Genomic DNA, 71,311 nt, shown 5'->3' on the forward strand with positions numbered 1-71,311 from the left:
TGATGATGATGATGATGATGACCAATGACAATAATGGGCTAGGGAGATGGCTCAATGGTAAGGGTCTTTCTATGAACCTTAAGGACATAAGTTCAGATCTAAACACCATTATAAAAAGCCAAGTACAGCTCTCAGCAATGTGTTCCTGAAATCCCAGCACAGGGGAGTGGAAACAGAGGTTCCTGAGGGCGTGCTAGCCATCCGGGCCAGCAGAATCAGCAGCCTCAGGTTCAATAAAAGGCCTTTTTGACTGCCCGGAAGTCAAGGAAGTGGGTGTTCTGGTTTGCTTTCTGTTTCTGTGATAAATGAAAATGGTGACACAAGCCCTGTTTGTCTCCGTGTAAGGGCCAGGCCTGATCCTCAGGTACCAGCTCTAAGAACAGAAACTCAGAAACAGCTCCCAGAAACTAGGCCATAAGACCTCAGCTCCAGGGCCAGACCATAAATCCAGAACAAGATCATAAAAGCCCCTCCCAAAAAACAGCCTGGGGACAACCACAGGAATGGGGAAATATCTTATCTTGAAATGGGCCATCTGTGCTGGGCAGCCCTATTTCATCACAAGCTTAAACATTTGTTCTAGATAGAGGAATGCAGACCACACCTGTGACCCCCTAGCACCCACTAATAAAATTTTAGATTGCCTAATCCTTCTAGAGAGTTCCCCAGGTTTCCTATAAGAAGGCCTGTGTGCCTTTGGGCTTACCATTTCAAAGAATGGTTGACCTCTGCATGTTTGCTGTTTCTGTAGAATAAACACTCTTTGGTTTTGCATACTATCTGAGTCTGGGGTCTTCCTTCAGCAATTTTCAAGCCCTTACAATAAAAACCATGACCAAACCCAACGTGGGGGGTGGTTATTTGACTTACAAGTTAAGAGTTCATCAGGAAAAGAAGCCAGGGCAAGAACTCAAGTAGGAACCTGGAGGCAGGAACTCAAGCAAAGACCATGAAGAAATGCTACTCACTGGCTGGCTCCTCAAGGCTCGCAATCTAGGACCACCTGCTCAGGAATGGCACCACCCACAGTGGGCTGGGCCCCCCCACATCAATCATTGATCTAGAAAATGTAGGTAGCTTATCATAGAGGAACATGCCTTTAATCCCAGCACTTGGGAGATAGAGGCAGATGGATCTCTAAGTTTGAAGCCCTGTCTCAGAAAAAGAAAGGATGCAAAGGAAGGAAGCGAAGACAGGCAGACAGACAGACAGAAAGTTGCTATTGCAGATGACCAGGGTTTATTTCTTGCACCCACATGGCAGCTTACAACTTTCTGCAACACCAGTTCCAGGGGATCTGACACCCTCTCCTGACCTTCATGGTGCACATGCATACATGCAGGCAAAACACTCATACACATAAATAATACATCTTTTAAAAAATAAGGAAAATAAAAAGGAGAAAAAAATGCTGTAGAGAACTGCCTCCTGGCCTATCTGATGGAAGTGAGACCCAGTCAATGTTCCCTCTTTCCAGTTGACTCTAGCTTATGTTAAGTTAGAAAACAAACAAACAAAAAACTAACCAGTACACAGATATGTTGGCACTTATCTGTAATTCTAGCACTTGGGAAGAAGTAGCAGGCAGTCTCTGTGAATTAAGGCTAGCCTGATCTATATAGGCAGTTTCAGGTAAATCGGAGTTACAAAATGAGACCATGTCTCAAAAAAAAAGATAGTGGCCTTGTGATAGTGGTGCTTACCCTTAATCCCAGCCCTGGGATGCAGAGGCAGGTGGATCTCTGTGTTCAAGGCCACCAAACTCTACACCAGGACTACATAGAGAAACTGAGTCTCAAAACACACACACACACACACACACACACACATAATGAATGATGACAATTAGCTAGAGAACAGTTGAAGAAACCCAACATCAATCAACCTCTTGTCCACATCCCCAGCAGACACAAGTACATACACACAGACACGTACATACACAAAAAAAGAAAGAAAAGCTCTTTAGAGGGTTTTCAAAGATGGCATCTGTGAGAAGCTGACGTGGATCGGGCGGTGCCTGAGGAGGTAGGGGTTGGCTTGCCAGGCAAAAGGCAAGTGTAGAGGCCCCGAGCGAAGCAGGTTTGATTTGGAGGGAGGGAATCTTAACCACAGTGTCCTGTGATAGTAGGTGTTTCAGTCTTGAACTTCAAGCAAGCCTGTGAGTCAGCACTGTCTTCCAGGAGCGCTGTGGTCATCAGGAGAGCACTGGAGTCTTTTCTGCCCTGCCCGGCCCTCACAGCCATGGAGCCTGGCTTACTAAGAGGGCAGCGGGACAGGAATGGCAGGGCTGGATCTCGGCACTCATTTGTGACTCACCTGTTTCCTGTCAGATTCCCACCCCATCCTGCAGCCTTCTGGGGGGCTGAGAACCTGATGATGTTGAAGGAATGAGCAGGGCTCCTGGCTCACCTGAGACTGGAGAGGGCCTAAGAAGAGAAAACAGGGATAGCAGCAGGTGCTTCTTAAGGAGTGTAGCCTTGTGTCACACCAGGCCTGATGCTGGGTGTTCCTTAAATACCATCCATAGGGCTCCCCTGGGCCATTTGTGAGAAGTCAGGCTGTAACACACACACACACACACACACACACACACACACACACACACACACACACACACTCTGCCACCACAAGGTCTGCATTTCTAGCCATGGCTTTGCTTTCTGACAGGCTCCCAGCCTGCCCTGGGGCCTTGAGAGAAGAATCTTGCTGTTCCTGTCTGCCAGGTTTGCAGCTGACACAGGCCCAGGCAGGCCCTGGCCTCCGTGTTGGTGACTGGGGATGGCTTAGTGAAAGAATCAGGTTTTGCTGGCTCCACGGCAGAGCTGAGTCAGGACTTCTGCCAGGGATTCCAGGGTTGGGCCTGGCCCTCCACTCAGCACCTAGCCCAGACCCAGAGAAAGCTGTGCAGCACTGGGCGCCCGCCATCCCAATCCTCACTTCACTTGCTACCACTCTGGCCCTTGCGAGGCAGGCAGACATACTGGCCTGTCTGGCCTGTCTGCAGAACCCCGCCAGCCCCTTCTGCATATAGCTTTCACTTTCTGTTCCTCTTACCGAGACACACGCTTGTGAGCTCACTCCCTAAGTCTGTCCCTCAGACACTTCTCAGCAAGGCCGTCTCTGACTGCGAGAACTGAGTCCTCACTCCAGCCCCTCTCCTCTTTGCCCTACCCCAGCCCTTCGTCTCCTTCCTTAGAAAGCCCTACACATTTAGCTTTTATGAGACAGGTTCTCATACAGCCCAGGCTGGCCACATACTCTCTCTATAGTATATAGACAAGGCTGGCCTTGAACACCCGATGCTCCTCCTTCCACCACCCAAACACAAGGATTAGAGGTCTATGCCACTGCACCAAGACTCTCTATACATTTTTTTAACCAGAGGCCCTCACATGTCAGAGTTTGGATTTTTAGCTGCTTGCTGAATTTCTCCATGACCAACAATTGGTACCTGGCATAGAACAATTTCAATCAATAAGTAGTTGTTACGTAGTGTATGACTACAAAGGCCCCGGGATAACGCCCACTACCCTCAAAGGGGTCTCAGAAGAGCCTGGAAGGATGGATATAAGAAATAGACTCACGGTCATGTGGGCATCCCTGCCTTAGTGCAGGGCCACAGTAACATCTGAAGGCTATTTTTGTCCCTCATGCCTGTAGCACTTGGGCTCCAGCTGTCACCTCTGGCAGGGTGGGGTGTGACCTTGTGCATATTAAGCCAGAGTTCTACTTTGAGTGTAGGCCAGGAGGCATCTCAGTTGGATGTTGTTCTTTAGTAGCCATCAACCTTGTTTTTGTTTTTGTGTTTTGTTTGGTTGGGTTTTTTGTTGTTTTTTGTTTGTTTGTTTTTGTTTTTCTTTGAGACTGAGTCTCTCTTTGTAGTTCTGACTGTCCTGGAGCTGGCTATGTAGCCCAGGCTAGTCTAGAACTCAGAGAGATCTGCCTGTCTTTGCCTCCTGGATGCCAGGACGAAGTGCATTTACCCATCGTGCCTGGCAGAGGTTTGAATCTTAACATAAAAAGAGGCTGTGGACAGAGATACCTCAGTTAGTAGAATGCTCGCTGGCCCCTCAATCACAGCATTTCATAAACGAAGCAGGCGTGGTGGCATATTCCTGTTAGGTTAGCATTTGGGAGGCAGAGGCAGGAGAACAGAGGTTGAAGGCTACACAGTAAGTTCAGATTTGAACAGCCTGGGGTACATGAGACAACTGGCCTCATAGAAAACATGAAGGCCCATCCTTGGGGGGCCAGGAGAACTAGATCTGAACCTGTCTGCTTTGTCACTCTCTCTCTGGGTGTCTTCCCGTGTAGATCAGACTGGTCTGGAACTCTCAATTCCTGTCCCAGTCTTCCTCTTAAATTCTGAGATTACTGGTATGCACCCTGGTGTGCCACCACGCCCAGCCCAGCACTTATCCTAACTCTTGAGTTCCTTTCTTTGGCATTTATTATTTATTATTATTACCTATTATTAAAATAAACAAATAGTTATTATATTATAAAATTATTATAAATAAAAATAATTGTTATTTATTATTATTAAATTTATTCATATTATTACTGTATGCGTACAGACGTTTTACCAGCATGTATGTTCACTGTGTGCATGTCGGTGCCCATGTAAGTTCTTCTGGAACTGGAGTTATACATGTTTGTGAGTCACCACGCTGGGAACTGAACTTGAGTCCTCTGCAAGTGCAATACTTGCTCTTGACCACTGAGTCATCTTTCTGGCTCCCAATTTCCTTTTAAAAAAGGAAACCATAAAAATCTCTCTAAGAGACCGTAAGCAGCTCTTTGGTAAGGGTGGAGGTTCACACGGGCCAGTAATATGGACCGCCGCGGTACACTCAGCCACCATCCCTATCTGGGCTATATCATCAGAGAGCTTTTTCATGCACTGACTCAACAACAAGTATTTACCGAGCACATATTCTGTGCAGGTGGAGCTGTCTTCACAAGCAGACTTCCATGTAAGGTGTGCCGCAGCCAGTGGCCCTGTGGCATGCGCTCTCCCTTCCTGTGGCCCCACCCTGTCAAGCCAGGCTGCAAATGCCAGCCCCAGCTGTGGTTAGGGAGAACAGTGCCCTCTGCTGGGAGGGAAGGGGATAACCACAGTAACTGATCATAGGGGGTGTCCCTGAGCCGTCTGGGAATTTCCAGGAATGCTTCTCATGGGAGTTCTCCTTCCGCGAGGATCCGTGTATATGGATGTGTATGGGACGCTGTCACTCCCTCAACGTCCTACATCAGTAGGGCTAACAGCCACGGCCTTCCCATGCTAGGCACCCTTCTGAGCACTTTCCCGTTTACTCACCTCATTTGCAAAAGGAAAAAAAAAAAAAGGAGGCACAAGAGAGCTGAAGCGATTTGCCCAGGGCCTCATCCAGAACTGCAGGATCTGAATTTGGCCTCTGAACCATGCCTCCTTAGAAAAACTGGATAGGAAGACCAGCAGTGGCAGCTTATGCCTTTAATGCCAGCAATTGGGAGGCAGAGGCAAGCAGATCTCTATGAGTTCAAGGCCAGCCTGGTCTACACAGTGAATTCCAGGACAGCCAGGGCTAAACAGAGAGAGAATCCCTGTTTCAAACAAAACAAAACAAAACAAAACGAAAGCTGGAGGTGGGAAGGTTAGTTCTGCCTTCTTTCTGGACAAGTGACCAGGTAGTTCCCCACTGAGCCAAACTAGGCATATATGGGGTGGGGCTGCTAGTGGGACTTCCCAGGGGTCTGCCCCAACTGTCAGTGGTAGCCTGTCACCTAGCTGACCTCACAGTCCCTGCTTGACTGGATATCTGGCCAGAGTCTTAAACCCCTTCTCAGGCCATGCAATAACCGGGCATGCAGAATTACCTACACCCTTATGGAGGGGGGAACCCCCCACAAAACACTGCTTAGGTCAGCAACAATGTAAAAAGGCCTGCTAACAAGATGACCTCACTTGGAGTGAGGGGTGTTTATAAGGAGAGTGGGAGGATGAGGGGACTGAGGAGACAGGGCTCAGGGAATCTAAGATCTTTCTCACAGGAAAGCTCTGGGGGCCTGGGAGTGGGGGTGTGTTTGTTTTGTTGTTGTCTTGAAACAGTTTCACCAGGAAGCTCCGGGCTGGCTTTGAACTCTCACTTTCACTAGTATTGGGACCTTTGCTTCCCGCATCCTTAAAGATTCGCTTGTTGGGCTTTTTAGAAGCCTTGGGACAAATTTGAGAAGTAGACCTGACAGGTCTTCTCAGCACCAACTAGCCTGCCCCGGGTTGGGCCTTTCACTGCAGAGAGCCCTAATCTCAGCCAGAACCGTCTCTGAAGAAAAAGCAGATGCCCTGGACTGTTGGCGTTGAAACAAAACAAGCTCCTAGAACTTAGGTTCGCAGGTGGTGGTGAGGGCAGATCAATACCAAATTGGGTTTAATGGAGACAACAGAAGGGCCCTCAAGCTTTTATGCAAACACATGACACAAAATGTGAGCACGAATCATGGGGTAAACACTGGAGGATACACACTGACAAAACTACAGAATGTAAAAGATCAGCCAGATACCCAGGCAGTCCTTGTTAGCACGGCAGACTATTAGTTGTGTGTGTGCACACGTGTGTGCAATTTATCACTCACTAGGAATACTTAGATGGTGACTTACACTCTGAAAATGTTTTTTTCCCTATAAACTACATTTGTGTGTGTGTGTGGGTGTGAGAAAAACTTTAAGAAATCAGTTCTTTGGGTCCCAGACCAGCAAGCACCTTCACCTGCTGAGCCATCTCACCAGCCCCTGGCGTCTTGCTCTAGAACCTAACGGCCACAGGTCCAAAGTCTCCTTTTGCAGATGGGAAGCACAGTCACAGCAAGAGAACACCCTAGCCGCCCGGTCAAGGCCTGTTCTTCCCAGACACTCAGGTGACCGTCCCCCCATTGTCAAAGGAACCTAGATTCATTAACAGAGGCCAGGCTTGGCTGTGAAAAGCCACTTCTTCCGACACCCTCCACGAATCCCAGGAGGGAAGCCGGGTGAACAGCGGCTGTTTGGTTTTGTGCAGCTGCAGGTAGGATTTCCTGGCTTTATTCAGCCTCTGAGAGAGGAGTCAAAGATAAGGGGCAGCAGGTGTGACTGGCTAGGACATCCTATCCTTCCATACCTGCTTATCGACAAGAACAGCAGGGGGCCCAGGTGCTCAAGAGAAGCAGCAGAAACAGCCTTGGTCTGAGGTACAAATAGGTCAAGAATAGGTGAGAAACCCACATAGTTCCCTTAAGTATTTGTTATTATATTTTTATTAGTGTGTGAATGCAAGGGTATGTAGGCCTTCGGCACTCAAGTGCTCCCAGGACAACCTGGGAGTTATCTACAGCGTGGGGGCCGTGAGCGCACTCAGGCTGACATCTGGTGGCAGGCACCTTCAACTGCTGAGCCATCTCAGCCCCAGAATTCCCTTTAGATTTCATCAGGTGGCATTAGTTGCCGGTCTTGATATCAAACCTAAGCATTCACCCCAATCACCTGGGGTCTCTATAGTTTAACTTCAGGCTCCACCTCCAGCTGCTCCTCAGATGACAGCTGGGGCTTCCAGGATGGATTAGAAGTATAGCTGCTCTAAAGATTTAACCATTCCTGGTGCTAGACAGATAGTCCCAGCAGTTTAAGAGCACTTGATATTCCTACAGAAGACCTGGGGTTTAGTTCCCAGTGACATGACAATATAGAGGTTCTTCCGTGTGGACGCAGTCTTATGTTTGACTAGAATTTGTGCTCCTTGTTGGAGACTCCCACAGAAAATCAACCAACTCTAAGAACCCAAGGGTCAAGATTACCCCAGCTAACTTATCTTGGTTTCTGTTAAACTACCTGCGCACAAAACCTCCCGTTTCAGCTGTTTCTCAGCTTCTGTTAAACTACCAGCTTGCTCAAAAGCACCCCCCCACCTTGCTTGCCCAGAAGTGTCCTCGGCAGCTGCCAAGCAAGAGACCAGATGTAGTTTTGCCTTTAAAGCTCCTTGTTCTAAAACCTCAGGGCTATACATGCATCCTGAACCCAAGTGTAGGTCTGGTCAGCTGGAAAAAATAATTTCAGTTGGCCGCAGACTGTGTCTGAGTGGTCTTCTTTGGGGGGCTCCCCATAACATTAGCACTCTCGTAGCAGCTCACCAGTCTGTTCTTCAACTCCAGTTCCAGTGGAACTGTTACCCTTTTGTGGTTACCCTTTCTGGGTAACACATGCACAGTGTACATGCATACGTGCAAGCAAGACATTCATAGTCATACAAATAAATTTTATAAGAGAATTATCCACTCAGTCAAGTGTGAGGTCTAACACCTGTAATTCCAGCATTAAGAAGCTAGGGGTGGGGTGGGGGAGATGGAGAGATGGCTCAGCAGTTAAGTGCATTGATTGCTCTTCCAGAGGTCATGAGTTCAAATCCCAGCAACCACATGGTGGCTCACAACCATCTCTAATGAGATCAGATGCCGTCTTCTGGTGTGTCTGAAGACAGCTACAGCGTACTTACACATAATAAATCAATCTTTAAAAAAAAAGCTAGGGAAAGACAATCTTTGAAGGCAGGGGGTTAAGAGAGAGGCTCTCTCCAAAAAGAAACAAAACAAAACAAACAAATGTCACCATCAGGGGAAGAAACGTCCATTGTAACCTCAGTGACTTCTTCAGCCCTTTCATTCTTCTCATCCACTGAAAAGGACTTTTTTGTCTATGGCCATACGTAAAATACTCTGAAAAGAACAACTTTGTGGGGCTGGGGAGAGATGGCTAAATGGTAAAGAAACGATGACTTCTCTTCGGAGGACCTGGTTTCAATTCCCAGCACCTGCAGGGCAGCCTGCAAACACTATATAACCCCCAAGTCTGCAAAGCCAACACGTCACCCCTTTCTTCTGTTGTATCCTAGGGTAAAAGGGGCACCAGGTACACATGTGGCCAAGAGACACTCATGCAGGGAAAATACCTATAATCATAAAACAACAGGAAAGACTAATTTTGGACTTCTCTTCAAAGACAACATTTTGACTTAGACTCTCTTGCCCAGGCACTGTCAGGAACATTCTAATTTATTTTAATATAACCAACTCTCTTAAGTCAACTAACTCTCTAATCTCCCGCTTTGCTTGATTCTTTTTTTTTTTTATGTACCATTTAAAACAAAACAAACAAGCAAACAAACAAAAAACCCAACCTTCACAAAGAAATCACTCTCATTTCGTAATGCAGGAAAACCTCCTCAGAGGATGGACATGAGGTCAAGTTAAAGATGCCACCAAAGTTAAGTGAGGCTAGCTTGTGGAGTTCTGGATGGCAGCTCACCTGATGGCAGGCAATCAGTGACCAACCCGTTTGTTTGCTGTTTGAGACACCTTCTCACCACAAAGCTCTGGCTGGCCTGGAAAGTATTTTTGTTTTCTAAGACAAAAGAGTATTGACAGGTAACCCCGGCTGACCTCCAATTTGAGCTCTCTTGCCTCTGCCCAGTGCTAGGATCACAGACATCACCACCCTCAAGCCTTCCCCCTCTCCCCAGACCCCTACCCCCACCTCCAGACCCGACCTCACTTGTATGTAGTTCACAAAGACTCCAAGCTCCTAATTTCACCTCCCAAGTCCTGTAATTATGGGCTTGGAGCACTCAATTCCAGGGAAGGAAGTTAACTGTGGTTCTCTCCTTCGAGCTGAAGCTACGGGGTGGGGGTGGGGTGTGTGTGTCTGTATCCCACCTGTCATGACATCATTTCCGCCTTTCTGGCCTGAGATCCGCTGAGCCTGCAAGGGCATGCAGGTGAATCCGGAGCATATCTACCACAACGGGGTGGTGTGTGTGTGTGTGTGTGGAGGGGGGAGCGAGGGCATTTGCAAGAGCTTGTAGAAAGTCTAAAACCCACCAACCCCAACGCTTCACATACCGCATGGCATGAGAACCAGGTTAAATCATTTTTGAAATTTACTCCCCTAGCACCTCTGGGAAAAGTTAGTTTTAATAAAAAAAATTCTAGTACATTTACACGATTGTCATCACTCTCCATCTAGAGCACACAACAGGGAAAATAAAAAAAATTACGAGACAACTTAGATATACTCAGTTTAAAAAAAAAAAAAAAAAGCAGTGCTCCCTCCCAATGCGAGGCCTCCAGGCCTGGAGAGGGGAAGGTCCCAGGGCCAGCGCCCTGTAGGCGTCTCTTCTGGAAGGCCCGAGGGGACAGTGATGTTTGCACCCTGCCCCACTCGCAGCCTCTTCTTGAAAACTGCATTAAAGAAAAAAAGTGGCCTTGGTTAGAGGCTTCTTCCTAAAGAGAGGGAGCCATTCAAGTGGGGAAAAGGACATCGGAGCAAGTTCGGTCGAGACAGCACAGCTGAGCGCTGTGTGGTGGGCGGGAGGCCTCTAGACATTGGCTCTGAGAGGGGCTCAGCCTTGGCTGAGCGGGGATCGGTGAAGTCAGAGTCACATCTGAAAGACTGCCCTGAAAGGCTCGCAGTCCAGCCTTCAGGGCAGATGCAGCTGCTATGCAGGCCACTTCCCGGCGAGCCTCGGGGTCCCGGCTGGAGCGGGAGCGGGGCTCCCCTGAGATGCTGCCGTGACCCGTCTGCAGTTCTTGCCTGGACAGCTTGGCAGGGCCAGCCTAGTCGTCCTCACCGCCACCATACATGTCCGCCAGTTTCTTGAACCGACTTCCCCACTCGGTAAGGTAGTTGTAGTCCTGGTCCAGGTCGGAGGCGGAGGAGGTGAGGGAGCTCAGGGAGGCTGCGTCAGAGCCGCTGCCCTCGTAGTCAAACACCAGCAGGGAGTCGTAGGGCGGGGCAGTAGGGTCTGTGTTGGCCGCCTTCAGGTTCTGGGAAGAGGAGAGCAGCAGTCAGCACTGATTGGATGGAGACCTTGCCAGCAGCCTGGGTTCTGGCAAATCAGTACACCTGCTGAGCCTCTACCTACCTTCACGTGGACCCACCCCCTATCTCCACTCAAGACAGTTTCCTCCCGACACATACACGTAATTATTTTTAAAAATTATTACTTATTGAACCCACAGAGATCTGCCTGCTTCTGCCTACTAAATTCTGGGGCTAAAGGCATGTACTACTACACTGAACTTTAATAACAATAATAATAAGTGTTTTTATTATTATTATTATTATTATTATTATTTGGAGTGGTTCAAGACAGAGTTTCTCTGTGTAGCCTTGGCTGTCCGGGAACTCACTCTGAAGACCAGACTGGCCTCCTACTCACAGGGATCCACCTGCCTCTGCCTTTCGAGTGCTGGAATTAAAGGCATGTGCCACTAAGCCTGGCCTAAAAATCATTTCTATTTTTAAAAGGTTTATTTATTTTATGTGCATTGGTGTTTTGTCTGTGTGTATGTCTATGCACCATGTGTATGCAGTGCCTGCAGAGGCCAGAAGAGGGCACTAGATACCCCAAGAACTGGAGTTAACAGAGAGCTGTCAGTCTCCATGTGCGGTTTTTAGATTTAAATCCCAGGCCTCTAGAAAAGCAGCAAATACTCTTTATTGTTCAGTCATCTCTCCAGCTCCATGTACACCAACAGAAAACAAAAGAAACATTTAAAACTTGTCCTCTGACCCTCACATGTGTACCCCAGCAGATATGGATAGACACTGAATACATAAATAAAACATAAAAACTAATAATAATAATGATAATAATAGTAATAATAATACCCAAGAGGCCAGGAATAGTATCATAAGCCAGTATCATTGCAGAACTGGAAGGCAGAGGCACGAGAGTCTCTGTGAGTTTGAGGTCTACACGGAGAGCCCTGGTACAGAACATTCAGGGCTCCCCAGAGAAACTCTGTCACAGACAAACAAAGCAGAGGCTGGAGCAATGGCTCAGCGCTAAGAGCACTGGCTACTTTCCCGGACAGGGTTTCAAGCACCAGCGCCCACTTGGGGGCTCACGATGGTCTGCATCGCCAGTCCCTGGAAATCCAACATTGTCATATGACTTTTCCTAGTAACTCTGTTTAAGTGGAATTTATGAAGGAGGAAAGAGAAACCCATAGCGACTCAAGTATGCAGAGATCACGTAGTTGTAGTTGGAGGTGTCACAGAGCCAGGATTTACACACTCACAGACGGTACAGAGAGCCCGTGTTTGCTCTCCCACGTTTGTGCCTGACTCAGGGCTGTTCTTGGTAAACCATGCCTCACCTCGATGATGAAGTTGCCGATTTCATCTGGGTTGGCGGGCCGGGGTCGGTACATGGGGGTGGGGCTGAAGGTTGGTGCCACGTCGTTGCGGAGAACCACCTCAGGCCTGGCCTCGAGTCCCCGGTGGAGTTGGGTGATGTCATAGTCCTTCACGAGAACAAATGGGAGCACTAGGTGGGGGATGTGCCCTGCTCTCCACCAGTCACATTTCAGCCTCTGATGCTCTGTAGGAGGTCAGGGATCCCACACATCCCTCATTTCTGCTCTCCCCTCTTCTTCCAAATTAAGGACAGGCTTGAGAGCCACTTAGCTGGGCAGAGACACAGGGCATTAGACACCTTCCCAGGAGAGGGAGCTGGTGGCCAGACCTGCATGAGGACTGATGGGCCTGCCGGGGTTGGTCAACATGACTAACAGAGGTTGCTGGGTGACCCAACCATTCCATCGTGGGCCTTGGGGGCACCTTCTCTATCTTCTAACCTCTCCAGGGACCCACCTGGTCTTCTTCGCCACCACCTTCTTCTCCATAATAGAAGACATTGTCACGAGTGTCATCCTCTGGGAGCAGAAGGGGCTCTTTGACCTTCCTCTTCTTTCTCACCAATAGGAGAAGCGCCAGCAGAAGGGCTGAAAAAAAAGAAAAAAAAGGAGAAATGTAAGCACTCCCCCCCAACCATGAGACCAGCCAGTCCTTCAGCCCCCCACAGCATAGGGCATTCATTCATTCATTCATTCATTCATTCATTCATTCATAAATTTTTTCAGCGGTCTCAAATAGTCCAGATCAGTCTCACTGCCAAGCTCAGGCTAGTCTTGAACTCCTGAGCCCTCTGTTTGACAGCTATTCCTGGTTGACTGTATCTGGAACTAACTAAATCCCAAGCAGCTGGGTACACTTGTGAGGGATTTTGTCTTAGTTAAATCACTTAAAACGGGAAGACCCACTTTTAGTCCAGATCTTCTGAGGTGGGGAGATCCACCTTTAATCTGGGCCACACCTTCTGCTGGTAAACCTATATAAGGACATGGAAGAAGGAAGCTTTCTCTCTGCCTGCTTGCTCTCTCTCTCTGGCTGGCAAGTCCATTCCTTCACTGGCATTAGTGACTACTTCTTCAGGATTCTGCTGTATACTGAAGATCAGCTGAGATATCCAGGATCATGGACTGGAAAACAACTAAATTCTTGAACCTTCTATTGGTAGACAGTCTATGGTTGGACTGGCTGGACCACAGTCTGTAAGCCATTCTAATAAATCCTGTAAGTAGACATCTATGTATGTATATGTGTATGTACATTTATGTATATATTCATTCATTTTATAAATTCTGTTCCTCTAGAGAATCCTGAGTAATACACCTTGCTTCTAAGACCTCCCGAATGCTAGGATTGCAGGAACACACCACCATATCCAGCTCCGTTCAGATGTGGAGCCCTCCAGTCTCTGCTTTATGCACATCCATAGCTTTACCTTTACGTCTCTGCTTAATGTCTCCTCCTCTCGGAAGCAGCATGGCTCCAATCCCACCTAAAGTCCTATAGCATTTACCACATCAGACTCTCCACGCTGATGGTATTAAGGGGACAGATGTTCCCACTAGTCATTGTTACCGTCCATGGACTCTCAGTGATTTGATGTCCTCTAGGATAGCTAGGGACTTAAAGGTAAAATAATTTAATGTTGATGCACTGTAGTAACTGATCTAGCTGCAAATGCTAAATTGGAATTTTAAGGGAAGGATTGTCTTCCAGTTACACAGTTGGAAAGACTGGCAAAGCATTTGCCTGGGAAGAACTGGCCAGCCAAGGCCAGGCTGTCATGGGAAAGCCTCTCATATTCTCTGATGAGACAGTTACAGTTTGGGGTGGTTGTTGTTGTTACTGTTCCTGGTGGTTGTGATCGGCAGAACAAGATAAGACAAGCTTTCTTTGGGAGGTCATGGCTTCTCAGGATGCACACACAGGTATGGACCAGAGGTGACTGTGATGGTTTGTATATGTTTGGCCCAGGGAGTGGCACTATTTAGAGCTGTAGCCTTGTTGGAGTAGGCATGTCACTGTGGGTGTGGGCTTCAATATCCTAGTTCTAGCAGTCTTCAGCTGAAGATGTAGAACTCTCAGCTCCTCCGGCACCACGCCTGCCTGGATGCTGCCACGTTCCCGCCTTGATGATAATGGACTGAAGCTCTGAACCTGTAAGCCAGCCCCAATGAAATGTTGTCCTTGGTCATGGTGTCTGCTCACAGCAGTAAAACCCTAACTAAGACAGGGATTTTCTTCTCTTCTCCTCCGCAGTCTGGGGGAAGATGAAAGGGAAGCTGACTTTGTCACTACCCAAGGCTTACGTGTGTCTGCCTGCTCACTTCATTTGGCTGGGCTGGGCTTATCTCTTCCTGCAACAAACTGGCAAGAGGAGACTGTATTTCCTTATCCTCTTCTCGTAAGTCCCCATCATAGTTCAAACTTATTTTCCTATTATTATTATTATTATTATTATATAGGGTGTTATAGCATCCACTAGCCTTGAACTCATGATGTAACCAAAGCTGACCTGAACTTAATCTCCTGCCTCTGCTTCCCAAGGTCTGGAACTCTAAGTATTTGCCATCATGCCCAGTTTTTTGTTTTTCAAGGCAGGGTTTCTCTGTGTAGCCCTGCCTGTCCCGGAACTCTCTCTGTAGACCAGGTTGACTCTGAAATTAGATATCCACCTGCCTCTGCCTTCTGAGTGTTGGGTTTAAGGGTGTATGCCATCACTGCCCTGGCCATACCCAGTTTTTATGTGGTTATGGGGATAGGGCCCAGGGGTTCATGTCTATTAAGCAAGTTTCTGTTACACGGCTTGAGACTCAATAAAGGAAGCTTTGTTCAACCAAGGCAACTTGCTATCTTCTGAATTTCCAGGTGATTGTGTAATCAAGTAGCAGTACTCATAAATTCTTGTGAAGTCTGGGGGGGGGTGTTTATACTGTAAAGTCCCAGTTCTCTCTTTTCCTGAAACATGGTTTCTTTGTGCTGTCTTGGAACTAGCTCCGTAGACCAGGCTAGCCTCAAACTCAAGAGATCTGCTTGTTTCTGCCTTCTGAGTGCTGGGATTAAAGGTGTATGCCACCACTACCTGGCTAAGGTCCAGTTCTCTTAAAGCAGCGATTCATGGTTCATTTCAACCTAGTCTGAGTATCAGGGTGATGTAGGGAGTGGGCTCTCTTAGGATGTCATGCTTGTCCTTAATAATTTCTAAGAAGTGACCACCGGTAGAATGATGGTTAGTTTTAATTGTCAATTTAACAATCTAAAATGACCTGGGAAGAGAATCTCAAGGAAGGATTATCTAGATTAGGTTTGCCTGTGGGGGGATTATCATGGATTGGAAAGACCTGCCCACTGTGGGCGACGCCATCCCTTAGGCAAAGGGATCCTAAACTGTAGGCGAGTGAAGAAAGAAAACATTAGCATCTATCTAGTCTCTGTTCCTGTATTTTTATTTTTATTTATTTTTTGGATTTGGTTTTTTTTTTGAGACAGGTTTTCTCTGTGTAGTCCTGGCTGTCCTGGAACTCACTCTGTAGACCAGGCTGGCCTCAAACTCAGAAATCCGCCTGCCTCTGCCTCCCAGAGTGCTGGGATTAAAGGCGTGCGATGTCACCACCGCCCAGCTGTTCCTTTATTTTTATTCTATGTATACAGATGCTTATACGTCTGTGTATCATGTGCATGTCTGATGTCCACAGAGGACAGAAGAGGGTGTCAGATCCTTAGGAACTGGAGTTGCAGATAGTTATGAGCCACCATATGGGTGCGAGGAACTGACCTTAGGGGAGCAGCTAGCGCTCATAACTGCCCAGCCATCTTTCCAGCCCCCTTCATCTCCCTTTGGAGACACAGTCTCACTATGCAGCTCTGGCTGGCCAAAGGCCTGTTATGTAGACCAGGCTGGCCTCAAACTTACAGAGATCTGCCTGCCTCTGCCTCCCAAGTGCTGGGATCAAAGGCGTGCGCCACCACCGTCTGGCATGTTGCATCTTGATTACAGATAGGACTAACCACTTCAAGTCCTGGACTGAAACCTGGAGTGAAAACAAACTTTGCTTCCTTAAGTCGCTTTTGGCAGGTTTGTTGTTGCTGAGACGGAGTTTATTCTCCCTAGTGGCGGGAATACAGGTATATACCACCATATCCAGCTCAAATTATTATTATTATTATTTATAATATTTTGGAGGCAGGATCTCACTACATAGCTCAAAATTGTGGCAGCACTCCTGTTTCTGCTGAGTGTTAGGATTACAGATGTGTACTACCATGTGCAGCTGTAAGACATGTTTACTTATTTGTTATTATTTTATTATCTTTAGTTTTTTTTGAGTTAGGGTTTCTCTGTGTCATAGCCCTGTCTATCTTGGAACTTTCACTTTGGGGACCAGGCTGGCCTCTAACTCAAAGCTTGCCCTGGCTCTGCCTCCAGAGAGCAGATTTTAAAGTCTCGGGCCACCAGGATCGGCTATTACATATTTTTTTAATTTACTATTTTTATTGTTACGTTAGCACACAGAGGAAGGGGTTTTATCACCTCGTCTTTATACACATGCTATTGTACTTTGTTCTTCTTTGTTCTGGGCCCCCGCCGCCCACTTACGTTGGCCTCTCTTCCCCCACACAGTGCCCCTTATGTTATTACATGAAATTCCTTACCTCTTTTCTACTTCCTCCCCTTGTAAGTCTACTCTAGTTTCATGACCTGCAAACATTCACATATAAACACACACATACATGCACATACATAGATATATTTACATACAGAATTCTAAGTCTGGGAACCACATGTGAGAGAAAGCGTGTGGTGATGCCTTTCTGGCTTACTTCACTTAGCATAATGATTTCCAGTCGCATCCACTTTCCTGCGAATGTCATGAAAAGAAATCTGTTTTTAACTAAACACTTTTGCCTACTGGCCTAGTGATTCTTACATTGGGTCGTGTTTTAAAAGCTATTGAGGGTTTGTTAAAACACAGGTAACTAGGTCTTATGCCTAAGTTTCTGGATCTGCAGGTATGCAGGATTTCAGGCCTGGGAAACTGCCTGTTCTTTAAAAATCAGGTGTATACTGCCAGGGACAGCCAGCTGGAGTGACAAGAGGGGGCCTGAAACTGGGAGTCTCCCTTTCTAACAAATTCCTGGACTGCCCAGAACCACTGCCTGGCATATACTGGAAGTTCTAGAAACATCTACTGACTAAATGATCCTCTTAGAATTTAGAGCTTAAGAAATGAATGAGTTGGGGGAGGAGTCGGATAGCTCAGTGGTTAAGAGCACTGGCTGCTCATGCAGAGGATCAGGTTGGAGTCCCAGCACCCACAGGGTAGCTCAGAGACATCTGCAACTCCAGTTCCAGGTGACCTGACCCCATTATGGCTTGCACAGGTACACACCCAGTGCGCATGCACACATGCAGGCAAAAACACTCAGAGCCAAAACAAAGAGAAAGAAATGAAGAATATCGGATGTCCTCTGAGAAGTTCTGAGAACACTCAGGTCTCTTATCTACCCATGTGGTACTTACTCAGCAATGCCAGGACAGCACCCAGGACGGGGAGGATGAAGCCACCCTTCCAGGGTCTGGGGCAGTCATTCAGCACTGGGCCGTGGCAGTCACACACAGTGGCCCTGATCATGGTTAGCTGCTCCCTGTTGCCATGGTCAGACAAAGAAAGGTGCAAGTCGTATGTGTCCTGCTTCAGGAACTTCTTCAGGGACAAGGCCACAGTGTCACCTGGAGAGACAGATGCGTTTGTTAGCTTAGGGGGGCCATATGGGTCGAGCACTGAATACAAGATTGTAAAACTTTGAGAACAGCCTCAGCAGCCAAAGAACAAAAGGCAGGTTTAGTCTTTAGCGTTGTGATGGACTACCTGCTCAGCGTCCACAAGGACCTGGGTTCAAGCCCCCAAACAGACAAGCCACACAAACAGAAGATCTCTGAAAGCCCGGCAAAGCAAAACGTTGCTGCTATGAAGATTATTGGGTTACCAACATTAACTCATTCTTTACTATCTTTTCTTTTTCAAAAATATCATCATATTGGTTTTATTGCTAGTGTGTGTGTGTGAATGTGGGCATGTGTGAGCTATGATGCACATGTGAAGATCAGGAGACAAGTCTTTTGGGAATCAGTTTTTTCTTTCCACCTCTGGGTTCTGGGAGTCAAACTTAAGTTCCATCAAGCTGTGCTGTGCTTGAATCTACTGAGAAATTTTGCTACCCCATAAAAATTAATTCACCCTTTCTTTCTAAATGTGTATGGGTATTCTGCCTGCATGTAAGTTTGCATGTCTGGGCACCACCATGTGTGTGCCTGGTGCTCCTGGATGCCAGAAGAATGTGGTGTGAGATCACCTGTGGGTACGGGCGGTTGTGAGCTGCCACGTGGCTGCTGGAAATTGAACCCAGTGCTCTTAACCACTGGGCTATACTCCAGCCCCAGTTCATTATTTTTCAATTAATTCATCTTTTTTTTTTTTTTTTTTTTTTTTTTGAGACAGGGTTTCTCTGGCTGGAACTCACTCTGTAGACCAGGCTGGCCTTGAACTCAGAAATCTGCCTGCCTCTGCCTCCCAAGTGCTGGGGTTACAGGCGTGTACCACCACCACCCAGCTGGCTGTCATTTTATTAAAACCAAACAAACAAGAAAGTAATGAAAGTAAAGGGGGCTGGAGAGATAGCTCAATCATTAAGAGCACTGACTACTCTTCCAGAGGCCCTGAGTTCAAACCCCAGCCACATGGTGGCTCACAACCATCCATAATGAGATCTGATGCCCTCTTCTGGTATACTTACACATATAATAATAATTAAATCTTTAAAGAAAAAAAAATAATGATAGTGTTAGTAAAATGTGAGACTCTGGAAGCCATGTGACACTGGATCAATATTCTTGGTATCATCAGCTGCTAGACTATTCTTTGCCTCAAAAGAATACATTATAAGCCTGGAAGTGGTAGCATATGCTTTTGATCCTAGAATTCAGAAGATAGAGGCAGATGGATCTATGAGTTCTAGGTCAGCTTGATGTCCAGAGTGAGTTTCAGAACAGCCAAAGCTACACAGAGAGACCCTGTCTTGAAAAACAAGAAAGAAAAAAAGAAAGAAAGAAAGAAAGAAAGAAAGAAAGAAAGAAAGAAAGAAAGAAAGACAGGAAAGAAGGAAGGAAAGAAGGAAGGAAGAGAGAAAATACATTATTCTAAGAAGTAGCTAATAACTAGGTTGCTATATTTATATTTATTTATATTTAAACATTTATTTTATTGTATGAATATAAACATTTTGCCTGAATGTATATATGTGCACAATGTGTGTGCCTGGTGCCCCATGGTTGTCAAAAAAGATATCAGATCCTTTGACACGGGAGTTAGAAATGGTTGTGAGCTGCCCTATGGGTGCTAGGAATTGAACCTGGCCCTTCTACAAGAGCAATGTATGTTGCTGCATGTATGTCTGTGCACCATGTGTGTACCTAGTGCTGTGAAGACCAGAAGAGAACATCTGATTCCCCTGGAACGGCCACCATGTGGGTGCTGAGAATTGAATCCAGGTCTTCTGGAAGTTCAGCCAGTGCTCTAACCACTGAGAAATCTCTCCAGCCCTGGCTCTATTTTATTTGTGTTTTTATTGTGGATGTTGCTGTTTGCTTGTTCTTTTGAGACAGGGTCTCATTACATAGCCCTAAATCTCACTAAGTAGATCAGGATGGCTTTGAACCCACAGAAATCTGCTTCTCTTGTTTTATTTTGTTTCTTGAATACTGGAATTAAGCACAATCATGCCTAGCCCTGTTTATTTGTTTAGGGCTCCTGAGGAATTTCAAAGACATAACACTGAAGATGCTAGAACAGGGATGTGTGAGACCTATTGTGGGGGTGACACCCACACAGATGAACTGACAGCCCCCTGCTACCCCAGAGTTACCTTTTTCGCTGACTTCTGCCATCCAGTAGATATCTGAGTCATGTGTTAGCTGGGCCTGGAAAGGGGAGGAGTTGGGAGACAGGTCCTTGTCGGTGATGTTCAGCACTTGAGGCACAGGGCTCTGGTTACAGATGATGATCTGACGGGGTTCAGGGATTGGGCCATGGTCGTTGATGTCAGTAAGTGTTAGCAGGAGCGTCCCAGTACCGGTGGTGGGAGGGTTTCCTGTTTACAATTACATATACAATCTCTTTTCAGCATCTGCTCTTGCTTGGTGAAAGAACCAGTGTTAAGTTCCCCTAAGACCTTCTCAATCAGCCTCCAAGTGGCTCCTGGTTACCACCCAGCTTTCCCCCTCTTAGGTCCCTGCATGCACTAACTACACTGTAGATAGAACTGGCAATGGCAAATGCATGGCAATCAGACCCTCATTCTAATCTGTGACCACAGCAGACATAACTAACAAATCACAGTGCAGTTGTAGCTGCTACATTCAGACAGCCATTATAATCAATCACAGAGTAAAACCTACCGGCTCCCTCAAGCTAGTATAGTTATCCACTGGTGAGCTTCAGGGAACCAGAAGCTTCAGATAAACCTGCCTCAAAGCATGGGTTCACTAAATGTCAAACATATGGCAGAACAGTATAATCTCCCCTGGTTATGGTAGAATACCACTAGGCACGCGTGGTATTCCCAGCAGTCCTTGTCAATCAATCATCAGTAAAAACTGACAGGGCAATTCAGAGTTCAGTGAAGTAAAAATGGGTTGCAAAGGGAGTCAGCACCTTGCCCATCTCTTGGGAGTTAGAAAATTAGGATCCTAACAGTCAGGCCTTTAAATCCAGACTGGTTTGTCACTTCCCCCTCCCACCATTACCTGCTAAGGAGGGAATACACTGCTGTCATATTCCATAGGCATGCCCCTTCGTGGAAGGGCTGGATCAAAGCTCTCACCATTGTCTGTGGCCAAAACCATGACTTCGTAGACGTTGTTTTTCACAAACTGCTCATCCTCGCGATCTAAGATGCCTGCAGCAGTTATCTGGCCACTGTCTGGGTCCATAGCCAGCCAGTTGGCTGGGTCTCTCAAGATGGTGTAGCTGGAAAGAAGGTTGAGAAGAGTCAGAGGCAGCATCCGTAGAATTCTGTTATCATCTAGAGGACCAGCTGAATATGGCAGTCAGGGAAGGTTTGGTGCAAAAATGGTGACAACAGTGTGGAACAAACTTGATGACGAATGAACAAGCCACCCTATGTATTTGGTTGACCCAGGTACCTGATTTTCTGTTCCTCCTTGTCTGGGTCCTGTGCGGTATAGACGCAGACCAGTTCCCCAACAGAGATGCCTTCCTGGGCCTCAATGACCTTGGAAGGTGGCACGAACACTGGGGCCTCGTTGACGTCTTCCACGTGGACCACCACGGTAGCTGTGGCAGTTGGGAGCTTCACTGCAAAGGGAGCCTCATTGGCCACTTCTATGTACAGGGTGTGTTGGTTCTGAGCCTCAAAATCCAAACCCTAGGAGAGAAGCAGCATCTGAGGCAGCATTTGGTGAGGTGGGCATCAGAGGGAGCACAGTAAAGGCATCAAGGCTCTGGCAGCTGCCTTCTCCCACTCCCAACCCTCCCCGCTCTCCAATCCTGTTTCCTAAGAGAACATCTACTGGGGTCTCTCAGACTGTCCCAAAGGCTTAGGTGAGGCCTAGCAGATTAGTACTCAGTGGGGTGGTGATATTCCCTAGGAGGGGTTTGAGAGCCCGTGTTAACTGTCACTAGGGTGCCTCTTGGTAGGAGGCTGTATCACACCAATGCTGTAGACAAAGGACCCCTCTGTACCCCTTGTGACACTGAAGCTTCCATGGTCACTGGAGTGAGAAAGCTGTTTGTAATTAGAGCCAAGAGCATGTTTAATATATAAACCAAGTTTTGGTGTGGTTTTAATACAGGCCGAGTTCTCAAGGAAGGCAGCTTCTGAAAGGGCCTTGTGATTTAATTGCTCAGGCCTGTTTATCCACGGTTCTGAATACCAGCAGAGATAATGCGTGCGTCAGCAGGCCAACACAGGATCCACTGCCCTTGAAATGCTCTACAAGTGAATGCAAGCATCTGACAGTTTCACCGTGCTTTCTGGTTTAGCTGTGCTCAAACGCAGCCCACATGCCAAAATATTTAGAAACCTTTCCTTCTCTCTCTCTCTCTCTCTCTCTCTCTCACCCCTCCCCACTCGAATCAGGGTCTCTCTGTATAACAGCTCTGGTTGTTCCAGAACTCACTTTGTAGATCAGGCTGGCCTTGAACTCAGAGATCCTCCTCTGCCTCCTAAATGCTACTGCACCTGGCTGAGATAGTTTTAAGAACTACTCACACTAAGTCATTTTCTACTGTGAACTAGAAAGACAAAGAAAGCAAAGACAGGGTGGGCCCTTTTCCTGTTTTCTTTAAGAGAAGGTATGTATGTATGTATGTATGTATGTATGTATGTATGTATGTATATATGTATATATGTATGCCAATCCAGCTGGCCTCAAACTCATTAAATCTTCCTGCCTCTGCCTTCTGATGCTAGTAAGAAAGTATGTCACAATGCCCAAATCAGGCCCTCATTGATTTTTGGTGCTGAAACCTGGCATTAAACCAGAGACCTTTTAAAAAGGCCCATTTTTTTTTGTTGTTATTTGTTTATTTTGTTTTTTAAAAGATTTATTTATTATATGTAAGTATACTGTAGCTGTCTTCAGATACCCAGAAGGGGGCATCAGATCTCATTATGGATGGCTGTGAGCCACTATTTGGTTCCCAGTGGTTGCTGGGATTTGAACTCAGGACCTTCGGAAGAGCAGTCAGTGCTCTTAACTGCTGAGCCATCTCTCCAGCCCCCGGGCCCATATTTTTGAAGCATCAATTATTGCTACTATTTTTTCTTGTTGAACTAGTCTCACCCTACAGCTCAGGTTGGCCTTGAACTCACATGGTAAGCTGTGCTAGCCTTGTGTGAGCAAGCATCTAAACTGCTGGGAGCTCCGGCTTGTGACATCATGTCCGTGAGTGTGTCTCTCAAAGGGTCAATTTCATCCAAGCATTTATTCACTTAGGGTTTTGTTTTGTTTTGCTTTAGCCCAGGCTGGTCTCACTGGCTACGTAGCTGAGAAATGAGCCTGACTCCAGATCCTCCTGATCCCACCTGCCGAGCATGGGATCATAGGTGCGAACACCATGCCCTGCACCCAAAGACTTTTGGACCCTATCTTGCTCTGTGCCCTGATAAAAAGAAGGCCGTTAAAAAAAAAAAAAAAAAAAGCCAGGCGGTGGTGGCGCTCGCCTGTAATCTCAGCACTCTGGGAGGCAGAGGCAGGTGGATTTCTGAGTTTGAGGCCAGCCTGGTCTACAGAGTGAGTTCCAGGACAGCCAGGTATACACAGAGAAACCCTGCCTCGACACCCCCCCCCCCCAAAAAAAAAAGGGAAAGGAAGGACCTGAGCCTGATCTCCAATACCATGATACTAATCCAAACTGCACCCCACCCCTCCCCCTCCCCATCCACCCCACCCACCGACACCTCCCAAAAACCAAAATCCTTACTGAGCTCTGTTTCAAAAGCCCAAATAAGGGATTCCCAGCATAAAAACCAGGGGCCAGCACAGGCGTAGTCCCCAGGGAATGGCCCAAGGGAAGCCGCCTGAGGCAGGAGGCGTCCCTTTGTCCTAGAGGCCCAAACAGACAGAACTACCTTCTTGGTTGTCAGGATGCCTTGGTTGGTCTCTGGGTGAGTGGCGATGGTGAAATGGTCCCCACTGTCACCTCCCACGATGCGGTAGGTGGCATGCCACGCTGGAGAGTTGGGGGCATCCAGATCAGTCACTGTCAGCCTCTGGACCTCAAGGTCCACTGCGTTCTCAGGCACCCGAGCCTCATACTGCGGGAAGAGAGGGTGGGACACAGCAAGATCAGAGCAGAGAGAGGAGTCAACCCTCCTGGCAGGGTAGGACAGGGCAGGGCAGGGCAGGGCAGGCCGACCCATAAAGATTTCCAGGGCACACGCAGGGATGGAGGGACAATCCCCACCAGCAGCATGGCTCTGGAGACAAGGCCGCATGTTCCGGACCTAATTTCCTTCTCCAGGGGAGGGGATCTTCCCAGTCTAGGTGCACAAACCCCAGCTGTGCACAGCCACCCACCTGGCAGAGAGCAGAGGCTCCAGGAAAGATGGCAGGTGCCTCACTGTGCTGGGGGCACTGGCCAGGAAGTTTGGGGGCAGGTAAGAGATAGGTTCTTTTTTTTTTTGTCTAAGTTTCAGTTTTTTTTTTTTTTTAAGATAGTCTCATGTAGCCCAGGTTGGACCTGAATTTGACATGGAGTGTATTGTAGGATAACCCTGAATTCTTTATCCCCATCTTTACCCCCCCCCCCCCAAACGTTGTAATTGCCGGCATGTAAGAGGCCATCTCAGGGGCTGTCCCTCAGAAGCTGTCTACCATGTTTCCAGCTGAAAAGCAGGGAGCCTCAGGACTCCCTTTTCCACCTCACCAACAGTGGAGGAGGGTGTGGGCCACCACAGGTGGCTTTCTACTCAGGTCCCAGGCTTGCCCAGGAAACACTTCACTTCACAAAGGAGAAACAGCCCTAGAGCTAATTTTTAAGGAGGCCTAGACAACATTCCAAGGCTAGATATGTAAACACAAGCAGGGGGTGCAGGTCACCTTAACGGATTTGAGATTTTCTTCTTCTTAATTTTTGTACTGAGCCAGGCGGTGGTGGCGCACGCCTGTAATCCCAGCACTCTGGGAGGCAGAGGCAGGCAGATTTCTGAGTTCGAGGCCAGCCTAGTCTACAGAGTGAGTTCCAGGACATCCAGGGCTACACAGAGAAACCCTGTCTCAAAAAAAAAAAAAACAAAAACAAATCCAAAAAACAAAAACAAAAACAAAAAAATTGTACTGCATTTATGTATGGGGTGGGGCATTGGTGTGGGTGCGTGGTGGGTGTGGGTGGGTGCAGTTGCTGTGGTACATTTGTTATAAGTCAAACTGCAAGGTCCACTCTCTCCTTCCGCCATGTGTGTCCTGGGGATCAGACTCAGGCCTGGGTTCTTGCCCACTCTCCAGTCCTGGCATTGAGCTTTCTGTCCCAGGAGCTCTGTAAGTACTTATGGATGTGGGGTGTGTGTGTGTCCAGACATGAGGTGGGTCCGTTTCCACACCAAGCCCCTGTAATCACCCGAAGACTGGAAAGAACTACACCCAGATCATTTTGCCAAAATTTCAGAACAGTGTATCCAGTATTTATCATTATCTCCATTGCAGAGATTAAGAAACTGGGCACAGAGAGGCTAGGCAGTTTACTTAAGGGTACACAGCCAGCAAGCGACAGAACTGGGACTCGGTTGGCAGAAGCCAGGGTTGGTTTCAAGGAAGCAGCCAACCTCAGACCTTTACGTGATGACACACGCACACACGCAGGCAGGAAGGGGCGTTACCTTCTGTGGTTCAAACTCTGGAGCGTTATCGTTGGCATCGAGGATCTGCACTATGGCCTCTGCTGTGGTGGTTGAGCCCTCTCCATCCATGTCTGTGGCCTGGATGGTCAGTCTGTACTCGGGGACTTTCTGGGGAGAGAGGGGCAGAGAGCTCATTCGAAGTCAGATGAGAGACCACCCACCTGGGTAAGGAGAAACTGCCTTGGGGTGTGGGGACGGAGGGGGGCAGCGGCCCCTCCCCCTCACTGTTTCTCAATTCCTTGGCTCACCCCTTACCCACTTCCAGGGTATGGACAATTATGTATGACTGTGGGCGGGGGAGCATTAGGTAGCCCAATAGCCCTCCTGGGCTACCCTGGGGAAACCCAGGCACTGTCCAACCCTCAGCTGTTCCACACAGGAACTTGGAGCAAGGCTCTAGGCAAAGATATAATTAGGAAACAGAAGGTAATTCCAATATCCACGGAGCTAGTTCTGCGTTGTGGCGCACAGGGGACAAATCCAGGCAACAAGGAAACTAAATGAGCCGTTTGGACAGGAAATGAGAAAAGCTCTAAAGCCTGCATCTTACAGCTGCCTCCTCGCCCCGGGGGATCCAGCCAGCAGGCCGCTAGCCCAAAGGAGCTGTGGGACAGCAGAAGCAAAAGCAGCAGCAGCCAAGCCAATCCAGGTGACCTGGGACGCCACCGCCCCTGCCGTGACCCTGGGGCGGCCATGCGAGTCAGGCCTTGGCGCGCAGTACCTTCCCGAAGACTACTTGCCTCTCGGTCCAGGCCACTGGAAATGACGCTAATGGTCCCCGTGCTTTTGTGGATGGTGAACATGAGGTCGTGTGGTTCCTTCGGCTCCTGGCTATGGATGGAGTAAGCCACCACCCCGTTGTAAGTACTGATGGCATCGTCCTCATCTGTGGCTGTCACCTGCATCACAGAGGTGCCTGCCAGGGAGAGGGGACCTCTGAGTACCTTTAACTTTTAGCTCAGAGCCAGCCTTGCCTACTCTGGAACCCTGGGAAGCTCTATCCCGCACACCAGAAAGTGGATCCTCAGTTTACGCTGGTCTCAGACCCTGGGGACAAACACTGTTCCCCTTTCTTCCAGCATGGGGTGCCCATGGCAGTGACTTCTGATAAACAGGATACATACGAATTTGGAGGAAGTTAACTTTTTTGAAAAAAAAAAAAAAAAAGAATGTACTTCTAGCTGGTGGCTCAAGCCTGTAATCCCAATTCTGGGAGGCTGAAACAGGAGGGCGGTCTCTAAATTCACGCCTGGCCTCCTTGACTACAAGTAGGGAGACTCTGTCTTAAACAAACAATGTTGTTCTTCACACACACACACACACACACACACACACACACACACACACACACACATCATTAAATGCAATGGCTCCAGCAGCCACAAGAGCTAACTGTGGGAACAGAGGCCGAAACAGTAGAACAACAAGACAGGATCTTTGCCCTACCACTGAAGCCCCACTGACGCCTGGATCAACTGCCTCTAAGCTTTCTGAGTATAAAGCAAAGGAAAAAGCAAAGTTTTCATCTTGTTAAGACTGTTTAAGGGGGCTGGAGAGATGGCTCAGTGGGCAAGAGCACTAACTGCTCTTCTGAAGGTCCTGAGTTCAAATCCCAGCAACCGCATGGTGGCTCACAACCACCTGTAACGAGATCTGATGCCCTATTCTGGTATGTCTGAAGACAGCTAGAGTGTACTTACATGTAATAAATAAATAATTAAAAAAGATTTAAAAAAAAAAAAAGACTGTTTAAGATAGCCTGGTCTACATAAGAAGTTCCAACCAAGGCTTCACAGACCATTTTTATTTATTTATTTATTTATTTATTTATTTATTTATTGGGACAGGGTTTCTCTGCGTAGCCCTGGCTGTCCTTGAACTTACTCTGTAGACCAGGCTAGCCTCGAACTAGACATCCACCTGCCTCTGCCTCCCAAGTGCTGGGATCACAGGCGTGCGCCACCATACCCTGCTGGACCATATTTTAAACAAACAAAAGATGTTTAAAAAAGCTAGGCACGGTGGTGCACACCTGTAATCTCAGCTACGAGAGCCATGTGATGTTCTGTGAGTCCAAGGCCAGCCTGATCTACACGCTGAGTTCCAGACAGGCCAGAGCTACATAATGACCAGCATTGTCTTATCAGCTTGTACTCAGGAGGCTAAGGCAGGAGGACCACAAGTTTGAGGTAAGCCTGGACTACATGGGGAGATCTTGTCTCCAGAAAATTTAAAACAAATAAAAATATCAGTATTTTAATGGTGGGAATTTCCATTACTGGCAATCCCTGGTTTGCCATTTCTGAAACTCTCAGCTGAAAAGCCAAGTGGTGAGCCGTCCAGATCACTCCAAACAAGACGAGGACCCCTTCTGCCTCCCAGCGCCTGTTGCTGAGCCTAGGAACACGAATTGAAGCTATTCCTCCCTCATCTTCTAGTCATCTCTTCCCTAGGGACGGCAACCTATTTTTGTTTCTGCAAATCATACCCTAATCCCTCCAAGTGCAGGCTGCAGAACTTCCAGCTGGTTGCCCCACAGGATGTAGCAATACACATATGATGCCCCCCCTTGTGCGATGCCGATGCCCAGAGCCTATCATACTTGCAGCATGTGTCCCACCCCTGAGCCACACCCTCAGTGGCATATGCGATTTCTAATCTTCGTAATATTTCAAGGTTGATATTCCCATTTGGACTGAAGCTCAGAGGTCATGCCTACGGTCACAGCCAGTGAAGAGACCAAGTCCAGACTCAAGCCCAAGTCTTTGCAGCTCCTAAGTCTGGCTGAGCCCAGGGTGGAAGGTCTCAAATGTGAATATCAGAGCTCTGCTACAGGACAGGCTTGGCCAGGACTCTCGGGGTGCACGGGGGAATACGATGAGACCTGCTACATAGCCACGAGGGTCCAGAACAGCCCCTTCCCAACCTTCTTACCCGGCATCACCCCCTCCAGAACACTCCCTCTGAAGGTATCTTGAGTGAACTTGGGCTTGTTGTCATTCTGGTCAGTCACGATGATGGATATATTCATGGGCTCCTCTACAGAGGCACCATTCTCTGACACAGCGTGGCCAAAAAGCTGTGGACACAGAGGTACGGGGTCACAGACAGAGGTCGGGGGGTCAGCTGGTGTTCCCACCTCCCTAGGCCTTGCGCCTACCTCAGAAAACATACACTGGGTGCTAAAGACTAATTACCTCATACTTGACAATCTTCTCTCTGTCTAGTGGCATATTCAACAGTAGCCAGCCCGTCTCCTTCTCTATGGTGAAGACTCCCTCAGGGGGACTGTCTGCTCCAGGCCCTGTGATGCTGTAGAAAAGCTTGGTGCCTCTGTCCTTATTGGATTTGAGCTGGATACAAAGAAAATGACAGTTGACGGAGGGACAGGCAGGTGGCAAGGAGCCTTCTGGTGCTCGTGGTGCTGGGTGGGGACCCAGCAGCACGAAGCCTTGTTCTTAGGGCTTTGGACGATAAGTCCTGCGGACCTGAGAGTTGCCCGGTCATACCTGATTTAGCCTCTGAGGGAAAGGACCCTTGCCGTTCTCGGGGACCGATATTGGTGGCATCACCCACTCTCTCTTTCGTCTCCGTAAGATGCGTGTGGGTGGGGAGCTCAACACATCCTTCCCTCCCTGCAAGCAAGGGTGTGAACAGTAAGTTAGCTTTTCCCTGGAAGGAGAAAGGAGGCAGGTTGTGGCAACACATACCTAGTACACAGGAAAGGCAGGAGGAGCAGAAATTTAAGGTCATCCTCCACTACACAGCAATTTGAGGACAGCCTAAACCACTTTTTAAAAAAAGTATTAACAACAATTGTTTATTTAGGTTTGGTTTTTTTTTGTTTGTTTGTTTTGGTTTATTTTTGGTTGTTTTGGTTTTTTCGAGACAGGGTTTCTCTGTGTAGCCCTGGCTGTCCTGGAACTCACTCTGTAGACCAGGCTGGCCTCAAACTCAGAAATCTGCCCACTTCTGCCTCCCAAGTGCTGGGATTACAGGTGTGTGCCACCACCGCCTGGCTCTTTGTTTTTGAAACATGGGTTTTTATGGTTCTGGCTGTCCTGGAACTGGTTTTGTAGACCATACTGACCTTGAACTCAGAGTTCTACCTGCCTCTGCCTCCTAAATGCTGGAATTAAAGGCATGTGCCACCATACCCAACAACAATTGTAATATTAACAATAGTGGAAAACAAAAAAGAAGAGGAAAAAGTCCATTTTTATTTGCATATATACAAGGAATGATTTATCTTTATGTGTGTTTTCTCAAGTGGGATGGGCAGGCAGGGAGCAGAGGGAATCAGAGATTGTCACATGGTTTTAAATATTTTTAAATTTTGAACATTCGACTATTCAAAAATCGAAGAGACCAGGGAGTTGGTTGTAGTGGTGGATACCTTTGATCCCAGCATTCAGGAGGCAGAGGCAGAGGCAGGTGCATCTCTGTGAGTTCAAGGCCATCCTGGTCTATGTTGAGTTCCACGATAGCCAGAGCTACACAGAGAAGGGGGGGAAAGACATCAGGAAGGATGACCAAACGCCTCAGAGCTACAATTCTAGAAGTAGGATTGGCAGTCCTGTGTTGCAATGGCCTTCATCTGGGGTTAACCTGGGCCAGACTGCAAGGGAAGGAGGTACTGGGGATACTCAGGCTCTGTGAGCTGGATGATGGCAGCCCCGCCCCTCTTCCCTGCCCCATGAAGTGTCTCTCTAGCGCCCCCTACTGGTAAGATCTGGTCACTGTTCTGATTAGCTCTGGTTGGCTGGAGTTAAGGGTTAATTTAGTTCCTATTATTACAGTAACAAGCACTCTAGCCAGCAGTCATCTGAACTTAGCACCTTTCTTTTGCCCTGAAGACAGACATGACAATTTACCTGGACTGTCCCCCTATTCGGTGTAATTTCTCCTCTATTGTCTGCACGGAGCATCTCGTGTCCAGCCGATGCTACTGTAAGGAAGAGAGAAGGAATTAGAAAGCAGTCCCTTGGTTAGATTAAGAACTACCACCCGAGGCACCAGGGCTTGGCTTGCTCTTCCTGGCCAGCAGGTGGTTACCAGTCTCAGCTGGCACTTTGTTTTGTTTTGTTTGAGACAGGGTTTCTCTGTGTAGCCCTGGCTGTCCTCGAACTCAGAAATTTGCCTGCCTCTGCCTCCCAAGTGCTGGGATTAAAGGCGTGCGCCACCACTGCCCGGCTTCAGCTGGCACTTTTACCTTTATATTATGACTTAAACCATATATATATGACTTAAACCTTTTTGTTCAGGGGCTGAAGAGATGGCTCAGAGGTTAAGAGCACTGACTGCTCTTGCAAAGGTCCTAAGTTCAAATCCCTGAAATCACATGGTAGCCCATAACTACCTGTAATGGGATCTAATGTCCTCTTTGGGTGTGTCTGAAGACAGCTACAGTGTACTACTTACGTACAAAAAAAAATCAATCAACCAATCAATCTTTTGCTAAAAATCTAAAAAAACAACCTCTCCCTTTTTCTTAATTTGTATGTGTATGAGTGTATGCCACACGTGTGCAAGTGCCTGGGAAGGGAAGAAGAGTCAGAGGCCTGGAGTTCCAGGTGGGTGTGAGCCACCTGATGTTCGTGAGTGCTGGGAACTGAACCCAGGTCCTCTGGAAGATCAGTACACGCCCTTAACTGCTGAACCATCATTCTGGCCTCTCTTGGTTTTTGTTTGTTGTTGTTGTTTGTTTGTTTTTTGTTTTTTGTTTTTTTGTTTTTTGTTTTTTGTTTTTTGTTTTTTTTTTTTGAGACAGGGTTTCTCTGCATAGCCCTGGCTGTCCTGGAACTCACTCTGTAAGCCAGGTTGGCCTCGAACTCAGAAAATCCGCCTGCCTCTGCCTCCCAGAGTGCTGGGATTACAGGCGTGCACCACCACCGCCCGCCTGGCCCCTACATTTGGATTTGGAGAGGGAGGATGACCTCACCATCCCTTTGTACGCTCATCAGGCTGGAGAACCACAGTTGTGGGCCAGGTAGCTTTGTTGAGATCCAGCTAAAGGAAGACAGCGTTCTGGAGGCTGTCTGCACACAGCAGGCAACCTGTCACCAACAATGTGACAGTTACCCACAGACAATTTGTTCAACTTTTGGTAATTTTGGTTGACAATAGCTCTTATGAATTCTGCCTGCAAAGCCCTCTACCCCCCCCCCCAGACAAAAGAGATCAACTTATTTTTATTTTACACATATGAGTGTTGAGGGTTTTTATTTTGCCTGCTTGTGTGTCTGTGCGCTACAGGCATGTAGTACCCAAAGAAGTCAGGAGAGGGCACTGCATTCCCCTGGTACTGAAGTGACAGGTGCTGGTGAGCTACCACGTGGATGTTGGGAAATCAAATCTCTGTAAGAACAGCCAGGGCTCTTAACCACCAAGCAGTTGCAGCTACTAACTACAATTCACTGCATCTGCCCACGCCTGCCGTTAGCCCCACCCCATCCCTTTTACTCTGTGTGGCTGGGACCAAGCCCAGGATTCTTTGCAAATATGAGACTGGTGCTTTAGGAAGGAGCTGCACTCCCAGAGGATGTGCAGAAACCAGATGCCTTGTGCAAGGCTGGCGGGGAGAGCAAAGGAACAGCCACAGTGGAAAAGTCTGGCAGTGGGGCTGGAGAGAGGGTCAGCAGGTAAGAGCACTGGCTGCTTTCTCAGAGGATCTGGGTTCCAGTCCAAGCACCCACATCATGTAACTGTAGTTCCAGGAGATCTCACCCCCTCCTCTGGCCTCCATGAACACCAAGGATGCATGTGGTGCACAGACATCCATGCAGACAAAACACCCATAGGCATTAAGTAATAAAGTTTGGGGAAAAATGTAAAATGTATTCGCAAGGCTGGATATGTAGCTCAGAGGTAGAGTGGTGTCTAATAGACACAGTCCTGAATTCAATTCCTACTACTTAAAAAAAAAAAAGGTGCTTGTTAAGATGTCCGCAGCAATGCATCCTTGCCACAGCTGGGAATGGAAGGTGTCCTCAAAAGCAGCAGGGACAGAAACACTGTGGTATCATCACATTTGGAACAACCCAACCACAGGAACATGCAACCAGGGTGGATTCAAGAAGCAGACGTCGAGAAGCAAAGCCAGATCCGAGGCAGGGTGCATGCTTGCCGGGGAAGACAGGCAATCCCCCACGAACAGCCAAAGCGTGTAGTCTAGACAGGCCCCCGTAACAAAAGACAGAGAAGAGGAGACCAGCAAGATTATTAACACATTCAGTATGTGTCACACAGGCAAAGCCTCAGTGGACGGCATGGGGGAAAAATGTGGTTTCGAACTTTACACGCCGACTTCCACAATGAACAGTGCGGTTCAAAGACATGATGAGACAAAGGGAAATCATTACAGAGGCAGGGAACTGTGTATGTAACCCAGGGGGCAAACTGATGCTGTGGGATTGATTTCCTTACTGCTAAGAGCTAATCTCCAAAAGGAGAGTTTATACAGCCCGACCAGGAGGGCAGAGAGCCTCCTTTCTCTTCTTGTGCTCACATCCACCCGTCTTTGTTCTCAGTGCTAAGTATCAAACACAGTTCTTAAACGTGCTGGGTGTGTGTATATATATATATATATATATATATATATATATATATATATATATATATATATATATATATGTATATATATATATAATACATATGTATATTATATATACCCCCTCACTTTATTTTTATTTTTTTATGGCTAGGTCTTCCTATATAGAGCCCTGTAGAGCAGGCTGGCCCTGACCTCAGAGAGTCATCCAAGTGAGCAGAGACTTAAAAGGTGCCCTCACCACCACGCCTGGTTCTTTTGGTTCTTCCTAACTGCACTTTGCTCAAACCTATTTATATCCACAGTGCATTTTCTGGCAACACACTTTGGCTGCCTGTAGTATGACACCGTCATGTGAAGCTGGAAAACTAGCAGAGCTCATGGAGGTGGATGAAGTCAGCGGAAGGGGCAGCAGTGATTAACTACTATAACGAGCCAGCCACCCGCAGCCCACAGGAATCCAGCGCCAGCTTTCAGGAGCCCCAGAGCCCCAGAGCCCCAGAGCGCACACATCCAGGCAGAATCCTCCTGGAAGGCTGGGATGTGCGTGTGGGTGAGCGAAGATTGCTTAGAGACAGCTCTGCCTCCTTGACGATCTCCTCTCTGAGGAGGCCTGGGCTGCCTCGGCTTGAGGCGGCAAGGGACGAAAGGGACCTGGGCTTGATTCCATTCCAGAGGGTCCCGGGAGCCACGGGATCCGTGGTACGGCCCTGACGTTTACTCTCCTGCTCACTGTTGCAGGCTCTTCGGAGAACCTTGCGTTGCCTTAACCCTAGAAAGCCAGGAATGATTGATATGATAAAGACTAAATCAGCTTAAATACAGAAGATATTATATATATATGTGTGTGTGTATATATATGTGTGTGTATAAACACACACACATACACACACACACACACGGAGCACACACTCCCTGCGCTGTCTATCCAGCTGTGCAAAGTGACACTTAGAGAGTTTTGAATTTATACAGGGACGCTCTTGTGCTAGGATACAAAGTGAGTAGACTTTGAAATGACACACAGTATGGCCGCAACTCTGAATAGGGGGAAAAGCTGTGAAGAAAATGACCCTTTCCATGACTGAAAGTTACGTGTAACCACTTGGGCACGGCCATATACTAACCAGTCTCTGTCTTTGGCGTTCTTGTGGACTGTGTGTGTGTGTGTGTGTGTGTGTGTGTTTGCACGTGCACGTCTATGTGTGGTGTTTCCTTCAGCCGCTCTCCATCTACTGCAGCAGCGTCTCTCACTGAGCCCAGAGCTCACGGGGAGCTAGGCAGCCAGCTCGCTCTGGGGATCCTGTGTCTCTGCACCCAGAGTACTGGAATTTCAGGTGGGCTGCCGTGCCCACCTGGCTGATCATTATTTCACTATAGTTACACTTGTGTGTCTATGGATGCGTGCGTCTCATAGCACACCACACCAGTGCCCTCCTTCCACCACCTGGCTTTTACCTGAGGCTCCTCATACCTTTTATGTGTGCCAAGTGTCAGAACCCCTGGCCTTGGCCTTCAATGGCAAGTGCTTTAATGACAAAGCTGTTCTCTCCAGCCCTCTGCTTTGAGACAAGGTCTTGCTGTGTAGCTCAGGCTGGCTTGGAATTCATCTTGAAGCCCAAGCCTGACTTCATGATTCTCCTGCCTTCATCTCCCAAGACTCTAGGATTTTGAGTGTGTGACCATGCTTGCCTCCGGTATATCTTGGGTCCCTGCCCCACTCCAATCTCTACGCTGAAGTTCTCTGGATCCTTGTATATTTCAATGTGACTACATTTGAAGGAAAGGTCTTAAAAGAGGTCACTGGCCCTAATCCCATTATTGCTAGTGTCTAGGAGAGGAATTCTGGACACAGTATAGGCTGTGATGGCCATGGAGGAGTTGGTGATCACAGAGCCAAGGAGAAGCACCTCACAAGAGCAAACCTCCCTTGGTTTCCAGCCCGAACCCTTTAGATTTGTGAGACTCAGTTCCTCCTGTCCTGGCCAACCAGTCACGACGGGGCTTTGTCCAGTCTCGATGGTCAGGAATTCTTTTCATTCTTCTGTATTACTGTTACTAGCCAACATTAACATAGGTTTTTTTTTTTTTTTTTTTTTTTTTTTTTTTTTTTTTTTTTAGTTTCTTTTATTTTCAGACAGGGTTCCTCATAGTCTAGGCAGGCTTTGAACGTCTGATCTTCCCACAGCCTTCTCCCAAGTACCTGGTTTACAGACATGTGCCATCATGCCCCGCTCATAGCTCCCTATTTCATCTTCATTAAGAGACTCATGAGAAGCACTTTCATGGCTATTTTTGAGCCTGGGAAGCTGAGAGTTTAAACAAGTTCATTGAAGTCACATAGAGAGGCAATGAAAATCCAAGTCCTTCCCAGACCAGTCTGAACCTGGAGTCATTTGTGTAACCACCCAACACTGGTCTTTTCATCTCTGAGAGCTTCTTCCACTTGCCATCACTCAGCTACAGAAATAATAGAGATTCTTTTTAAAGCCAGTTTTTGTTTGTTTTCTACCTTTTGTGTACAGCTGTTTTGCCTTCATGGATGTTTGCACAGCACATGCATGCAGTACTGGAGGCGCCCAGAAGAGGGCGCCAGGTTTCCTGGAACTGGAGTTATAGATGGGTGTGAGCTGCTCAGAGTGGGTGCTAGGAACTAGCCACAGATCCCTGACAAGAACTCAGCCATTTCTCTAGCCCCCTGTATTTTATTTTTAAAATCTGCTGGGAGAGGGATAGGATGGGGGTTTCCAGACGGGAAACCAAGAAAGGGGATAACATTTGAAATGTAAATAAAGAAATTATCTAATTAAAAAAAATTCAAAAACAAAAAGAAAAAAAATCTGTTGTGAGCATCAATGTCTTTTTTGTTTGTTTTTGGAGACAGGGTTTCTCTGTGTAGCCCAGGCTGTCTTTGAACTTGTAGACCAGGCTGGCCTTGAACTCAGGTATTTGCTTGCCTCTGCCTCCCAGTTGCTGGGAATGTGGCCTGGCATAAGCATCCGTGTCTTGATGAAGAACATGGATTAATTTATTAGAAGCTTAGAGTTGGAAGAACAGCATTCGACTTCACAGAACTACCACAAGTACCACACAAATTAACCCCTCCCCCCCAACATGACTCTGTTAGCCACAAACAGCATCATCTAGCAGTCACTGCCAGGAAACCAAAACTCCAAGGCCACACGACTTGCTTAAATCCAGACTGTTACAGAGTAGAATTAGAATCAGAGCCCAGGCATGGTCAGAAATCCAAAGCCATATCCTTCCGGCAAGGTGTTCATGCAAAAACTGCCTTGGTGTGATACAACCCGTATACCTGAGACACCAGGGCACAGGGAGGAAGAACAGCGCTTCTCCACAAGTATGCCTAAGTCCCTGCAGGGTGCTACCCAAGCCTATCAATAGTGGGTGACTGACAGCTGAAGAGCAGAGACAACCTAAATGTACATCAGTGAGGGACTGACTTGTGTGACACCATCATCCAAGCAATAGACGACCAACCAGACGTCACAGAATGCTAGAAGGGTAGGGGGCCTAGCTCAGTGGCAAAGCACTTGCCTAGCACATGAGGCTGTGAATTAGATGCCCCAGCTCTAAAAACATAAACAAGCTATCGGCAATGGATGCTCTCAATCTGTAGGCTTTATGAGAAGACCCTAGGACACATTGTTAATACATTTTTTTTTGCTGGCAATGGAGATTGACCAGGAACTCACATAGGCTAGGCAAAAATTTTTTCACTGAGCTACGCCCCTGGTCCATATCACTACTGCCTCTGAGGGCTGGAGTTGTGGCTCAGCCATTACGAGCACTTCCTGATCAGTCACAGGAATGGAGTTCCTAATATCAGGCAGCTCACAAACACCTGTAACTCCAGCTCCCAGGGACCTGAGTGATGGCCTCTGTGGGCACCCGCCACCCCAGATAAAATGGAAAAAAAAAAAAACAACAACAACAACAACAGAACATTGAAAAAAGTATCTCTGAGAGCAATGAATAAAAATGGGCTTCTGGGAAGAGCTGGGACAAAGGTGAGAGACGTGTTCGTCACAGACTCTTCTGGATCCCCATGGCGCTGACTAGGAGTTCTTCGAAACACCTAAAACATGCCAGGCGCGGTATGATGCGCCCGTCATCCCAGCACGCGGGAGGAGGACGGACAGGAACCAGGAGCTCAGTGTCTTCGCTGCCTCTAGGGTGAAGCCGTCCTTGGCTATACGAGATCCTATCTCAAAACAACAAACATAAAGCCTCATAGTCACTTTCCTGTCCCTATTCCTGAACGGAGAGGTAGCCTCAGCTAGCACAGGCGCGCCAGTGACCTCTCTCCAGCAGGTCTATCCTTCCAGGTTACCCAGCAGCAGGTAACGTAACGACTCCCCCATACTCAGAAGCCTTAAGCCCCCCAAACTCTAAAACCTGCCGTACCCACACGGAGCCAGTAACTGAAAAAAACCCCTTCCTATTATCTAGAAACCCAACCCTCAAGGAGCGTACAGCTCACCCTGCTGCCCTGCCTCCTACATTTACCCTCTGGCACATGATGCTAGATCTCGGTATCTAGGCCGTCCATCTTCTCTCAGAGAGGGGGGAGTGCCTCTGAGACAACAACCAAGCAGCCAGCAGCCATGTATCAGGGATGTCTCAGCCTCCCCCGCAGACCACATATTCCTGGCGCTTCAGCTCCAACTCATATTAGGAAGCAGAACACGCCAAGGGGCAGGAATCCGGGCAGGCAGGGGCACGCTTCAGACACCCACTCTGCTTGAGACACTCAGTTTAAGTGTTTTCCTCTCTAGTCCTGGGAAGAATTATCGCCCGCAAGGCAGGTATTACGGCTTCCAACATACAAGAGGCTTCTGGGGTACAGGGATGGAGGTGTCTTGAACTGCCCCCCTCCAGGAAACAGCATCAGAGAGAAAGCCCCAACGACATAACTGCATAGAGGTCCACAGGACTTGGGTTGAAATCTACATAATTATCAACTGATCACTTAGGCAAACATCGTGAGCCTGTGGAAGCTCCGTCTTCTCATCTGAAAAGTGGGAATATAATGTGTGCCTGGTCCGAGATAAGCCTTCAAGAAAAGCACTATCAATGTGTGTGTGCACAATACATACAGAACTGTCTGTATCAAGTCCTAGATTCTATCTGTGACACAGGTGTCATATATGTGTATGGTGCATACATGCCAATGTGTGGGTGTTCTCATGTACACACACGTAGAGGCCAGATCAGGCGTCTTTTCTATTTCTCTCTACATTATTGACTTAAAAAAAAAAGTGTCTCTTACTGAACGGGAGGGGCCCCACCCCTCCCCAGTTCAGCTGGGCTGGCTGGATAGCAAACCCTCAGGACCAGCCAGTCTCCACCCCCAATGCTGGCCGGGTTATAGGCACACACGACCACGCCAGACTTTTATGTGGGGGTTCAAACTCAGGTTCTCATGCCTGCAGAGTAAGCACTCTCACCCACGGAGCCATCTCTCTGGTCCCCTCTTTTTCTTTCTTGAGATAAGGTTTGCTATGCAGCTCAGGCTGCGCTTGAACTCACTACATAAGCTTGGCTGGCCTCAAACTTGTCATTTCCCTGCCTCGGCCTGCCCTGTACTAGGATAAGAGGTGTGTACAACCACACCCAGTTTTTTTCTTTTTTTTGAAAAGAGAATGCCTACAAGTGCATGCAGTACCTGCATCCTCCTGAAGAGGGCGCAAGATACTCTGAAACTGCTGTTACCAACAGTGCTGGTCACATAGGTGTCCAGGACTGAACCGGAGTCCTCTGAAGAACAGCCAGTGCTCATAATCTCTGCACCATCTCTCCAGTTCTCACCCTCTCCACAGCCAGTCTTTTCTAAACCACAGAAAAACCACCTCCCAACCTGCAAAGGGGTTAACCTGCAACTGTGATTTACCTGGAGAATCAAATGCAGAGAAGTAGATGCCCAGTGCCCAAGAACATGGAGGAAAACTGGCTCATTCTGCCACCGCTGCAAAGGGCTGCTTGTGGGGGTCTCTGTGGCTCACTGGGGGAGGCAGAGGCTGGACATTTCAGTCATACTGACCTTTCTAGGGAAATCTGCCTATGAGAGCATGAGTCACTTTCTTTGTAAGTTAGACATCACAGAGAAACTGCTGACAAGTTAAGTCCTGGAACAGATCACTACAGCCTCCTTGCAGATGCTTCCTGGAACCGGTGGCTTTGTGCCACAGTCTCAGGGTGATGCAGATCCCAAATCAGGTCTTACCATCACTCATGCTGCCTGGGCCTCGCCTTCCTCAATGAAAGATGCCCGTTTCTGGCTGTGATAGGGCTGCAAGGCCACGCATGTTAGCTAACTCATGGGGCATGAATGGGCGTGTGTCACTGTCTTTCTGAGGTGAACTGAGGAGCACCGGGGAGCATATGATGCAACAGCTCAAACCTTAAAGCTGGAAAACAAAGGCCTCAGCATGGTTCCGACTTCCACTCCGGGCCCCAGGCCTCCGCACTTGACTGCTCTAGCCTGTTCTTCCCCCACCACCCCCCTGCTGGGGAGGGACGTGAACTTGAATCTGAGTCTCTGAAGAAGGAAGAAGTGCCTGCTGGACCCAGAGGACCAGACGACTTTCCGCTGGGATACTGAGAAAGTAACACTGTTTCTATAGAAAGTAACATAACAAGCACAATCAAACCATATCAGTCCCATGTTTCTACCCTAGATAGGACACACTCACTGGAACCTGGAGCCCCTGGCTTAGGTTCAAAACTCCTCTTTAAAAGTCATTCTGTGAAGGCTGGCCTCAGATCTTAAAACTGATACCACATAAACTTGGGCAAGAAGAGTCCAGCCTCTGGGGTATTAGAGCTGGGGAAGAAAGGAGGTTTTTTTCTTTTCTTTCTTTCGGTTGTTGTTTTTTTTTTTTTAAAGATTACACAACTACAACACTGTAGTTATCTTCAGACACACCAGTACAGGGTGTCACATCTCATTACAGATGGTTGTGAGCCACCATGTGGTTGCTGGGATTTGAACTCAGGACCTTTGGGAAGAGCTCTTAACCGTTGAACCATCTCTCCAGCCCCCAAAAGGAAATTTCTTAAACAGATTTATGCAAATAATGGTACTGTGCTGGGGACATCTGTTTTCCCTTAGGTCGGAAATGCTCAGACCCCTACCCCAGCCCCAAGGGGAGGATTTGACCTTCATCACAACATGAAGGTGCTACATAGTTCCAAGGTCCAATTCTGTTAGATATTCTGGCAAAACAAAACCACCCATCTCTCTGAGAACCAAACACCTTCAGTCCTGGCCAATTTACCTGCTGATGTTGGGCAGCTGACTAGAAGACAAGGGAAGGACCTGTTTGATCAGGGTGTGGCCATAGAGCATCCAAGAGAGCACCGGGGAGAATGCCCTCAAGGTCCCCATGTGAACGAGCTTCTGAGAGGTAGGATAAGACAGCATGGGAGAAAGCACGTGGAACTGACTGGAAAGATCCTGGGACTTTCCTAAGTCAAGCCGCATGGAGAAGAAAAAACAGCCACTGAGAAAGACTAATTAAAGGCCAGGTGCTGTGGACTACTACCTGGGACCGGCGGAAGTGGAAACGGGCACTTCTCTATCACTTAGGGATCCATAAATACACCCTTTAACCCGGGTATGATGCCAAAAATCATTCCAGGTGTGGTAAAAGCCAGATCTGTGAGGATCCTCAAGTCTGCTGCCTGAATAGAACAAAATGAAGGACTCAATAACCTTTCAATGAATGCTTAATTAGGCTGTATTACAGGCACTCAAATGTCTACACTACAGCCTCAAATACTATAAAAGCAACCCCCAGGGGAAACCAGTGCTCTACAAAGCGGAGAAAAGGTCACAAAGAGCCATTTATAGTACTCATCCAACAATTATACAATATTAATAGTTTCACACGGCACAAGTCAGGAGAGATGGAGCCGAGCCTTGGAACCAAGAAGGCTCCCGAGCTTTGAATCCAAACCATCAGACAGCTTCCAAACAAAGGGATACCAAGGCTGGCTCCGGTGGCCCGCTCTTATATATACTAACACCGAAGGGGAAGGCACGAGGAAAGGGGAAAATGATGATCAATCCTGGAAGGGAGCTGACTAATGGGGTGAGCCTGTAGGGCAGAAAAGCATGCTGGGAATGTCCCTCCGCTGTGCAGGCTGGGAGCCCCGGTGCTTCTGGCTGATTCAGAAGCTGCCCCAGGGCATGCTGGGAGGGCCTTCCCCTCACTAACTTGATGTTAGTCTCTCGCACACTTCGGGGTTCCGGTGTTTTGTCTCCAGAGCTTCTATAGCAGACAAAACGTAAGTCCAGCATGAGACCCGGACACTGTCTTCTGGATGTTTAAGGGGTCCAGTGTGCTGATGAGAAACTAACATGGAAGTAATAGTGGCTTTATAAATTCCTGCAGGATATATATAAAGCTCCCTCAGGATGTACGACCTCCTGGAGTGAGGTTAAGTGGCAGATCCCCCTCATTTCTACAGGACTGGCAGAGGACCTGCTCTTGCAGAGCCCGATGTAATCTGAGACCCTCAGCCTGGAGCCCCTTCCCAGCTACCATAGTCTAAAAGTGCTAGAGGAGAAACTTGGAAAGCTGGCGTTGGGTACTGACTGATGTGAGACCCTTGGATAAAAAGGAGATGAATCTGGGAGGTCTGCCTTAAAAAAAGGGGGGGGGGGTGGGGGGTGGCAGTGCCAGCCTGAATGAAATCTTGGTACTGGAAAAACCAAGACAGGAGGATTTACAAGTTCAAGGCCAGCCTTTGGAACACAGTGGGTTCAAGGCCAGCTTGAGCTATAGTATAAAAACCCTGCCTTCACAACAATAACAACCACAAAACAACAACAACAACAAAGACAAGCTAGAAATATAAAGTGTTAAAAAGTGGTAATTGCTAGAGAGGAAGTCCAAAATCAATTATTAAAATTTGGGAATTTACAATTCTGTGTTCGTGCATGATTTGAAGTGGGGGCGGGTAGTATAGGACAATGAGCCAGCTTTGAGGAGACAGCCGTCTGTCTGTCTACCTTCCTGTGTGTCCTGGGGACTGAACTGAGGTCACCAAGTTTGCACAGCAAGCACCTGTATTTTCTGAGCCATCTCGAAAGCTCCAAAATTCCTTTTTTTTTTTTTTTTGGATTTTTTTTTTCCAAGACAGGGTTTCTCTGTATGGCCCTGGCTGTCCTGGAACTCACTCTGTAGACCAGGCTGGCCTCGAACTCAGAGATCCGCCTGCCTCTGCCTCCCAAGTGCTGGGATTACAGGCGTGCGCCACCACCGCCCCGCCAAAATTCCATTTTTAAAATGGCTTTTTTTTTTTTTTGAGTCAGAATCTCCTGTATCACAGGGAAGGCTTGAATTCACTCTATAATCAAAGATGTTCTTGAACTTCTGTTCCGCTGAGTGCTGGGGACAAAATGCCGCTCTCTCATTTTTTATTTCACAGTCCGTTCCTTTTGACTCGAGTGTTCAGAGCACATGACACAAACACAGCTGATAAAACTGTCAGTAAACCTAAAAACATCCTGTTGTGTAGCAGTCTCCTAGACCAAAACTTTCCATTCTGCAGGGGAGATCCTTGAGCAGGAAGGTAAACAACTCAAGACACCTTCAGAAAGTACCTGAAACCAACCAGATTCACCAGGCCCCTCCCTGCCAGAGTAGGGGTCAAAGAAAGCCCAGCTGCCTGGAAGTGGTTTGGACTAGAGTCCCTGGGAAAGAAAGGACAGTCTCTAACCTGTTGAACTGTCTGCAGCTCCAATTCCCAGCTTTGTGAGCTGTCATACGTGCTGGGGCGGGCTCTGGTGATGAAAGTGTCTGAATCATTTCTGCTCCTGTAGGCAACCGCTGATTATTAGAATCACAATAAAACTCATTGGTTCACCAAGGTGGGCTTTGGTGGTTTCTGCACTTCCATCAGTTATGGGGTCCTTATCTGGGGTGAGTAGGGAGGGGTGTGCTTTTGTCTCCCCAGGGAAAGTTTTGTCACTCAACACATAAATACATTAAACAAATCAAATCTTCGAAACAACACCCCACCATTGATAGGTAACCCTCCACTTTCTAGCCACATTGTCTCCCCTCCTTCTCCAACTCTTCTTTTTTCTTCTCCCTTCTCAGTCCCCTCTCTCTTTGAAGCAAGATCTCACTATGTAACCAAGGCTGATCTCAAATTTACAATCCTCAGAACTTCATCTCAATGCTCAGATTACAAGCATGTGCCACCTCCCATTGGCAGGTGTGTACGTTTGTGGTTTTACACACACTTAAGTCCCTCATTGCAGTACAATTTTACTTGATCACCACCACCACCACCACCACCATCTTTTTCCTAATAGAAGGTTTTACTATTTAGCCCTGGCTGGCTTGGAACTTGCTACTAGACCACTGTGGGTTTTAACTCATGGAGATCCACCTGTCAAGGCTAGATGTGGTGGTGCACACCTTTAATCCCAGCACTCTGGAGGGAGAAGCAGGAGGATCTCTCTGAGTTCCAGGCCAACTAGCCTACACAATGAGACTTTTTCTTTAAACCACACCAACAAACATGCATTATTTCTAGCTAATTATCATTATTATCTTATTTGTCTGTAAGACAGGTTCTCATTATACAGCTCTGGCTATCCTAAACTATGTGGACTAGGCTGGCCTTGAACTCAAAGACATCTATCTGTATACCTCTGCCTCCCAAGGGCACCACCACATCCAGCTAATTATTTTTTTTTTGAGACAATATTTTGTGTAGCTCAGGTTATACGTAAATTTCTTATGTGTCCAGGGTTCCCCTGGACTCCGGATCCTCCCATCTCCACTTTTTTTCTCTCTCTCTCTCTCTTTTTTTTTTTTTTTTTTTTTTTGAGACAGGGTTTTTCTGTGTAGCCCTGGCTGTCCTGGAACTCACTCTGTAGACCAGGCTGGCCTCGAACTCAGAAATCCACCTGCCTCTGCCTCCCAGAGTGCTGGGATTACAGGCGTGTGCCACCACTACCTGGCTCTATCTCTACTTCTTATTGCCCAGCTATCGGCGCTACTTTAAAAATAAAAATGCATGTGATTTTTTTTAGATGTATTTTATGTGTATGAACGTTTTGCTTGTGTGAGTATCTGTGCACCACGTGTGTGCCTGGCGCCCATGGAGATCAGAAGAGGAACTGGATCTCCTGAAACTGAAGTTAAGAATGGTTGTGAACCTCAACGTGTAGTTATCGAAAAATGAACCAGGGTCTTCTTCAAGAGCAGAGCTCTAACTGCTGAGCTATCTCTCCAGTCCCTAATATTTTTATTTTATAAATAAAACTAAGATGCAGTGATTAGCAAAAGAGTCTTACCAAAGGGCTACAGACAATGAAAGAACCAACAGGTTCAATCCAGTCCAGTGCCCCTGAGACCTCAGCCCAAGCCTACCACACCTCACAAGGTTGATGAACTTTATGCAAACCTTAACTATAGAAACTTAAAATGATTCCACAAAGTCCCCCTTTGTGTGCAGAGTTCAAAGACACACAAATTCCTTGTGTTAGGGTCCTGGCTGCTCTTGCAGAGGATCCAGATTCAGTTCCCAGCACCCACATGGTGGTTCATAAAGGTCTGTAACCCTGGCTCCCGGTATCTGATGTGCTCTTTTGACTTTCCTGGGCACTGGGCAAATGCATGGTGTACTTAGATGCCTGCAGGCAAAACAACAGGCAAAATATATAAATAAATAAATAAATAAATAAATCCTAAAAAGAAAAAAGACCCCACAAATCCCAATTTTTTTGTATTTAAAAAAATGTAGGGCTGTAGAGATGGCTCAGCGGTTAAGAGCCCTGACTGCTAGGAGGAACAATATGAACCAACCAGTAACCCCAGAGCTCCCAGGGACTAACCCACCAATAAAACAGTACACATGGAGGAACCATGGCTCTAGCTGTATATGTAGCAGAGGATGGCCAAGCTGGACATCAAAGGGAGGAGAGAGAGACCCTTGGTCCGGAGAAGGCTCGATGCTCCAGTATAGGGGATGCCAGGGCAGGGAAGGGAGAGTGGGTGGGTTGGTGAGCAGGGGAGGGGGCATGGGATAGGGGGTTTTTGAAGGGGAAACCAGGAAAGAGGATAACATTTGAAATGTAAGTAAAGAAAATATCAACAACAACAACAACAAAAAATGTTACACAGGAAAAAAAAAAGAGCACTGACTGCTCTTCCAAAGGTCCTGAGTTCAATTCCCAGCAACCACATGGTGGCTCACAACCATCTGTAATGGGATCCAATGCCCTCTTCTGGTGTGTCTGAAGACAGCTACAGTGTACTCATATACATAAAATAAATAGATCTTTAAAAAAAAAAAAAGTAGAGAGCCACGCAGCTGCCACACGGCAGAGACAGAGGGGCCGTGAAACCCCAGCCGCCCTGAGCCCTACACACAGCTCAGTACGGAAACACGTCTCAAATCCTGGGCGTTAGGAATTATGTGAGGCTTGCTGGAATGCAGGCGTTACATCAGTGCGACTGCGCCCTGCGCAGGGCCGTCTACCATAGCCCGATCTCGGATTAAGAAAGAATTTATAAATCTCTTTCAAGGGAAAAATAAGATCAGAAGTGAACGTCTGCTTTAAAAATGGAAACCAACTTCTACTTGGCAAAGGGCCTTGCTAGCAGAATGTGAAGTCTAAGGAAAAGTGGGGGGGGGGAGGGGAAGGAGGGGGTGACAGGGGGAGGATGTGTTTTCTTTCTTGTTCTGTTGGAACCACGCTTTCGAGCTCTGAGCTGTCTCCGGGAAACAATGCCGGCGTCAATACATCAGGCAACTTACTTCTCTGTCATACAGCTTTAAAATGTCTTGATTTTTGGTGATTTTGAATACTTCTGAATCACTCATTGAACCATAAGAAAAAAAATGTTACTGTGAGAACTAATGATAAAAAATTTGAATCGTGCAGACGCCTTATCTTGGGCTTGCAGCAGAGTCTGGCCATAAAAAGTTCAGCCTGTCTGGACAGGGTTAAGATGCACAGTCCGCTTCATCATCTTTCAGCCGGGCCGGCTGTCTTTCCTAATAAGGGACTCCTGATAGATCTCTCAAACTCCAAACACCTCACAATTTTGGTGCTAACTCCTTCCCACCACCACATCTGTAAAAGATAAAAACGGAGAGCTGGCTCAAATAAATCATGTCCCGTCCACCACGGGAAGGTTTCAGAGTGGTTAAAATCATGATAGATGTGCATTTCACAATCTGGAAAGATGCCTGCTTCTCTAAGCTAACAAAGCAAGCTGTACAGTAACATGTAAGGTGTGACACAGTCCAGTTGTTTAAAATTCCTGTACATATTCATGTCTTTGTATGGAAAAAGAGCTACGACGGGCTCATCAAGATGGCTTTGTACCAAGACTGAGGACCCGAATTCAAACCCTGGAGCCCACACAGCAGAAAGATGTCAAAAACCCGACTCTACCAAGTTGTCCATACACACAAATAAACTTTTTTTTAAATTAAAAAGGTCTCCAAAATAGGAAAATATTAAGCCTATAGCACGAGTAGTATCCAGGTAAGAAAACTATCCTGTATTTATTTCTGATTTGCTGATACTGACAGAGAGTCAGGCCACTAAGTCTAAACTGTGTCTGTTGAGATCAGTGTGGCCTGGGATATGGGGAGTTACTTAACTTTAGTTCAGTGATGGTCTCTCCCTCAAACACTGAGAGTTTAATGAGCTAATGGTACATATCAAGTATTTAGAGCCATCCCTGTCAGAGAGGAAGTGCTGTTTATTTTACTGTAAAAATGTTTATATCTATGGGGAGCATATGTACATGGTTTAATTAAAAACCTCAGGGGGCTGGGGAGATGGTAGCAGTTTAGAGCACACACCGCTTTACAGTTTGGTTTCTAGCACCCACACCAGGGGGCTCCCAACTGCCCTTAACTCCAGCTCTACAGCCACCCATGGGGTCTAAGGGCTCTGGCCTCTGGGATACCCACACTTTCCTGCACATGCCCACATACAGACACAAATACATAATTATAAATAAAATAAATCTTAAAACAACCACTCAGCCCTATATCAGTGATATAAAATAACATCTATGGGGGCAGGGTGACTAAAAGATAAAAGACTCCCCAGAGAATTTTGATTATCAGCCAAACTTTCGAATTACTGGCTCAGAGGCCGAAAGCGGGCTTAAAACAGTGGGCGTAGGGTGAAGTCCAAGCTGGGGAAAATGTAAGAAAATTCTGGAATGGGATAAAGACCATAAAAAAAAAAAAAGAAAGAAAGAAAAGGAAAGGAAAAACCCAAGGGGGGAGGGAAGGGTTTGGGAGTTAGCTGGGAACCCCGGGCTGAGGGACTGCACAGGGAGAGGGCAGGGTGTGGGCCTGGTGTCCTGTTCTGGCTTGTACGTAGGAATCCCACAAGCAGCTATTTACCTCATGCCTGAAGGAACAAGATAGGGCTTGTCCTGTGAAGGGAGCTCAGCCAGCAGCCAGAGTGAGGCAGGATACCCAGGATGTGCCAAGGGGCATGGTACCTTTAGCAGACCCTCCAACCATCTAATTGTCTAAGCAGAGTCTTATCTCTTCAGAAGCCTACGGCATGGGAGGCATTCTGAGACTGCAGGTCTGGTGCTGGGATGGAGAGGAACTTGCCCCCAGGTCACACAGTTTGGGGTGAGCATCAAGACAAAGTTCCCCTTTCCTTTAGGTGCTCAGGTACATAGTATGTCTATCCCTTCTGACCAGTTTAACAAGAGTCTAAAAGGATCTCGGGGTGGGACACATGACCTTGCTATACAGACCAGGTTGGTAGTAACTCATGGTCCTCTCCACTCAACTTCCAAGCACTGGGACTAGACCCGCGCTGCATATTCAGTTTAGATGGGAGGTCTTATTTCCCTATAAAACGGTCAAGGTCAGTAGGTCAGTGGGTCAGTGGGTCAAGGTGTCTGCCTCCAAGCCTGACAGAATGAGTTTCATGCCCAGGACCCACATGGTGGAAAGAGAGAACCAACTCCTGCAAGCTGTCTTCGGACCTCCAAGTGTCTGGTATGACACACGCATGCATATGTAACAGAAGACTGATCAGGAAAGGGGCTATGGTCCTCAAATATGAGAGAGGAAGCCAGGAGCCAGGCGGTGGTGGCGCACGCCTGTAATCCCAGCACTCTGGGAGGCAGAGGCAGGCAGATTTCTGAGTTCGAGGCCAGCCTGGTCTACAGAGTGAGTTCCAGGACAGCCAGGGCTATACAGAGAAACACTGTCTCGAAAAAACCAAATCCAAACAACAACAACAACAAAAAAAAAAAAAAAAAAAAGAAAAAGAAAAAGAAAAAGAAAAAGAAAAAAAAAAGAGAGGAAGCCAGGCTTGGTAGAATATGCATGTAATTCTACCACTTAAGAGGTTGAGGTAGGAAGGTCTCCAGTTGCAGGCTAGCCTGGGTTACACAGCAATGCTCTGTTCTCAAGAGTTAAAAGAATCTTTTTAGAAATATGTATCTGCATCCCATACACATAATTCTAGGGAATCAAAGACTTGCTAATCAGGCCCATTACCACTGATTGAGCTATACACCCAGTTCTCTCAGGCAGTCTCTTTATGTATTTATTGGAACAAAGTCTTGCTATGTAGAGCAGGCTGCCTCGCCCGTCTTCCTGCCTCAGACTCTTGAGTACTAGAATTATAGGCATGCATCATCATGCCTAGCTCTCAGGTTCCCTCTATTCTCCTGTCTCCACCTTCCAAGAACATGTGACTCAACGCCTGGCCCTGAAACACTCTCAAATGGGCAAAGATGGGATCCTCAGTTTGGGGGCTGGGGAGGATGGCCTGGGGTTCCATCTCCTCAGCCTGGAGTTCTCCATTCAAATCCTAAGGGGAAGCAGCCCACCACATCTCCTCGTTGAAAGAGGATCCCCCACCAACTGGCTGTGTGGCTCCGAGCCTTCTAGTCAGTGAGGAAGCCAAAGCGGTGATGTCAACGAGAAAGGAAGTTGGTCACCGGCTCGCTTTCCTAGGATGAGGTATTTCTGAGCAGCTCAGCAGGACCAGGGTAGCTGCAGCCTGGGTAGCTACTATGGTGGTTTCTAGACCTGATGCTTCTGGTTTGAAGTTTGGTAGTGGAGGAGACAAGAGGGGGTGGGGTCTTTCAAGCTCCATGATCCAGGGCCAGGGGTGGGAGGTGAGGGTTGAGGAGAGACAGAAGATAAACAGCCAGTGGCAGTGATGGCTAAGAATGTGAGTCTGAGCCAGGTCAGGCCTGGTATCTGAACTCCCCACCCCACACCCCATCCTAAGGAGAAGCAAGAGCTGTTGGCCCCCACCCCCCCAGTTCCCGGTGATTAACAGAAGCCAGGGGAGGGAACAGGGATTCATGGCTCCTGAGTCAGAAGTTAACTATTTCCAATCTTCCTTCCAAAGCTTGTCTGGGGCCAGAGGACTTTGCAACTGCTTTCCCTCAACCACCTGGATTCCCACACGGTTAGTACTGTATACTTAGGCAGGTTCAAAGCTAGATTCCACAACTTTCTAGCAGATGACATTGGGCAAGTTACAAAATTACTAACATAGGTTTTCCGGTCCAGCTAAACGGGGCCCATTTTAGCAGCCTGTGGGGCTTTTAGAGGATTAAAGGGGCTTATTACAGCACGTAAGGAGTGTGGTTCTGGAATGCAGTAAGCTCTCAAGAAGTGGACTGGGGGGTGGCGGCTGGCGAGGCGAGTTGGTCCACTAAGGTGCTTGCCACCAAGCCTGACTAACCAACCCGTGGATCCCACACGTAGGGGGGGAAGGAGACAACTAACTCTTGCAAGCTGCTCTCTGACCGCCACTCATGTGGCTATGCATGCACATGAATACAAGACAAATAAGTAAATGTAATAATAATAATAAATAAACATAATAAAAAATAAAAGAGATGTCATTTCGGCTGATAGCTTTTGAACTTTTCCTGTCAGTTCCTCTGCCCAAACCAATGATGTGAGAGGGAAGATCAACCCAAGGCATATCTTCCGGCCTGAGGAAAGTCAGGGTGGAGGGGTGGAGGCACGGAGGGGGTCAGCATCTTGGCTCAGAGGAGGACTTCCATGAGGCTATGACTGTGGCCAAGCATCCAGTCTGCCTTCTTCTAACATCACCCTGCTACTGTTGCTCAAGCTCAGACTCCTAAACAGCTCTCAGTTGTGCCCCTGCCTTACCTTCCACGGCCCAGCCATATGGAATGCATTTAAACCCTAGAAACCACGCTGTTCACCTGCAGGGACATCCCCTGCCATCTCTCACGTCCACTCTAGCTGTTTCTCAGTCTCTAGCTCAGACATCGCTTCCTATGGCTTCCCCTTGTAGGCTCACTCTCGATTCCCACTCCACCTCCATACTTACTCCGCCTGCCTCACCACTTTTGGCCTACGAAGCTCAGAGCTCTCGTACATTTGCTCACTCACGTATCCCCAGCACCCAGATCCGTACCTGGCACATACCTGTAATCACAGCACTAAGGAGGCTAAGAAAAGAGAACTGTGACTCTGAGGCTAGCCTTGACTACATAGCCAGAGCCTGCCTAAAGCGGGGTGGGGCATGGGGGTGGGGGTTGAACTGAGGATTAGCAATTGTACTTGCTCGGTGATTGACCTGTGTGCTTTTCTACCTCTGGGAGCTCACAAGGAGCCATGAGGTAAGTCTTGCTTACCTCTGAATATCTCACAGCAAGTACATGCCCGGGCATCTGTGAGCTGAATGACTTCAACTTGGCTTTAGATCTCAGACACTTACCTGCTTCTGTAGTGAAGGGGGGACTCAATTTGTCCATGAGGCAAAGGAGAAAGCTGCTGCCTTTTACCCTGGCCAGGATAAAAACCTCTGCCTAGAAAGTCATACTGCCAGTCACATTTTGTGGTGGTTTCTATGAGAATGGCTCCTGTGGGCTCATATCTGAATGGCTGGTATATCTTTTATTCTTTTTTTGTTGTTGTTGTTGTTTTGGATTTTTTTTTTTCCGAGACAGGGTTTCTCTGTGTAGCCCTGGCTGTCCTGGAACTCACTCTGTAGACCAGGCTGGCCTCAAACTCAGAAATCCGCCTGCCTCTGCCTCCCAGAGTGCTGGGATTACAGGTGTGTGCCACCACCACCCGACTCTTTTATTCTTTAATACATGGTTTCACTGTGTAACTCATGCTGGCCTTGAACTCAAGATCCTCCCGTCTTTGCCTCCTGTACTGGAATGACAGACAGCCCATCCATCACGGCTCCCAGTTTCTATGAATGCCCCTGTTTATTACATTTTTATTTATTTAATGTACGTGTGAACATTACAGCATATGAACATATATAAGAGATCAGGTGACAACTTACAGGGTCAGTCCTTGCTTTCTACCAGGGACTGAACTCAGGCTTGGCAGTCAGTGACTTTATCTGCTGAGTCCATCTGTCTTTGAAGACGAGGTCTTAGAGATCCATTAGTTCCCAACTACCGGGGTTGCAGGAAGAGTAACGCACACCTCACTAGGATTCATAAATAAAATTCTAATGTACGTAAAGTAGTCTACAGTATCAGGAGCCAGAAGAGCAGTTATCTTGAGAGAAGGGTGCCTTGAGAGAAGGCAAGGGGCATCTAAGTTATTGATGACGCCAGTGGTCTGTGTGCTGGTACCCAGGCATCTTAAGCTGGTGGTCAATGAGCTAGCTACTTTGGTACTTATCCCAACACAGTTAATTCTTTTCTTAGAATTACATTTACTTAGTTATGGTGGGGGTGGGGGAGGGAAAGGCATGAGACCCGGTACGCACGTCGGAAGGCAGAGGACAACCTGCAGGAATGGTTATCTCCTTCCACCCTGTGGGTCCTAGGGATCAAACTCAGGTCACTGGGCTCGGTGACAAGGGCCTTAACATGCTGCCATCTTGCCAGCCCTCAACATTACGTTATTCTTCAACATCAAGTCTTTGGAAAGATGCCTCACTGATCTTGGCAGGGGAGGTCCTCTCCTATCCCACCATCCTCCAAATGTTCTAAAAAGTCCTTTCGCTTCTGGCCCTAGCTATTCACTGTCCACCCCAACATGTCTTCCCGATGCAGCAGAGGTGAGGACACCCATTCTGGGTAACTTAGGAACAGAGTGTTAAGAGAGGTGACGGTGACGACGACGACGACGAGAGGTTTGAGCAGCTCCCCAGACACAGTGGATAGTGATACAGAGCAGAGTCTTCAGCAATCAGCCCTCCCCTCAGCTGGGAGGAAGGCAGCTGGCTGGGCTCCAAACCCCAGTCCCCTACCATCCATTCCTCGGAGGCAGATTTATGGGGCACTACAGAATCAATCCCCTTGGGCTATGGAAGCAGCCAACCAGGTTCTACATCCGGGACTTACTGCTGACTGTTCCAGTGACTCCATTTTACATGGAAGGGGACGGTACTAGCACCTGCTTTGCAAGGGATTAAAATACAGCTCACACCAGACTGTAAGCTTCCCAAAAGCAGGGACTTTGTTCAGTTCACTGCTTTAGAGGTCCCTGGAATATGCAGATCTCAATTACGCATTTACCTAAAGAACGAAGCAAGTCCAAACTAGGGGTGGTTTTTATACCAAAAGCTGAGCCAAACACGGCCATCTTGAAACTAAGTCAGGCTCAGCCAAGTTCACTAATGATCTCAGGGCTGCCATCAGCTTTCAAACTTACCCCAAGGGTTCCTAAAAGTTGGCAGATAGTGTGGGGTTGTCAATTGCGTCCCGAGTGTCTTTGACTAATGCCTTGAAGCTGCTTCTCTCAATTGGGTAAATGTAGGAATAATCTTTTTTTGCATACCTAGGGTAAAGATTGTCTTTGTTTTACTCAAAGGCTTACTTCCGAACCAGAAGGCAGAGATCTGATTACAGGCTGGGTTTGGGTATTGTTAAGCATCTCCTGCCCCATGGTTTAGTAAACATCTTCTCCATCAACCTCTGATTGGTCAATTAAATTGCTGAACAGCCAACAGCTGGGCTGGAGAGTTAAGGTGGGACTCTGGACTGAATGAGAGGGTCTCAGGTAGGAAGCAGAGGCAAAGTTCAGCCCAACAGGATGAAAAGGCAGGTGCCTTATTTGGGAGCTGGGTCGGGTATAGAAAGGCCCAAGGTTAAAGGTAGGGTGGCTGTGGTCCATAACTTTTTTTTTTTAAGATTTATTTGTAAGTACACTGTAGCTCTCTTCAGACACATCAGAAGAGGGCATCCGTTCCCATTACAGATGGTTGTGAGCCACCATGTGGTGGCTGGGATTTGAACTCAGGACCTCTGGAAGAGCAGTCAGGGCTCTTAACCACTGAGCCACCTCTCTAGCCGGGTACATCACTTCTAATAACTCTACTCATACCTCACAAGCTCCCACTGATCACTTATTTGTCCATGCTCTGAGATCACACTTGCAGGGCTAGAGATCCCGCCATGGGAGGGGCCATAACAGAGAAACAGTTCTGCTCCCCTCCCCTCAAGATTAACTTCTCTAATAAAACCCCTAATATTAGGACCCTTAGTGATTCTGTGTCCCCCTGTGGATGTTTTTGAAAATGCTATAATGAAAACATCTGATTATCTGGGCATAGTGATGCTGCCTTTGCCCACAGCACTCAGGAGGCAGAGGCAGGCTCTGTGAGTTCAAGGCTAGCCTGGTCTAAATAGTGAATTCTAGGCCAGGCAAGGCTACATAGCAAGACCTGTCTCAAACAAACTAACAAAACAAAAACTACGTGCTCAAGACCCAGCATGCCCATTCTTCCTTCCACACAACATGGGACTCAAAATTTACATTCAATCCTAGCTGGGCACTGCACAATGAAAGTGGTAAAATCACAGCCACTGGGGTTTCTATTGTAAAATGGGTTGCTGAGCTGGGTATGGGAGGCAGAAGCAGGCAGATCTCTTGTGAGTTCAAGACCAGCCTGATCTACATAGTTCCAGGCTAGCCAGGACTACATAATGAGACCCTATCTTTAAAAACTGGGTTGTGGAGCTGGGCGTAATCCCAGCACTCTGGGAAGGCAGAGGCAGGCGGATTTCTGAGTTCAAGGCCAGCCTGGTCTACAGAGTGAGCTCCAGGACAGGCAGGACTATAGAGAAACCCTGTCTCAAAAAACCAAATCCAAAAAACCAAAAAAGAAACAAAAACAAAAAACAGGTTGGGGGTACGGATTAAAAAAAAAAAAAGGCTGCCCTTCACAAGGGAGTCTTGATTTCTTTCAATGGACTTACTGGGCGTGGGCAAGCACCAGGGAGTAAAAGTTCTATCTGGGAGCCTCAAAGACGTTTATGAACTGTTGAGCAAATTAGAACCAGGAAGCTGAGCCTTTGTCTCTCCATCTTTAAAACTTCTGGCAGGGTTTGGCTATGGGGTTTCTCAAGTTCCACCTCTGAGATTAAGACCTCAAAGTATTTAATATTCACCTCACCTGCTTCAAGGGAATGTTAAGAGGGTAGAGCAAGCTCAGAGTTGTAAAAGGGCTTTGAAGAGAAAGGCGCGCGCGCACACACACAAACCAAGGCGTTAATTATACTAGATCATTTCTTTGAGCTCGACTTCATAGCTGCTTGTAATATTCATAACCCAGGGGCAAGGAGGGAGGGTTGTAATATGGAAAGCGTTGTTTGTTTGGCCAAACTTGGGGGTTTGTATGTACCTGCAGGATAAGCCTTCCAACCCTGTCAGATCTGGGTATACTGATGTTTCAAGAATGGGGAGTTAGGATGGAGGCAACGATGTAGAAATGTAGCAGCAGTTGAGGACCAGGAGGAAAAACACTGAGGAATGTGGCTTGCATATTTTTGTTGTCACTGGGGAAGATTCATTTAAGTTTATGAAGTTTAATTTTACAGTGCTAAGTATCCAACCCAAGGCCTTATTCTGCCACTGAGCTGTAGCCACAGTCACATTTGTATCTTTTTAAGAAACAGTCTCTTGGGTTGGTTCAGTGGTTAAGAGCACTAATTGCTCTTGCAGAGGACCTGGGTTCAGTTCTTAGCACTCATATCAGGAGGCTTACAATCTCTATACCTTCAGTACTAGAGAACTGGAGCCCTTTTCCGGCCTCTGCAGGCACACGTGTGGTGCACACACATCCAGGCAGGAACTTGCAAACTCCCCCTCTCTCCCTCCTCTCCCCCCTCCCTCTCATATGCACTTGGACTAGTGAGCTGGCTAGAGCTTGCTAAGCAAGCCTGAAACCCCAAGTTCAATATCAGGAAACCACAGAGGGAAGAGAAAATAGACTTCTGAATGCACTCTAGCCACAAATAATAAATATTGTTGTTGGGTGCTTTTTGTTTTTTGATAAAGGGTCTCACTATGTTGCCCTGGCTGGCCTAAGAGATCATCTGCCTGTGCCTCCTGATGGGATTAAAGGCATGCATCACCACATCAAACTAAGTAACTTTAAAAAAAAAAAAAAGAGCTAGGATTTTGCTATAGTCTCTATGTTGGACTGAACTCCTGGGGCCAAGAGATGCTGTCTCAGTATCTGAAGCAGCTGAGACTATAAACACACCATCTAGCTTGGAAAGTCTCAACTTACTAGCACTAAGTGGGCCGGAAACTTGCTTTTACTTAATACCAAAGTGACTTTCCATTTCCAGGGAAGCCTGCCCCGAGAGTCAGTAGTGTTTGTAGGGGAAAAAAAAAAATCACAGTGAGCCAAGCACATTGGCCCTCTCTGTTTTATTAACCAGGTACATTCTTGGCACAAGCCTACCATTTTCACAATCATAAACCAGACATCGGAGAAAGCATTATTTCCTTAGGAAAAACAAAAGTTTTAAAATTCGTGATATCACCAGGAAGCTTAGGCCAACTCAACCATGTAATCAAAGCCCTGATCAGCAACCTCAGGCCAAGTCAAGTGCCGGCTAATCTGATACTTTTTGCTTTAGTAAGGAAGATAAGACACTCACAACTTAAAGCCATACCTGCTCTCCAAATGCAGCAGAGGATGTGGAGGTGGGGGCGGGGGCGGGGAGGGGGAGGTAGATTTGGCAGAGAACCGGTCAGCCATAGAGCTTCCTCAGGGAGTCAGAATTGGATTTGGGGCCCTGGCCAAGTTAACATTTTTACAGGTTGGCTCAGTTGCAGTTTGTTAGCCCGCCAGTAATAAACCCATGTGCAAGAATTTAAAGTTTATGAGGCATGGCCTCTTAATGCTTGAGCTCCTGCTCCCCCAAGCCAAGCCTTTAAGGGACCCAGCCTAGCCTGGGTGTTAATTGTTTTGTCAATCTGCAGAGTTATTGGAGAAAAGTTTTATTTATTTACTTTTTAAAAATGCGTTCTACAGACACAAGGGTCTCACTTTCCTTGTGGAGAAACAAAAGAGAGTCATTTTGCCTCTCAGCGTGGACACCCCCATATTCAAGCTGTGGACATGTGTACCTGGGGTGACAAGCACTAGAAAATGCTAGGTGGTAAATGCCTTTTGGAAAACAGCTGAAACTAGAGATCCCCTCCCAAGTTCTCTGGAAGTTTACTCAAGGATCCCGAGTTACTCCTGGTTTAACAACTTGGGTTTAAACTACCGAGAAAACCCCACTGTCCTCTCTAATCAACCAGCTGATAGATGCCCGAGTCTCACGAGACTCTGGTTCTCAGCACCAAAACGACCCTCCACTTTCAAGTTTTTGAACTTTTGAGTGGTGAAAAATCACAACAGAAAGATCAAAATGTGCTTTGATCGCTCACTCACTCGCCGGCTTGGGACACAGAGTTCACCCCCCCACCCCCCCACCCCCGCTCCGAGACTCAAGTGATCTAGCATCTTAGTACCAAGGCGCTTGGAGTGAGACCTAGTGTCCCCGGTGCGAGATGCCCTCCGCCCAGGTGTGCTAGGCCATTCGCAAGCAGGCAGGCAGCAGGGGCGCAGGCCCTCCGGGAATGGCAGGGTTAAGAGTGCATTCCAGCTGCCCGGGAAGAAGGGGGGCGGGGAGGGCAGCCCGGAGAAGAGAAACAGACCCGGTCTGTCTGTCGGGAGACACAAAGCACGGTTCACAAAGGGGGCCAGAGAAGGGGCGAAGGGGGCTGCTCCGGGCACGGTTCATCCCCACACCTGCGCGGGGGTTGCGGGAGGAATGTGCACTGCGCATTCCTCTGCTGTGGCGGGGCGGGAGAGTTTTCCACGTCGGGGCTGGGTGAGGGGCTCAGCCGCGAGGCTCTAAGAGGTCAAGACAAGCAGCAGCAGCAGCAGCAGCAGCAGCCAGGCACAGGGGAGCTGGACGTTAGCGCTAATAGGCGCACCGTTGCGCAGTCCTCTCGCGCCCATCCCAGCCCGGGAGCCACTTTCTGCGCCTCCCCGTGATGTGAGGTGGCTCCAAGACGTCCCAGTTCTGGTCTAGACAACCCTCCGATGAGTCCCAGTAAAGCGAACCACGTGCGGTCTTCCGCACTGTGGTTCCATCCAGGCTGGCTCCGGGAGGGAGGGGGTCTTACCTTTCCCCAGCGCTCGGCTCGGCTCCAGCTCAGTCCCTCCTACCTCCAAGGTCACTCCAGCCTCCCCGATAGAGCCCGCCCGGTAGGGCTCGGAGACCACGCCGCGAACCCAGAAAACCTGAGTATGAGGGCAGAAGGGTTAAGGAGAAGGTTGAGTCACAGAAGTGCCTGATTCTGAACACCCATCCTTGGGAGTCCGCGGTGGCCCCCCGGGACAACCTTGGAGCTCCAAAGAGCACAGCCTTAAGAGTCCCTCGACGCCCGCAGAGTGAGAACCCCACCCGCCCTCCAGGGAGCAATCTGGATTAGGACCATGGCAAAGCACTGTGGTACCTGGAGCAGGAGGAGCAGGAAGGCGAGAGGCCCACTAAGCAGCTCCATGACTGAAGGGAGGAGAGGAGGCTGCCGCGACGGTGGGGACGCGCTCCGCTAAGCTCCTGGTACAGCTTTGAGCAAAGCCGCTCGCCGGAGCCCGCGGGAGGAGGCCAGGTGCGCTCAGGTAGCTGCTGATTGGTCCAACGTCACAAGATCCCGCCCCCTCGCAGGTGGGGTCGAGACCAGCCTGCCGAAGGCACTCTCGAAACCCCTAATGGTCCTCCGTGGTGCCCTCCTCCGTCCTCCCTGCTCTTCTGGAACTACTTCTGAAAGGTACCCTGTGGCTCTCGCAGTTTCTGGCTTCGATGGAAAATAATCTAACAAAACAAAACCCCCAAGCCACTCCACCTCAGCCTCTGCAGCACGGGAAGACAAATATTCCATTGCTGGCAGCTACAACGGAAAAAAAAAAAAAGAGTGGAGACGCATCTGAAACCCGACAAAAAAAAAAAAAGAAATGAAAAAAACAGAGGCTCCCCATTCATGCTGCCGGAGGCGCTGTGTTCAAAGCTTTGATGGAGGCAGGGCGTGTCTTTACAGCAGATACAGCGGGGTCTGCCCTCTGCCACTTTCTACACCTCCCACATTAGCCCGGCCGTGGCGGCGGGGGTGGGGGTGCGGGGCGGGGGGCGGGGGAGCTCTGGGTTTTAAAAGTGGCATCGAGGTCTCAAAGGACCACAGTACGCGATCTGATATACGTTTGAGAGAATAGTGACTTCCGTTCGCAGCCGAACAAATGGAAGCAAGTACAGAAAGCCGAGAGTTCGGAAGCCTATGTCATAGCTTCAAAGGGCTTGAGATAGAGAACAAGTTATTTGTTATTAGCCCCATTATTTCCGGAACCCCCAATATAAACATTTTCTTCCTCCAAATTTAAATGTTTCCTTAACTTTACGTTAAATGCAAACAATGGAGATTTTTGCCTTATTTATAATTGTCATATGTGTGAGTGGCCCGCTGCACACAGTAAAGAGCAGAGGACAACTTTGTGGAGTCGGTTCTCTCCTTCCTCCTTTCAAAGGGTTGTGGCATGGAGCTCAGGTTGTCAGGGTTGGGTTTTACCTGCTAAGCCATCTCCGTTGCCCATTTGCTTGTTTGTTTTGTGGTTTTTGTTTTCTTTTGTTTTGAAGCAGGCTCTCATGTTGTGGTCTCAGGCTGGCCCTGAACTCATTGCAAACCTTCTGTCTCCCATCTCCTAACTGCCGGAATTAAGGACATGACCCACAATGACTAGCTTAATAATGATGTGTTGGTTTTTTGTTTGTTTGTTTGTTTTGTTTGTTTTTTTGGCCTTAAACTCAATATGCACCTGGGAATGGCCTTGAACTTCCTATTCTCTCTACCTTCCTAGTACTAATAACTTGTACCTAGGGCTGGAGAGATGGCTCAGTGGTTAAGAGCACTGACTGCTCTTCCAAAGATCCTGAGTTCAATTTCCAGCAACCACAAGGTGGCTCACAACCATCTGCATTGTGATCTGATGCCCTCTTCTGGTGTGTCTGAAGACAACTACAGTGTTCTCATAATACATAAAATAAGTAAATAAAGCTATAAAAATAATCTTGTACCTAGTACTAAGACTTGCCTCCTCATACCTGGTTCAGGTGGTTGATGGGAATTGAACCCTGGGCTTCATGCATGCTAGACAGTCTATCAACTGAACTACAACCCCAGTCCCAATAATGGCAACTTTAAATGTAGCTTTTATTGCACCGAAATACTGTACATAATAAAACTAGCTGCTGTGTGGTGCTTGTCCTGGTGAAGAGCTGCAGCTTCAGCCTCAGACTCATCATGAGATGAGCTAACTAATTTCTGATCTAATGTATCTCCCCCCCTTATTCTCCAACTGCGCCCCCATCTTCCATTGCTCTCCAGAGAACCCCAGGATGGTGTCTCTTCTCCCCTCTGCCTTCTTCTTCACCTAGCTCAGATTTAAAAGTTTATTTAGAGGGGTTTTGTTTTGTTTGCCTTCAAGTATTAACCTGAACCTACCTGTCCTTCCTACCCAAGTCTCTGGCTGAGAGGCGGAACCTATGATGTAATCGGGCAAGCATTGGCTCTACTCACTTTACTGCATGGGATGTAGACTTGGGCCCCATAACCCAAGGCATAACCCTTACCTATTCAGCTGTCACTTGGGACCATTTTGATACCTACCCTGGAAAGTACTGTCCTAGAGCCAGGAGAGGGGTGTGTGCCTTTAATCCCAGCAAGGGATGCAAAGGCAAGAGGATTGCTGCACGTTCAAGGACAGCCTACCCTAACCCTACACTACATAGTGAGCCTTTGCTTCCAATAAAGGTGGTAGACTAGAGGAGACAGCTCAGTGGATAATGTGCTTCGGTGAGTCCCAAGTTCAAGCCCCCAGATGCCATGGAATGTGGATGGCAGTAGTCCCTCTGTAAGGATCTCCTATGGAGAGACGGGAGGAGGACAGAAGGAAGCCAGCGGGCCAGCTAGCCTTGTTTACACAGTGTCAAACAGCAGAGACGCAATCTCAGACAAGGTGTAAGAGACGGCTGTCTCAGAGGTTGTCCTCCCGGCCATGCACGTGACCTCTACTCATACTCATGAACACACATCCCTCTCTGTCTCTGACTCTGTGTCTCTTCTCTCTGTCTCTCACACATACAGGGGGTGGGGGACAAGAACTCGGCTGTATTAGAATTAAACGAATACGCGAAGATGTGTACTTGAGGATTAAACAGATTAACGTGTTAAAAACACTGAACTCGGTAGCTGGCACTGAGCAAGAGCCCAGTGCTGTCGGTATCAGGGCTCTAGGATGCGGCTCATTTAGCTTTCTCTGCCTCGCCAGCCAGGGAACTGGCTAGCGCTCCCAGTTCCACAACTAAGAATGAGCAGCTCAGAATCCTTAGATTTCACTGCTGCGGGGGCATCTGCCATCTCTGGAGTCTTCAGTGATCCGCGCAGTCCTAGCAGCTGGGGTAGGAGGTGGTCCAGCTCTCCTGCTGGGGACGCTTGTCATATCCTAGGTGCCCGACGGAGCTGCTCAATGCTACCTAGGTTACTAGAGGGGACAGGGTAGCTGGACCGATCCTCGCCCCCCAAAGTTTCCCCAGCGCCGGCCCGGAGCCAGACGAAACCATTAGGCAGACAGTTAAACACAAACGAGCCTCAGGGTACAGGCCCTAATTAAGTAAACACTCGGCTGGAGAGCTGTGGAGCGCGCTCATTTCCGCCTCCTTCCAGGGCACTCAGCATTCCGGCGGGGGGCCGCGAGCCGAGCTGAGAAAATGATACTCAGCTCTTCCGCGGCGAGCCTGGACCGCGACGGTGCCTTCCGTGCAGCTTCCCCAGCTGGTCATTCATCAGTTCATTCATTTAACTAAGTGAATCTCAGTCTTGAGTTTCAGTTAAATTTCCCCGATAGCCTGATCATGAGTTCAAGGCCAGCATGGGATATCTGTGCATCTGGCTGATCCTCTCTTTGGGACTAGGTCCGTGCTCACACCACCGTTACCCTTCTTTATCCTGCTTCTCTCCTTTGGTTAACAGTTCCCTCTGGGAGCACTTGATGTGTCTTGTTGGGAAAGAGAATCCTTAAGATTGGTTCCTGGAATCCCATCATGGGCAGAGCAAGCTTGGAACTGAAGACCAAGAGCTTCCATCTGTTTGGGGATGTTTCAGAAGCCTGACATGGTGTGATGAGAAGGCTGCGGTTGTATGTGCCACCTCAGAAAACGAATGCGGCTGAAGAGACGCTCTGTCTCAACGGGAACACACGGAGTCTAGCACCTTATGGTGGATGGCTTGCCCAGGTTGGACCCTGGGCTCCTGGAACCTACACATTTATATTAGTCAGTTTTCTGTCACAATTAGAAAATGATGCAAGTTAAAAAGAGAAAGGTTGGGCTGGAGAGATGGCTCAGAGGTAAAGAGCACTGACTGCTCTTCCAGAGGTCCTGAGTTCAAATCCCAGCAACCACATGGTGGCTCACAACCATCAGTAAACAGAGCTGATGTCTTCTCCTGGTGTGTCTGAAGACGGCTACAGTACACTTACATATAATAAATTAATAAAAAAAAAAAGAAAGAAAGAGAAAGGTTTGTTTGTAGTTTTGGAGGTTCCAGTCTGCAGCTGAGAGACCCCCAAAGTATTGGGCCTGTGATAGGCAACATATCAAGACAGAGGTTTATCATGCAAAATCCACTTACCTCCTGGTAACCTTGGAAACAAAGAATGGAAGAGGAAGGGACCTAGAACTTCAGAATGCATTCCTAAAGGCATGGGGAGACATTGTTCTTCAGTGGTGTAACCACTTGGAAGTCCTCACAAGTAAATTGCCACTCAAGCTCATGCAAACAACTCCTTAATTCAGATACACTGAAAACTGTGTGGACATGATTAAGAGGGAGTCAAAAATAGTTGAGGGAGCTCGGCAGTGGTGGTGTACACCTTTAATCCTAGCACTTGGGAGGCAGAGGCAGGTAGATTTCTGAGTTTGAGGCCAGCCTGGTCTACAGAGTGAGTTCCAGGACAGCCAGGGCTACACAGAGAAACCCTGTCTCGAAAAACCAACTAAAAAAACAAACAAACGAATAAATAAATAATTGGGGGCAGGGGTGTAAATGTAATCAAAATACAATGCTTAACATTGCCCTAAAATTTAACTTTAGGAAACAAAAATCAAGGAGCTGGTGAGATGGCTCAGCAATTAGAGCACTGTAGCTCTTGCGGAGGGCCCCGGTTCAGTTCTGAGCACCCAGGCTGTGGCTCACAACCCTCTGTAATGGCAGATCTAGAATTCGATGCCCTCCCTTGGTCTCCTCGGGCACCAGGAACACAAGTGGTGCACATACACACATGTGGACAAACATACACAGAAAATAAAGTCTAAAAAGATAAAGACAACAACAATAACAACAACAACAACAAACCAAAACCCAAAACAAAGCTGATTTGGGGCTAGAGAGGTGGCCCAGGGCTGAGGAGCGGTCTCTGTTTTTGCAGAGAAAGTTTTAACTGGCTCTGTTCCAGGCACCCACACGGCTGCTTACAGGCACGCTTAACTCCAGTTCCGGGGGATCTGAAGAACACTCTGGCTTCTCTAGACATGAACAGAATGTACATGCAGACAAAATACTCATACGCATAAAATGAATTTAAAAACATTAAAATCTGTAGCATTAACAAATCAAATATTAAATAACAAAATGTAAGAATGTGGCCCTGCATTTTGTGTGTGTGTGTGTGTGTGTGTGTTCATGTGTGACTTTTTTTGAGAGAGAATTTCACTGTGGTGAATAGACTTTGTGGTCCTGGAACTCACTTGGTTTACCAGGCTAGCCTCAAACTCACAGAGATCTATCTGCCTGCCTCTCTGCCTCTGAGGGTTGAGATAAAGGAGTGTACCACTGTACCCCCCTGCCCCCCAGCTTTTAAATACTCTTACCATTTCCCATTAGCAGACCTTGGAGAACAATCCTTTGGAGACTTTGGGGTGCGGGGGTCTGGGGATAAAACCCGGGGCTTTGTGTGTGCCAGGCCCTGCACCACTGAGCTGTTTCCCCAGACCACTTTAGGAGACAAAGATCCAAACTGTAATACCACTTCCAACAGCACACAGCCTGTTGGACACCCTCCAGGTCCATGGGGCTGGAACTCTTTTGTTCCTTTTTCCTTTCCAGAAAATAGCCCCTTCTCAGCGTTTCTTGACTGCACTTCGTATTTAAACACTTGCCTTTTACTGTGCCGTAAACATCTCTGGTGCCTCTGCTTTCCTCTCAGTGTCTCTGCTGCTCTGTGCTATCTTTCTCCCCCTTTCCTCCCACCTTAAACCTTCCTCAGGGACAGTGGCTAAGCCTGTCAGAACTGAACAGCCCAGACTGCCACACCCTCAGACCAGAGATTGAGCTCTCTCAATCTCCCTCCCTCCCTCTCTCCCCCTCTCTCACTTTATCTGTGTGTGTGTGTGTGTGTGTGTGTGTGTGTGTGTGTAGTATGTGTGGTGTGGCGTGTGGTATGTGGTCTCTGTGTGGTGTGTATGTGATATGTGTTCTGTGTATGCGTTCTGTGTGTGTGAGAGAGAGTGCATAATTGTGTGTGTATATTTGTGTGTGTGGTATGTGGTGTATGGTTGAGTGTGTGTGTGATATGTGTGGTGTGTATGTGTGTGTGATACGTGTAGTGTGTATGTGCGTGTGTGTATATATGTATGATGTGTGTGGTATGTGTGAGTGTGTGTGTGTGGTATGTGATGTATGGTGAGTGTATGTGTGTGGTATGTGGTGTGTGTGTGTGTATGTGTGGTGTGTGGTGTATAGTGAGTGTATATGTGTGGTGTGTGTGTGTGTGTGTGTGTGGTGTGGTGTATGGTGAGTGTATGTGTATGGTGTGTATGTGCGTGTGTGTATATATGTACGATGTGTGTGGTGTATGTGAGTGTGTGTGTGTGTGTGGTGTGGTGTATGGTGAGTGTATGTGTGTGTGGTGTGATGTATGGTGAGTGTATGTGTATGGTGTGTATGTGCGTGTGTGTATATATGTACGATGTGTGTGTGTGTGTGGTGTATGGTGAGTGTATGTGTGTGGTGTGTGGTGTGTGTGTGTGGTGTATGGTGAGTATGTGTGTGGTGTGTGTGTGTATGTGTGGTGTGTGGTGTATGGTGAGTGTGTGGTGTGTGATGTATGGTGAGTGTGTGTGTGTTCTCAGTGCATGCAGCAGGCAGGTATAAACACACAGATGCATGTGGATGGAGATTTGGGGCTGTTTTTCATCCGGGAATCTTCTATGACTCTTCTACTGTATCCTTTGAGGCAGGGTTTCTCATCAAACCCAGAATTGTATCTTACCAATACAGCTACCTTCACTAGCCAGGTTCCTTTGCGGGATCCCAGTTTCCACCTTCCCAGGCAGAATGACAGGTGAGCTACCACACCCACCGAGGATTTATAGGTGTTTGAGGGATCTGAACTCTGGTTCTTTTGCTTGTATTAAAAGTACTTCTGCCAATGAACCACATTGCCACCACTTATTTTTTCAGATAGTGTTTCATGTAGCCCAGGCTAGCTCTGAACTCACTAATAGTTGAGGATGACCTAGAACTTGCAGACCGCCTGTCTCCACCCCGCAGATGCTAGGATTCCACGGTTCCCAGCTTACGTGGTGTTAAGGATGATAGCCCTGAGCATGCTGGGTAATCACTCCAGCACAGCTCTAGCCCTGAGCATGCTGGGTAAGCACTCCAGCACAGCTCTAGCCCTGAGCGTGCTGGGTAAGTACTCCAGCACAGCTCTAGAGTCAGCCCTTGTTTTTATTGAGGCAAGGTCTTCAGCTGACCTCAACCTTTACATACGTCAGGCTAGCCCTGAACTCCTGATCCTCTGCCTCTGCTGGGATTACATGGGTTTGAATCAACCCTTGGAAGATGACTGCCTGGGTTACCTACTAACCCCTTTCCATCCCCTGGAGCTGGTAATTCTCACTTGGGTGATACCAAAACCACCTCCTTACCTTGCCATGCAAACCTCTCCCATAATCCTCCTTACCAAGAAACAGCTGCACCCTGCTGGCTGAGCCATCTGTGAGCCCTTGGCTCATGGCACCTTCCCTACTGGTGTCCATGTGATTCCCAGAACATCGGGAGAGGTCCATTTCCGGCCTTTGCACAGACTCTTCCCTCGGCCAGGATTGATGTATCAAGAGATCCCCCAGAGCCTTTCCCATGCCTGCAAGGTCTCTGCTCAGATGTGAGTCCTCAAAGAGCCTCTCCCTGATGACCCTGCATAGTCAACATCCCCCCAATTCTCCCCTTGCATCATCATCATCATCATCATCATCATCATCATCATCATCATCACATCATCATCATCATCATCATCATCATCATCATTTCCAGACAGAGTCTTTCTATGTAGTCCTCAATGGCCTAGAACTTCTTAAGTAGACCAGACTGATCTTGAGCTCACAGAGATCTGCCTGCATCTGTCTTCTAAGAGCTGGGATCAAAGGCATGCTCCTTTGTCTACATGGTGAGTTCCAGGACAACCAGAACTAGAGAGTGATCCTGTCAAAAACAAAAACAAAAACAAAAATAATAAAGTGTTTGTTTTGTTTTGATTTTTTTTTTTTTTGGTTTGGTAAGGTACCAGACCATAATGATTAGGATTCAGAACTCAGAGTTGTGCTATCTAGCTTTAAATCTTGAATTTAACTCAGCCACTAAACTCTGGGTAAGTGTCCACACATCTCAAAAGTCATCTGTACAATGGATGTTTGTAAGGTACTATATGACTTCAAACCTAAAAGATCAGAATACTGTGCTTATTGTCTTTCTTTATGTGGAGAACTCCCTATGTGAGAAAGGATCTTAAAAAACAAACAAAAAACTAGTTTAATCAACTTGCAGTTGAGTAATCAGAAGAGGAACTAAAGAATATCTTTTTTAAAATATTTAAATGATTCACGTCTGTGAGTGTTTTGCCTGCATGTATGTCATGCATGTGAGTGCCTGGTGCCCACGGAGGCCAGAGAAAGCCCCAGGTCCCTGAAACTGGGGTTCCAGATGATTGTGAGCTGACATGTGGGTGCCCTGGAAGAACAGCCAGTACTCTTAACTAAATCTTTCCAACCCCTAATGAACATCTTTTAATTACTGGTTTTTACTTGTGTGTGTGTGTGTGTGTGTAGTATACGTGTGAGTGCATATTTTTGTGGGTATACATATGACTATGTTCTTGGGTGGTGGTGCTCTTGCTGCGAGGTTTCCACCAGAGAAGGTACTGCTCAGACAGCTGTAAGCTAATAGAAAATGTAAGGACAGTCTCTGAGCATTGCATAAAGGTTGTCTTTGTACTATTCAAGCGCTGATTTCCTTACTTGCAAAGAGTTGAGTACCACTGACTTTGGTATTGTTTTTATGAAGCATTTACTGTCTAGGTGTTTTGTAAATATTCTTCTCCACCCCTTTGGATTGGTCAATAAAGAGCTGATTCAGACTTTGACTGAGCAGAGAACTTTTGGTTCCAGCCTAGAGTCCCAAGGAGAGAGAGGTAGAGGGACTTCCGCGAGGAAGGAAGAGGTGGAGCAGGCCACCAAGAGATTCATCATCATGAGATCACAATGAGAGAGCCAGGGAAAAACCAGGGGTGTTGATCTGAGTATTATTATCTTAATTGGGCTAGAATAGTTCAGAAGCTGTCCAACTTAGCTTTGCAGCTTATTAATACAAATGCCAGCTCTCTGTGTCTAATACTCAAGAGCTAAAATGGGCAGGAGCAGAGTGTAGACGTGCCCTGCAGTTCTTTGGGAGCGAATGGGGTATAGAACCCCTCCCCGAAAAGAACTGCATTTACGAGAAAGTCTTTATGAGTCAACTGATGACAACACTGGTTATTTGAGAACTCCGTGTGGCACTGAGCCTTTCTTGGGTGAGCTTTTAAGCAGAGAAACCAAGTCCTGGTTTGACATACTTCAGTTAACAAGGATAGTTAGTCAGAAGTGGAACTACAGAAGCTAACAACAAGGCTAGTGCATTTAGAGACTTTCCCTGAACTGTGGGCTTTGGTGGGTTAGTTCTTTGTTTTTGTTTTTGGCGGGTGGTGCTATCTCCGTGCTGAGGGGTGTTTCCATCATGGAGTCAGTTGTGCTGAGGTTGGCGCCCATTTCACTCCCGCCCTGCATAGGAGCACCTCAGGTGTCTTCTTCACTTGGCTTCACTTCATTTTATGAGAAGAGTCTCTCATTGAACCCAGAGCTCACCGATATATAGCTATGAAGGTTAGCCCGAAAGCTCTGGGTGTGTGTGTGTGTCTGTCTGTTGAGGTTACAGACACATGTTGCCACACATGACTTTCAGGCAGGTGTTGGGATACAAGCTCAGGCCCTCAGTGACTTTACCTTCCGAGCACTCGCTCCAGCCCCAGGCAGGGATTTTGATCTCTTTTGTTCACTGCTAGATCCCCAGTGCATAAAACAGCCTGGCATCAAATACTCAAATATTTATTGAATAAGTGAGACCAACAAAACAACAACTGTTAGCATCTGGCAGGGTGCTAAATGCATAGAGAAGCAAAATCAATGTCGCCCTGACCGACCTCACACAAGAACGCTCCAGTGCACTCGGAGAAGGGAGAGTATTTCTGCAATGTGTCACACAAATCACACACACCATGGGAAGACAAATAACCACAATTCCGTATTACTCGCTGCACACCAGACTTGCAGACGCGTGCTTTCCTGTGTGAGCTTAATTCGTCTAATCCACACAATTCTATGAGGTAGTTCATAAGATTCCTCTCTCTCTCTCTCTCTCTCTCCTTTAATCAGGGTTTCTCTATATAGCCCTAATTGTCCTGGTTTTATATCTTAAGAGTAGGAGGTTCTGTCTCCTGTCCAAGGCCAAACATCAAGGAAGAAGTGAAACCATGCTGTACCCACCTCTGGACTCCCAGATTTATTGCCAACCTGCTATTAAAAAGCATTTTCTAGAATGAACTTGGAGAACATGTTTTGTACGGGAGAAAGAAAGAATATCTGAATATTGGTGACTTAGCTGTTTTGCTGAAGACTGAACCCAGGGCCCTGCAGACAACAGACAAGGGTTTTAGTCACCGAATGAGCTCTGTTCCAACCCGCAAACCTTTTCCTCAAGAATCTCTGAAAATAAACATATTTGACCTTGGTTCAAGGTTAAACTCCGGGCCTCCTGAGAAATATTTAGATGGAGACTTTCTTCCCATTTTTGGTAGTAAAATTCTTAGAGCTTTACTCCCCCTGGAACCCACTTATGGGGAGATCTCATAGACTACAGGATGTTTCCCGGTCTTCCAGGAAGTGGCCTTAAAACTGGGTGAAGCCATTTCTGGGCATGCTCCATCCAGGGCTTGTCACAAACTATTTCATAATCTTTCTTCTTTGAGTCTATTCCTGAACTTCCCAGGAAGCTCCTTTTTGCTGTGTGATGTCACTGGTCAGCATTTAGGTGCTGAGACAACCCATCTGCATCCATTGAGAAATCTCTTCTGCTTCCCTTTCTCTGAGCCGTGAGCGAGGCAGAACTGACTTCAGGGCTTAGTGAATGCCTGCCAAAGCTTGAGCAATTACCTTCCAGAGAGCAGAAGCCAAGCGTGCATATGGCAAAGAATCAATAAAGCACTCACAATACCTCAGATCTCACTGGAGGTAACAGAGACTTGGAATTCTAGAGCCCACCCCTCCCAGAAACCTTAAGGAAAATAATAACAACTTCTCTCAGAAACATTCTTCAGTTACCTCAGACAGGCAGGGTTACCCTTGAGGATTATCTCCCGGATTCCTTTCAGAAATGACTTCCTTCAGAGCTCAGCCAATAGGAAACACTACTGGGGGCTGGCGGGGGTAAAGGAAAAGCTTGTGACTTCATTCTCTTTAATCTCTGAGTTTCTGTTCTGTTCTGTTTGGCCTCTCAGGCTCTTCATTACTCTGTTTAAATTCTCTCTCACTTAACTACTTGACTGGACTAGACAGAAAGAAAGGCTAGGGTTGGTGCTGGAGAGGTGGATGGCTCAGCCACTAAGAGTGGAAATGAGCTTGCAGAGGACCCAAGTTAGGTTCTTTTCTCCAACACTGGGCAGATTAGAACCAACTGTGACCTTAGCTTAGGGGAAACCATCGCCCTCTTCTGGCCTGCATATGTAACTGCATGCAGGAGGAGCACATACCATCCATATAGACACAGACATACTTTGGCCAGCTGTTGGTGCCCATCTGGGGTGATTCCCTCAAGAGATAGTAACCCAAGGATGCTAGAGACTAACCCCGGGGCTAACTGGACCACCTGCCATCTCCATCTTGATATGACTTTCTTGGAGCATCTGTCAAACCTGGGATTCCCTCAGGGGCCTCTTTTATTTAAAACTATTTAAAATTATTTCAGTCCCATCTCTCTTGCTATAACAGAATCTCACAGACTAGGCAGCTTATAAACAAACATTTGAGACAGATTCCTCAGCTCACACACTTTCCGAAGTTCAGTTGGAAGAGGGAGCAGCATGTACAAAACTCCGGGTTTGATCTTTAGCAACTTATAAACCCGGCATGGGGGTGCAATCCTGCACCCCACACTTGGAAAGTGGAGGGGAGGGAGGATCTTAAGGTCATCCTCTGTTATGGAAAAAGTCTGAAGGCAGCCTGGACTACCTGACATCATGAGACCTTGCCTCAAAAGCGGGGGTGGGGTGGGGTGGGTGGGTGGGTGGGGGGCTTGAGGAGAAGGAAAGTTTGGTTAGTTTACAGTTTTGAAAAGTACAAGGCACAGTGTCAGCACCTGGCAGGTCATCATCACACCTGAAAACACGTCAGAACATGGTGGGACACAACATATGCAGAAGGGAAAACAGGAAGTGGATTTGTCTTGTGTTTTGTTTTCTACAAGACAGGCCCTGGTTGTTCTAGAAGTTGCTCATGTAGACCAGGCTGGTCTTGAAGTCACAGAAATCTGCCTGCTTCTGCTTCCTGAGAGCTGGGATTGAAGATGTGTGCAACCACTGTCCAGCATTATGTATGTATGTACGTATGTATGTATTTAATATGAGGTCTTACTACCTAGCACTCCTAATCCCCGGTCTCCTTGACACAGTCTGAATGGATAGATTACACGTGGCTTGGCTTTTTTTTTTTTTTTTTTTTTTTGGTTTTCGAGACAGGGTTTCTCTGTGTAGCCTTGGCTGTCCTGGAACTCACTCTGTAGACCAGGCTGGCCTCAAACTCAGAAATCCGCCTGCCTCTGCCTCCCAAGTGCTGGGATTAAAGGCGTGCGCCACCACTGCCCGGCTTGGCTTGGCTTTTAATTTTATTTAATTTTCGATGTTTGGAAATGTGGGCTCTTCCACATGTGCACACATGAAGTGGAAACTTCTGGTTTCTTCGGAAAGTCAGTAATGTCAAATGATGTTTTGCTGGGACACACTAGTGAAAGGTTGTTTTGCTATAGCAAACAGGTGAAAGGACTTGTGATGAGGGAATATAAACAGGACCCACAGATGGGGGAGCTTTGGTTTGCTTTGCTCTGCCTTGCTATTCTTCACTAACTACACGTATGTATTGGTTCGGCTTACATTGTGATTGCTGACCTCTATCCATGGTGCCGCCAGAGAGAAACTCGCTAAAGGACTAACTTCTTGTAAGGTTCCTGTGGCTTCTTCCAAGGATTAAACTGTAGCTTCTGGTTTGTGCATGGTGTCTGCCTGTGGAGAAGACTGGTCTGTAGCTACTGATTTGTATTTGGTGTTTGCTACGGGACTGAACCGCTGATATCCTGACAACCGAGATGGGACTTGCTCTCAAAGAACTATTTCTAAACATGTCTACTTGTCCTGTCCTAATAAGTTTTCCTTTCCT

The 71,311-nt window shown here is 47.5% G+C and overlaps 1 protein-coding gene and 1 long non-coding RNA gene across 2 annotated transcripts; one reads left to right on the forward strand and one right to left on the reverse strand.

Moving 5' to 3' along the window:
• Positions 1–9,944: 9,944 nt before the first annotated feature.
• On the reverse strand, positions 9,945–58,371 carry Cdh3 (cadherin 3). The gene is made up of 16 exons (XM_052166138.1): positions 57,924–58,371; positions 57,591–57,708; positions 30,496–30,569; positions 29,131–29,256; positions 28,819–28,974; positions 28,556–28,700; positions 26,362–26,537; positions 25,601–25,729; positions 23,855–24,040; positions 21,405–21,646; positions 21,083–21,228; positions 20,126–20,350; positions 17,724–17,933; positions 12,665–12,795; positions 12,169–12,315; positions 9,945–10,830 (listed from the first exon to the last, which is right to left on the reverse strand). Exons 1-16 carry the CDS (start codon positions 57,969–57,971, stop codon positions 10,621–10,623), a joined length of 2,469 nt encoding a protein of 822 aa, XP_052022098.1. The 5' UTR covers positions 57,972–58,371; the 3' UTR covers positions 9,945–10,620.
• On the forward strand, positions 25,644–34,009 carry LOC127671443 (uncharacterized). Its single transcript, XR_007974764.1, has 3 exons — positions 25,644–25,786; positions 26,174–26,481; positions 33,476–34,009. It is a non-coding gene; the product is annotated as an uncharacterized LOC127671443 (long non-coding RNA).
• Positions 58,372–71,311: the final 12,940 nt, after the last annotated feature.

Source organism: Apodemus sylvaticus, chromosome 21 (genome assembly GCF_947179515.1).
Source record: "Apodemus sylvaticus chromosome 21, mApoSyl1.1, whole genome shotgun sequence".
In the NCBI taxonomy this organism is placed as follows: Eukaryota; Metazoa; Chordata; class Mammalia; order Rodentia; family Muridae; genus Apodemus; species Apodemus sylvaticus.

What these genes read in the sequence shown, in the direction of transcription:
- Cdh3 (XM_052166138.1), bottom strand. Translation starts at nt 57,971, where the DNA reads ATGGAGCTGCTTAGTGGGCCTCTCGCCTTCCTGCTCCTCCTGCTCCAG. An exon ending in CGAATAGGGGGACAGTCCAG is followed by an intron (nt 29,257 to 30,495) that starts GTAAATTGTCAT and finishes CCTTGCTTGCAG; the next exon opens with GGAGGGAAGGATGTGTTGAG. An exon ending in TCTGGAGGGGGTGATGCCGG is followed by an intron (nt 26,538 to 28,555) that starts GTAAGAAGGTTG and finishes TCTCCCTGGCAG; the next exon opens with GCACCTCTGTGATGCAGGTG.